The 72089-nt window shown below is 41.2% G+C and overlaps 1 long non-coding RNA gene across 1 annotated transcript; it reads right to left on the reverse strand.

Annotated features, from left to right (window-relative positions):
- Nucleotides 1-47652: 47652 nt before the first annotated feature.
- Nucleotides 47653-50011, reverse strand: LOC115569112 (uncharacterized). The gene is made up of 2 exons (XR_003981486.1): nt 49951-50011; nt 47653-49099 (listed from the first exon to the last, which is right to left on the reverse strand). It is a non-coding gene; the product is annotated as an uncharacterized LOC115569112 (long non-coding RNA).
- Nucleotides 50012-72089: the final 22078 nt, after the last annotated feature.

Raw genomic sequence — 72089 nt, forward strand, 5'->3', positions numbered from 1 at the left:
ATCACATCTTTGAAAAGTTGGATTTTTTGACTGGCTGCAGTGTGGTGGGCAAGATACAATGTGTCCATTTTGGATGTATCTGCATTTTGGTGTAAAGTTAATTTGCAAAAACAGAAACACAATTCCTAAACTGAAACACAAGTTGGATTGAATTCCCTGGAGGGCATAACAAATAATTATGATTAAAAAAAGAATTTAAACTTTCATAAATTCTCAACATTATTCCATTATTATCACACATTTGCACCAACAAGACAATGGTGTTAAGACTTCAGCTTTTAAAGAGCCAGAAAGCTTTTTAGACATGCTACCAGAGTGGCTCGACGGATGTCCGCTGATAAACCCACTGCTTTGGTCCAGACTGAAATATCTCCATTACTGCTTTATGGAATGGCACAGAAAGTTTGTAAAGACAATCATAATTACCACATGATAAAACATGATCCTCTGACCTTTCCTTATGTCCCATGAGGTTTATGGTGATGGTATAAAGACGAATTTCTCAACAGCTATTGGCTGGATTTGCTAAAACATTTTAGTACACACATCCATTTAAGATAAACTAATTACTTTGGTGATTACTTGACTTTTCATCTAGCCATTATTAGATCAAACTTTAATTTCCGAGAAAGCCAGGTGAAACATGAACTTGCAGATTCAGTTTTACAAGTGAGCAAACCTCATTTGATATCCCACTGACATTGGTAAATGTTATAATAACAAAAAATCCAACCTTTGCCAACATCGAGTTGTGTGGCTTGGTACTTGATTTCTTCTAAAAACTAATTTAATATTGATGTTCATTCACTCTTTATGTGTTCAAACCACTGTAGACAACTACAAACTTAACTGCTCTACAGATAAGGCGAGTCCACAGGTGAGTTTTTGAGTTGTGCTTAGTCCAGACATGTCTGTTACAACAGCAGGAAAGAAAAGACCAAACACTGTTGGAACAACTTGGAATTAAAAAATAAAAATAAATAAACAAAGACAGAAATGATTTTTATGAAAATGGACAAAGAAAATCACTGTTTAAGTTAGTTAAAATCACAAATGATTTCATTTTCTGATATAAAGCAAGCACTGAAGTGGATGAGGATTTATTGAGAAACACAGGAAGTGAAGTCCAGTAACAAACTTTTCTGAAAGACAAATTAAATAAATGATATACAGGAAACGGCATTACACAAGCTAGTGAAACTGAGGCTATCCCAGAATGGATGTCATGACTGAAAAACTAATGACATTCAATCAAACTTAGCTCACACAGCAGATTGTGAGCCACTGCCCTACTTGTAAACACATCAACACTTTGACTGTCAAAACTGCAGTGTCTCTGGACTTATTAGGTAGAGCCAACAGGCTGGGTTTTTAGACTGCAAAATGCATAATGTCGGACCTTCGTAGTACAGTCACAGTTTGATAAGGTTTAGGCAAAAGGAGTACTTGATCAGGTTTAGGCAAAACATTGTGGTCTGGGTTTAAATTGCTATATTACAATGTAACTTCTGTTCCAAACATACCTATGTTACCTAATTAAGTTACATTGTCATGTACATGACGATACTCACTATGTCACTGTGTCACAACGCTGACTTCTGGTTTTGTGCTTGTTTAACCCATACATACTTTATACTCCTTATACTGCTTCTACTCACTTCCTCCTTTGATGTTCTGATAATTACTGCAGAGGTCTAGCTATAGGTCGCCACCTAACAACAAACTTAAACATGGATCATACAGTATAAGCTGCTATCATGGTCCGCCTCTATGGTTGTTTTTCTGATGAGGGCAGACTCGACTTGCATATTTGACTGCATTGGTTTCAGCTAGGTGATCTTGCTAATGTGACAACTGACTGTATTTTAGTGAAAAAAATGTCCTGTGTCCCAGGATAGCCTATGACTCTTACCCCTTCACACTTGAGTTTTAGATGGCCATCTGATATCAAGAGGCATTAGAAAAACCTAATGAATTACTATTTTAGTCCTTTTAAGTGTAACTATACTATTAAATGGTGAGTAGAAATAGGCCGTCTGCTGCATGTATTTCCATGAAGTTTGATGACTTTAGGCCAAATCAGGACTTTCATTCAAAGTTGTGCACACTCTGCCTCAATCTTGGGGGAACCAGGCCCACTGACTGTCCATTACTTTGTGTGTTCATGTCCTACCGGCTAAATATTTGGCCGGCTGCCTTATTCCCTGCCAACAGTTCAGTATCCTTGTCCTGAGTGACCATGACACATTGTGAAGGGCTGTGACAAGTATGCTAACATTTATTCCTACTCTTGGAAATTATTCTTTCTTCTGAGCTTGAAGGGATGAGTGTCCCTTTGTCAATTTGGTCATGTCAGACTCCTTTTGCCAGAATGTGATTGTATCTGGAGAGACAGCAGTAGAGCAGTCCCGGATATGTTTCCTTGATTGCTGTGGCCGAGAGAAAAATGCCTGTGAATTTGAATCTTATGTGAGTGATGTCACCAAAGAACGTTGTGAATGTTTAAGCATAGACATCCATCCCAATAATCTACCGTCTCTCTACGTCTGATAACGCACATACCAATTTTGTGTGTGTGTATGCATGTGTGTCTCCATTCCCCAGAATCCTCTGTATGACAGCCAAGTCATATTTTGAAATCACTGTGCGTTGATTCTAGTTCTCATTTATAATATTTTTTCTGATCGCAGTCATGTAAGGTAAAACACCTTTGTCCTCTGTCTAAGTGTTATGACATATGTGCACACACACACACACACACACACACACACACTTCCAGAACCAAAAGCCTTCATGTTAATGTAACCAATTAAAGAAAAAAAGAGAGAGACTGAGGGAAAACTATTGAATTTCAAAAGCTGTACAAGCTTTTATAAATCACATGGTTAGGTATCCCACTACTAGGTCATTTGACTCATATTACACTTCCCATTGAGGTCTTACGTCTGTTACTGAGGATACCTGCAGTTTGGAACACGTTGTTAATTGACTAAAAAAATCCCAAGTACATCCCCCCCGACTAATAATTTTACAAACCACTGTATGATGTCAGAATCAATATTGCGTATTATTTTGGGCAGCTATTGGTCTACCTTCTTTTCCATCTGGTATTCCATCTGGTCTTTTGCCAGTTGTGGGACCCACCAGAGAGCAAAATCAGCACTTAAACTGCGTCGCAACACAGCTAAGAAATAAATGGAGACCAAGATTAGATGATTGCAAGACAGGTGGAGAGGGAAAATCAGGCTGGTGAGGTGCTCAAGAAAACAGAAGGTGAATCAGACCACTGGAAACAGACAACACAAACACCTACAACAGACACCGCAACCTACAGTAGACACGTCAAAAACCTAGAAAACCCATGAAACACAAATAAAATTAAACAATAACAGGACCATGACAGAAATATGTATTACTAAGTATTAAGACCGTTTGTAATGTTAGTAGCGTTGTGTTTTTAGGTCATGAGATAAGGGTCTTGATTAGGAAGTAGGCTTGATTTGGTAGGTCGTAGGTGTAGACTTCGTTCAAAAGGTTGTGTGGTCTGAGTGAGCTGGCCACAGGAGCAACTTCAGGAACGTGACCTGGCGATGAGTTAACCACGTATGCCTCACTAGTTAGGGAAGGTTACATTCACCCAGGTAAGCTCAGTACACACTCATGTCAAATGTAACATGCAGTGAGAGGCATTAGGTTACTGGCTGGCTTGCCTTAGGGGCCGTCCACACGGGCAAAAACAATCTGTTTTCCCTCCGTCTTCCTCAGCTTGTTTTAAGAATATTTGCATCCACACAGATCCACTGAAAACGACCGAAAACGCTGTAGTTCATATTCCAGGCCTCTAGGTGGCGCTTGACATTCACCAAAAATGGAGAAGAAGACACGGAGCATGAGCATTAAGCTTGTGCGCTGTAAACAAACAGACAGTAGACGGAGAAGCCGAACACAACAAGAAGAAGATGAAAATGGCTAGTGCAAGGAAACCTGAATCGTTTGTGAGGACCGGTAATGAGGTCGAACTGCTGCTGCAACTCACACTCAACTACAAGGCGAGTAAGTTGCAAGAAAGGCTCAATATCTTCTGTGGCACGAACACGAGCATGTAGTCCGCCATTGTTGTTGTTGTTGTTATGGGACGTCGCGGGGTGGGGCGATGGCGTCATCGTTTTGGAAAGTATGCAGATTTGCTGTCCACATGAAAACGGGAGGGCTGCTCCAAAAAAGTGCGTTTTCAGGCGCTGCGTTTTCAGGATCCGTGTGGACAATCGGCCAAAACGATGCAATACATGTGCTTTTTCGCAAAAAAAACGTCGTCTGGATGGGGCCTTAGTCAGCTGCGATACTATGTGCAGGGTAAGGGTAGCGCTGTTAGAATTATTTTCTCTCATTATTATTATTATTATTATTCTCCTAAAACTAACCAAACTGTACAACAAAGGTCCGTTATGTGTGTCCCTGTTACGCTACAACATTTTGGTCGGGAACAGTAATATATGTTGTTTAGGGAGTTTGTTTACAATCAACCTTTTTAGTTCTTTAGGTGTGAGGTTATGGGTTGTGTGGGTTGAACCAAGGTAATATATCTTCTAACTGTACCTGAAGACTTCCTTTACTTAAGCGAGCTTGGATTTAAATGGACAAATGGGACTCAGGCTGCCCAAACAATGTAATATCGAGGACTGTTGTGCCCACATTTATTGTCAGGGACCTGTTTCCGCCCGAACATCTCGGACCAGCTGTTGCACTCAATACCTTGTTTCTAGCTGAGCGAGTTCAGGACTTCAGCGAGATAAGGGGAGCCTGATCGCATGCTTACAGCATTAATGCTTTGTTCCCTCGTATAGTCAAAGTGGATGGACAGTGTTTACTTGATGCCAAAACATGTATGTGAAGATGCCGACAACACTATGATCACAATCTTGTTGCTGCAATTTAAAATGTCCATTCTGCTAATACTTAAGATACACCACATGTTAATGTTTACATGTTTAAATAACTGTATATATGTTATGTGTTTGTGTAGCAACAGGGTTTATGAATTTATATCCCATTATGCACCTCTGCATTGTACAATGACCAATAAATTACCTTGTATTTAGTGTATCAGAAGCTTTTCAGATTGGCAAATTAATCAGGAGACATGTCCCTGTATCTTTTGTTCTATGAGTAAGAGCACTCATCTGCTTTGTCCAGAAAACCCCAAACAAGGCCTCTTCTTGCTTTTTCTTCATGTCCACAGTGAAATGCTTTGTGGGTGGGAGGTGATCCGTTTTTCCCTGAATGATAAATCAATTTCCCAGACACAGAAAAGTGTGTAAAAATTGTGAATGAGGTTTCTTTATCATTTTGAGAGGCAGATAATAAAAAATAATAATAACTGAAGCACAGCAGGAGTGGAGGTCATTACCATGTGTAATCGGACTGAATGGGTTCCATCAGGCTGCTTATCTGCTATTAATTACCATTGTAATGGGGCAGAGGAAATGAATTTGCTTCCACTCTGTGTCTTCTCTCTCTGCATGGTCTCTGTCTTCGTTGGAATGTAGAAAGATGCTAATACATAGCATTTTATTTGAGATCTTATTAGTCCTTTTGCCCTCAGTCACACACGGTTATCAGCGAACACCTCTACTCGTTACTGATGTTGTCTGAGCTACACCATTGCTAAGAAGTTCATAAAATCCAGCACAAAGCCATGAAATCTCCAAATACAAACATTTAAAATGTTTAAATGGTTCATTAAAAAGCTTGGTGACTTTAAATGTGGCACTATCATAGGATATCACCTTCGCCACAAGTCAGTTCGTGAAACTGCAAGTGCCGTTATTGAGAAGTGGAAGGAGCAACAACAGCTCAGCCACAAAGCGGTAGACCATGCAAACACACAGAGCAGAGCCAACTGTGCTGAAGCGCGGAGCACATAAAAAATGCATAACACCAACTGTATCCTTTACTACAGAGTTTCAAACTGCCCTATTGCGCACACCAGTTAGTTGCCCTATTCAAATCAGTAGGATAGTGACTGAAACTCAATTTGATCTGTGCATTACAATTAGAGGCCTAGTCACAAGTTCTTAAGGTCTTAAACGTCGCAAAACACCACCATTAAGAACTGTTCTTCCAGTGTATGTTCAGTCCTGAAGCCCAAATTCTGGTGGAGTTGTTTTTCTGTACTAAATATAACCAAAGCTCACTGTCACTTTGCATCATGTGTAACATCTCATCGACAAGCCTGTCCTGTCAACTAGGGCCACTGCACAACTCCCTCACTTGTCTTTTGTCTTCCAGCCCTCCCTTTTACTCATGACCTTTCCCCCCTCTTTCTCTCCCCTCAAAAAGATGAGTAAGGGAATACACTATGCAGAAAGAAAGAAAGAAGGGAAGAAAGAATGAAAGAGGCATTTATCAATGCACTCCTTGAAAGCATCAAAACTGGCATGAGATATGTAATCACCCTGTCATGTCTCACCATTTATTGGTGCCCTTAATGGTGAGGTTGCCTGTTAATAAAATAAATATGCTTTGCTCAATGTGCAGTAGTCAAGTTTGTGCACATTAGAATAATTTGACTGCAACTCGTTGAAGACACATCGGCTCAGCAAGTATTTGGAGCACTAATTTAAATAACAGCAGCAGGAAAGAGGGAAATTGATCGAAATCAGCCACAACTGATTTGGTCGTCATATAATTCTTGCAGAGTACTTTAAGCCGAGACACCGTATTGATCCATCTGTTGGATGAAAGTAAAGTACCTCAAAATTGATGTTCTTTGTTTCCATCACCAGGAAAGTAGAATACTTCCCCTGCTTGTTGGCCTCCGTGCACCAGTCAAGTTGCAGCTCCTGAGATGTGGCATTCAGTAATCTGACCCGAAGACCCTTGCAGAATATCATGACGTGACAGTGAAGTTGACCTTGTGGCCGGGTTTCAGTTATAATGTTGTGGGGGACTCTTACATTACTAACCCTAACCTTAACCAATGATAGGGATGGAGATAATACATAATAACCAGACAGGTAAATTCACAATTGGCATTAAAGGGATATTCCGGTGTAAATTTAATCCATGGTCTAAATCACCGTGAAACTGTGTTAGACTCCCTCTCGAGAGATCAAGTTAGCAGACCGCTAATTTACGGAGTTTTATCAACCTCAGAAACGACCGCACGACAACAATACACTGCAGTAAATGAATCCAAATATAAACCGCCACCAAAAAGCCACAAATAATGCTCAGAACAGCATAGAGTTGCCACTCGTCCCATTTTTCCCAGAATTGTTCTCTTTTTTCATCAGCTGTATGGAAGCGAATTTGTAACATAATTCAAATTAAAATGCATTTACAGAAATGCTTTTTCATTTTAAGAATGTAGCTGCATTTTTTGACTCATAAATAAAATTAGTAATAAATCATCCAAATTGCATTTTCATTTTCTTCTTCAAGACTGCTTATTATGTAACTTAATTCAAATGATAAGGAAAAGGACATTTAAGATATAATTTTCAAAAGATGACCCAGCAAATAGGTACCAAAATTCAATTTGAAATGTCAAATTTGAAAATTAAAATGCATTAGCCGAAATGCTTTCTCATTTCAAAGTCAGAGCTGCATTTTTGACTCATAAATAAAATTAGTAATAAATCATCCAGATAGCATTTTCATTTTCTTCTTCAAAACTGCTCATTTTGTTACACAATGACAAAGAAAACTGCTTTTTCGTTTTGAAGCCCTCCCCCCGCAAAAAAAGGTCCAAAATTCAATTTGAATTCGCAATCCCAAGCGGCGCAGGAGAGTGACATCAGCGGCCTCTCTCCTTCAGTGTTGCCAACATGGCGACTGTCTCGCTAGACTTAGCGACCTTTCAGTCCCTCTAAGCGACATTATTTCGAAAAAGCGACTAGTGACAAATTTAGCGACTTATTCAGATCATCGGGGAAAGGCGAGAAATAGATTATATTGTAATTCACATGCTGCTCAGAGTCATCGCAGTCCACGGCTCCTCTGCAGCAGCGCCGAGGTCTCTCCTGTCCCCTCCCGCGCGGCTGCGCAGGCGACAGGCCGGTGTGTGGGGGCTGGCTGGGGCAGGCAGGAGCGTGGATCTGATGTCGGATAGCTGCCGTTTACTCTGTTTTGATCTGTTAATGTTAGGTGTCTTTAGCAAAGGTGAGACCCAGAAGCGGACAGGAGGCTGTAGCTGGATGCATTGAGTGTTTATTGTAACACGGACAAAGTCAGAGTAGGAGGGGGTGTGCACGGGGAAGCCACGCTCCGGGGCGCCGGAGAGCTGGCAGTCCTGTCGGCACTCGGAGGAGCGCCGGGCGGGTGGAACTGGAGCGGATTGAGTGGATTGTGCTGCTCAGTTTGTCTTTGAAAAAAAAAAAAAAAAGCAGAGGAGAAAACAATAGGCTACCTATGTATTTTTGATTCAATAAAAACTACATGAAATTGATTGTGTATCCATCTCTTATAGCCATAGACGGATTATCATGACCACGGGCCTACACACGCAAACTGTGCGCACGCAAAGGCTGTTACATTATTACATTGAATGTAATAATGTCCGCAAACGTAATAAACCTTTAACACCTACTAATAATACTGACCGTGCGTGCAAAATCCAGCTGCTGACCCTCCGCTCCGCTGTCACACAACGGATCCCCCGTCCGCACTCCCTCTCTCTCTTATATTTGTTTGCCCGAAAAATAATTTCCATGAAGAAAACATCGCCTGACATTTAAATTTAAATTCCCATTGACAATACAAATCTCAAGAAATCTGGATGTATTGCTCATTTGTAAACACAACACTTATCAGTATAGGCAAGAATCTAAAGGTTTAGTAATTCAATTCATTTCAAATTCGCTTTATTGGCATGAATGCCACAACAACAATATTGCTCCAAGCACCAAGAACCACGAAAAGAATACAGCACAGTACCATTATACTTGCTGTGTGTGTGTTAATGTGAAATAATAATAATAATAATAATAATAATAATAATAATAATAACTTTGAACATTATCACAATTAAGTTATCAATCTGCGATGTGAGGAAAATGCAAACATTACAGACTTCTAACCATTTTCTAAAAGTGTCTGTATTTTAATTGAGAATAGTTTTTTTATAAAATTACACAAAAGGAAAAGAAAATGTGATTTTTTTTTACCCATTTCAGCCATAAGCGGTCATATTGACCACACATCATTTCGCAGGATTTCATTCATTGTCTCTCTTGTGTCCAACTTTGTTAGCGGGAGAAAACAGACATTCCTTTGCTCAGAACCCATATCAGGCTGTGTCTGAATATGCACGAAGATCGGTATAACGCATTGGAGCAATTTTCATACAATTTCGGATATTTAGCATGATAAAATAATTTCAGTTCAACATAGCCATTTGTCCAGCTGAAGCATAATGAGCGTTATGTCATTAATATGAAGTAGGCTTGTTTTGCGGTTAATCAGCCACATGATCCGTTTTAACCCACAAAATAAAAAGGAGAAATGCGCAGCCTCCATTTCCTTTCTGATTGTGTCCGTTCGGAATGGGGGGGGTTTTCGGAATGGAGGGGTTTCCCCAATAGACTTTTCGGAATAGCGGGGTGTTTGAAAAAAAGGGAAACCCCGCCATTACGATGAATTGAAGTCTATGTTCGGAACAGCAGGGTTTCGGAAAGGCGGGGCTCCAGGCTATAAAGCGGCCGGTGATTTTGTGACCCGCTGCAGGTGCGTGTGTGTGGGAGAGAGAGAGACAGCACTTTGTAGAGGAAGCTTTATAAAGTTCACTCCATTGACTTGTATAAGTTCACGGGGCTGAGCTGCCACATCCAATATGGGGGCGACGTCGACGTACGGTCCAGCTGATACCTTCAGTTTATTACCGGGAATACTGACTGTATACCGTGTGTGTTTCATGGGTCTGACTGTGAGTCTGCAGTCTGACCCACCGTCACTGCCAGCAGCTCTTCAGAGCGGCTTCATTACGATCACCGTAAATGTTAGAGAATTTCGCACTGGAAAAAAAAATGTGCGGCTGATTTAACCAAGCAAACGCGAACCATGGCTGGCTTGACCGAAAATGAAAATGCAATCTGGATGATTTATTACTAATTTTATGTATGAGTCAAAAATGCAGCTCTGACTTTGAAATGAGAAAGCATTTCGGCTAATGCATTTTAATTTTCAAATTTGACATTTCAAATTGAATTTTGGTACCTATTTGCTGGGCCATCTTTTGAAAATTCTATCTTAAATGTCCTTTTCCTTATCATTTGAATTAAGTTGCATAATAAGCAGTCTTGAAGAAGAAAATGAAAATGCAATTTGGATGATTGATTACTAATTTTATTTATGTGTCAAAAAATGCAGCTCTGACTTTGAAATGAAAAAGCATTTCTGCTAATGCATTTTAATTTTCAAATCTGACATTCCAAATTGAATTTTGGTACCTATTTGCTGGGCCATCTTTTGAATATTAAATCTTAAATGTCCTTTTCTTTATCATTTGAATTAAGTTACATAATAAGCAGTCTTGAAGAAGAAAATGAAAATGCAATTTGAATGATTTATTACTAATTTTATTTATGAGTCAAAAAATGCAGCTACATTCTTAGAATGAAAAAGCATTTCTGTAAATGCATTTTAATTTGAATTATGGTACAAATTCGCTTCCATACAGCTGTCCCGGGAAAACATAAATCTCTCCCGGGATACAATTTGTCCCGTTTTTGTGGGGAAAATGTAAAACCTTAATTTGGTTCCCTTCGTTCTGTAGTCTAGAAAGGTTCCCATCAAAGACACATGGATTAAAGTTCTCCGTCGCTACGACGGATTTCCGTCATTTAAACTTTACAGAGGCGACTTATGAGATCAATGTAGATCGGAGGAGAACAAGTGTTTGGCTAATCTTTATTGACAGATTGTCACACTCTACAGCCAATGGTATCGTTAACAGCGTGTGCGCGCCTGACCAATGACAGTGTCAGCGTCTCTGCCTTCCCTCTGGCACCGTGAGTTACCATGGTTACAGGAACGCCCTGAAACTTTATAATAATCAATGAGAAGTTTCTGGTTAGCTTGACTGTACAAAATCATGAATGTAGCCTGATTGTAGCTCAATGCTGAAATCTTGTATTATAACATATAGAACAAATGTAAAGCCTCAGAGCTTCTTTGATTATTACCAGTATGTTAGTGATGACAGAAAGGTGACAACTCGCCATCAGACTGACAAAGCTGCAAAAGTGGCTGTTTGTATGATGTATTTTTATGTTAAACGATAAGTGGCTCACTTTAAACAGTATTATTAATGATAATAATAATTAATGATGATGATGAGAAGAAGAAGAAGTAGAAAAATAGCGTACTGAAAAGTTCTGTAGATGGTTGATTATTTGAAAGAATAAAACTTGAGAGAAGCTTGGCAAAAAAAAAGGCACAGTTTGATTTCATAGATTGAAAATTACATTGAAAAGACAAAAAACATTTTAAGTGTGAATAGAACAGCTGTTCAGATCATCTTCCGGTAAAACACTGTTGGTAAAATATTTAAACTTGATGTCTGCATTAGAGAACATGGTGTGGGGTGAGGCTGTAAATCTTATCTCATTCTTTTAGCACGTGTCAAGTAACGTGCCATGTAACATGTTTCACAAATTTTCCGCCATATGTGTTTTGTGTCTGGCGAAAATCTCTAAAATCACAATGAAAATCTGCGCAAAAACAAAAAAGCATAAAGTGTTGTATCAAACAAATGAAAACATGCAGCCATCGCCACTTTTATGCAATCAGCATCAGGGGTGCGTGTGTGTGTGCATCCTCATCCCAAGAGTTCATAGTAATTCGGATCAGATTGCAAAACATACATTTTTCCAGTTGTGTTAATACAACAAATTGGTTGTTATTGTCTTTATGAATAAATGTATTAACAAATGATTAAATTACTGTGTGTCTGTCCTCCTGTTGACATGTTGACCCCCCCCCCCGCTGCAACATTTGGTCAAGTGTCACTTTTTTCCCTAGAACAGCACCAAACTTCAGCAACAGTACAAATAGGGTCTCAGCACATAGTCTAATGCTGTAAAATTTCCAAACCACTAATACTTATTCAAATCACTGTGCGTTACTATTATTTTTGTCATTTTCCATGATAAAAATATATATTTTTGCTTTCTTCTTGCGTCTCGGGGAGTGATGTCATGTGCACGAGAAGTCACGTTTTCAGCACGAGGACACTCACGTGTAAAACCACGCAGCGGCACAAACAACATGGAGAGAGGAGAGAGATGCGCCTTTTGTAGCTGGAAATACAGTCATGTATTCAGGGGGCGGTTCGGCCCCACTGACCAGCGTCAACGGACTCTTCAGATATCCAGACTTTACCTGGTGACAGTTGCTGTAACTATCGGGGGTAAAGTGGACACTGCAGAGACGGGTGATGGTGGTGTTTTTTTAACTATCCACAGTAGCTCCTCTCTCGTTTTTAAATTAAAACTGTATGGTTCTTAATGTAATGTATATAAAAACAGAAAAGCTGTCAAGACATCCAGCCTACTACAAGACATGGTATAACATACTGCCAGATAAAATATTGCTCCTGTTATTTTCATACATTAATGTAATGTTATATTTATGGCTCATTGTATTGATAGTCATTTGTTACATATTGTAATTGGTTTTAAAGACTTGACAAAAGTGTGGGAAAATAAAAATAAAAAGCCAGATGTGGGTTGCACATGTGCAGTCGGGTCCAGTTGGTTCCGCCAGCTTGAACAACACAGCTTGGAAAAAAACAGAAAAAAGGCACCCGACTGAATCGCAATACGTGAAAAATGCGCGAGGAAAATGACGTAAATATGTACAAAAAAACAGTTGAACCAATTATAAAAGTATTTTGTCCGAATGTTGTTACCATGTTCAAGTCACATCGGGCAGGGACTCACATCGGATAATGACAGCCACTACAGCATTTAAAGTAAATGGCATAACGTTATAATAAACTCACCTAGCCATATCTGTTGACACGTTTTGATCAATAATTTATATTCCAGTCGTTGTATGTTTTCCAAAGCAGTAAAATGTCCAAGCAATGGTGTGAGCACTACCATCCGACCAGACGACAGAACAAACGAGGTAACAGCAGGGCCGTTTATCCAGCGTATTTCTTGTTCCCTTGTTCTTCTTTTCCATTTCCGGCAGGCTAGATGCCTTGCGGCACATTGCTGCCTCTCCCTGGTAAACCACGGAACTGCTTCAAAGGGAAATAACTCCTGTTGTTGATACAACATTCAGGACTGCGTTGATAACCTGGGAATGGTTTTCTGACGAGTTTAAGAGGTGCTGGAGGCTTATTTTGAAACAGTATTCCATAATTTAATGCCCTGGGCCCGGACAAAGGACCTGTTTGTCCCCCCTATCGGCAGGGGACAAAGTCTTCACACGCACACATGCACACTCACAACATACAGAGTAGAAGAAGGGAAAAGGGGAGATATAGCAGGTCCATACTTTGGTTATAACTTTTGCCACCTCAGATGTACGTTGGGGACTCAAGCCTCTGCCATTTTCAGCTTTATAGCTCCAGAAAATCTTGCAGAAAATCCTCCACAGTGCCAGTAGAGTGAAACTGCGAGTGTTTGTTGTGTTGTTTGCGTGAGGGAAAAAGCAGTGCGCATGGGAGTTTATTTATGAAAATCCATCTAAACTATTTTTTTTTTTTTTCAAATTCTAACACATGGAAACGAGCGCTGACTGGTTTGGGAGAAGAGAGAGAAAGACCAATACTTGGTTTAAAAACAAATCAGACAAGAACAAAAGTTGAAGGTGCTTTGTGTTTGCCTCTCGCCATGAGAAGTGCCTCAACTGAATACGTCATGGTCAAAAGAGTAATATAACAATACAGGACACTTTTGAGGCCCTAAACTGTGGAGCCTGCGTCTTAATAATTTAATCTAACTTTATTAACCCCAGTCAGTTGAACCAGTTGTGATCTATAACAGCAAGAGCCTTTATTTGGCCTTGATAGAAGAGATGTGTGAAAAGGTAATCTATATTCTCTTGCTCCTCTGATCCTGTCAAGTGTGTTTTGTTTTCTCATAAAAAAGAAGAATCTTATTTCAAGAGGATGAGCTTTGTTATCCTGAGAGAGCAACATTCACACATCTTATGTAAACCTTGATTATAAGTAATATCAATCTGGCATATAAAGGGTTAAAACCCTGAATATGATGATGGAGATGATTTCATGATCAAGACTGAAAGTGAAAACGAAAAATATATATTTTTTATTCATATTTATGAATATACACAAAAATATATATGAAGGCATGAAAGGGGATGCACTCTATTGTAATTCAAACTTTATCCAGTTAAAGTAATTGTGTGAAAATATGTTCATGTTTTAGGGTCAAACTTCTTCAGAAAGGCAAAATACTGAAAGGGTTAACAGAGTTTTAGAGAGGTGCTGGGGAAACAGAAGCAGAGCTGGGGCCTCTGCTAATTAACAAACCATCAACTCAGCAGCCAATCAGTGTGAGTGAGTGTGGCTGCATGTTCACCCAAGGTGCAGACCTCCAGCGTGAGGCGGCTTCCGGTGCAGGCTCCACTCTCAGGCTGCCTCAGTGTCTGGCCGCTCGGGACAGGAAGTGCACACACGAAACATCAAAATAAAATCATGTAGACATTTTTGTAGGAAACTGCTTTGTCGTCGATTTATATTTAATTAAACAACAATGTAACGCGATTCTGTCAGCAACTTTCTTGCATCACATTAACTGTCAAAATGGGGTACAGGCCTAAACTCTGTCCATATTAAGCGACAAGTTCATAGGAAAATAATTAACTTGTTGATTGGACAGTTGAAGCCTCTCTTCCAGTCTTTGTCAAAAAAACACCTCTCATATTTACCATTGAATAGTTTAACAGTAGGCCTAATGTACCTAAATAAGATATTTTTGAACAATTGAACACAAGAAAGCTGATGCACTTGCTCAAAGGCTTATACATAGCCTATGTAAACTTTACAGTAGGCTAATCTCAGCACACGTAGAGGGCAAGAGTAGATATTTGAAACCATCAACCAACATATTTACATAATTAATTTAAGATGTTTTTATTGCCTCAGCATCTCATGTAGCCTATAACATATATTAGATAGGTCTACATTATTTTGTCTATTGCATGTTTCCACCTGATTCTTTTATATGATATAATTATTAATGGTACACAAATAAAATAAAATATACCGGACTGAAAAAAAAGAAAGAAACACAGCAGGACTCGAACCTGTGCCGCTCCAGTAAAAATTGCAATGGGTATTTGGTGCAGAACTCCTACCAAGTGAGCTATTGAGGCAACTTGCAATTCTGCAGTTTGTAAAAAGTACATTCAACAATTGTCCTCCATTTCCCATTCACATACCCTCGTCGGTCAGGCTACATGTCTTCGATAATAGAGAACTTAAACGGCTCCAGGATGACTGCTCTCTCCACATCATTAAGCGCAGAATTTGCAGCCTCCACCAGTTACTCCTCCCTGACTGGACTTAACAATAGCGAAACATTAAATCCTTATTTCATCTTCATTTCGACGATGATTTTATATATAATTAAGTATTTTTGCATTGTGGTATTGATACTTTTGATCTAAGTAGCCTATTTCTTCCAACACTCAACACTGTTTGTAACTACAACAATCATTGAACAATGGAACCATCTAGTGGATAAGATCCGCAGTAGAAGTCTCCACGGAAACATTGTTAAATTTGGATATGGACTTTTAAATTTTGCAATTTTGAAAGCAGGGAACAGCTTAGACACACTGTCGAAGACTGACCGTCGAAACCAGTTTGTGTGAGTAGCCTGTACCAGTGAGGCATTAAAGATATCAGAAGGAGTGTTGCTGGCTTCTTGTTCTTTTTACACAGCTTAGGCCTAGTCTATCCAGTGCAATTTCAATGCTGCAACTGCTCAAAGGAAAAACAAACAGTGAATCCAAAGGATGAGCATAGTACAGGCTATGCACTGTACTCTAATTCCCAATATACACGAAAATAAAGAAAACACGTAAGCTATTGAAAGACTTGAATTCACTCAATTAAGTTGGGGAAAGTCACACTGACCATGGCGCACAAGGGGACGTTCTTTTTTGTTTTTCTTCCAACTTTCTTGAAAGTTGCAACAACAACAAACAATTCAGTCATTCCAGCTCACGTTTCCGTACAATAGAGTTACACATATGACAGCATAACAAGAGTTACACGCGAGAGAACAATCGAATTAACAATAATAAATACATTTCTTGGTGACAGACCTCCTCATCCCATGAGAATTGTAATTATAATTGTTGTGACAGATTATTGGTTGAAAATGTCTGAGTGTATAGGCCTATTCATTATTGATATACATTTCTTATTTGTAATTAACTTAAGACAAGGGGACGTACTTTGTAGACAACATACTTAGTGACGACGTGTGTTTCAGACGTACATAGTAGGCGTATATTTTGTTAGTAATTCTAACATACGCCGTCGTCACGTCGCCGTGAGGTCGACGCCGGTCTCTCATCTGCTCACCCATTCACTCCCATTCAAAAATCCACACGGTCATGCGGTGACGGAAGGGGAGGTTGCTCCTTCTCCCTCTCCTGGTAATCCTTGCATTGGCACTATCCACCCGCCATACTACTGTGGAGAGTTTAAAATCACCACCAACACCCGTCTCTGCAGTGTCCACTCAACCCCCGATAGTTACAGCTACTGTCACCAGGTAAAGTCTGGATATCTGAAGAGTCTGTTGACCCTCTCCGTCACCGGCTTGCATCCTCCTATCCTGCTGACAGCGCATGCTCTGAACTCCGTCACCGGCATTGTGTGCTCGCACGCGACCGTCTCCGTCCCGCCAACAGCAGGTGCTCTAATCTCCGCCACCGGCAAAGCGTGCCCACCAGAGAGTGTAAGTGTGTGCTTATGTTATAAATATTGTACATTTGGGCAGTTAAATGCATTTTGCTGAAGGTGCAAATCCTGAAAGTGATTTTACATCGTGCATCCTGTCATGCCCATGTAATGTTTGCAAATGTTATTGCATTTTATCATGACATTATTTGGCCTCATTCCCTGAGCGGAGTCCATCTGACAGCACAATGATAATCTACAGGTAATATTTTATGTGCACCAATATAGCTATGATAAGGAATTATATGTAGACTGGGGTTTTACCTTTGTTTGTAATGTAAAACATGGACTGTGAGGAACGAGGCTGAGCACCATCAGTGTCTGACTCAGAGTCCGTTTCTGGCTCTGATGGCTCAAACAGGTCTGGCTGGGTCTGTCCGATGATGCTGTTAGCTTTCATTGTTACTGTAGGTTACGTCCTCGTACAGTACATGGAGGAGGCTCCCCTCCTGCGCGTGTGCGTGGCTCCAGCACCTCTAACTGACACGTCCCCAGCGTTTCACAGCAGAGAGAAGTGTTTGTTTTTCCATTATTTTGAGACCTAATTCTATATACTTAGCAATTTTTTTAATCTTTCAAATTTGGCTTAGTGGTCAATGACACATGTTTCTGTGGTGTGACAAACTCATAACACAAATTTATTTCTGCTTTACACGGATTTTAAGTCAATGCTGAGATATTTTGCAGGGTAACTGAAACGTTTGACCTGCTAGGGGCTACATTAAATCCGTCAAAGTTCCGGACGGCCCACAGTGCTGTCTAGAATCCCACTGCTAGGTCGGCTAAAAACATGCAGAACTACCACATGGTCAAAGCACTAGCCTCCTTATCTCTTACAAAGAGCCTGCCACTATCATTGAATTGGCCAAAAATAGCATCCTATCTCCAAAACAAGCCCAATTAGCTAGATGCAATTGGTTAGAACATAGAATTCTCAGGGGCAGGAGCCCAACTCTCCTTTCTTCCTTTCTTTTATTTGCTGCTTTCTCTTGGTCTCTCACTTGTAATAATGCAGCCGCAGCCTCTGCTTGACACAACTCTCACCTTTGTTTACTGTCTGTCTGTCCTTCCTCTGCGAGGCAGAAGGACAGGATCACTTTGAGTGCGGGAACAGATTTCAGTGTGATGCAGATGAGTAAAAACATCAAAGACACGCACATAAATATATAAAACAATAGGCTGAATATGGATGAAATCCTGTGAGAGTAGAGGGAGGGGGAGACAGTGACACAGACAGAAAGCACCAGAAGGGGCAGGAAACAAAAAAAGTTATAAGATACACTGAATTGCATTATATCATCTGTTCCTTGTTAGTGAATGGAACCTTACCTTAAAAAATAAAGTTTTAAGTCTCAATGGCAGCAGTTTCAGTGGCCATGCGGTGACTAGGGCTGCCTGCTAAATATTGACTGATAAAGTAATTGTAATGATAAACACAATAATGAGAAGCCCCTGGTTGTCAGTCAAAGCATCGGACAGATCACAGCAGGTTACAGACAAACCTACGTTGTCTCTAAATTGCATTACCGTGAACATCACTGTGATGGAAAGCCAGTTGAAAACAGTCTAACCCCAACATGCACTGCTTTGCCCTGCTTATTCACCCGTTTTTGTAAGTTGTTCTGCTGCTTTGCCCTTAAAAAAAAAGGTAGTGAGGTCAGCCAAAACACTCCCATCCCAGACAAGAGCTTGGCACATTTTGCTATTAGTATTGGTACACAAGTCTACCTGCATTTGGCACACTGTTATCTCCTCCAATGAGGTTATGATTAGATTTTTTTGTGTTATTTGTTGGTTTGTTTGTAAGCTGCTCTACAGAAAAAACTACTGGCCAGTTTTCATCAAATGTGGTAGAAGAATGTAGAACAGGCAGGAGGGAGCCATTCCATTTTGGAGCCGATCCTGATCACGTGGGACATGCCCAAATTATGTTTAACTTTGCAAGTTGGGCATTTGTTTTTCAAACAAAAACATTTTTAGTCTCTTCTGTTTGAATTCACTTCTTAAGTGTCACAAACCGGCTCAATGTTTGTGACAATGAGGGGAGACAAGTCAGGTTTTTAAGTTTCACCAAAAATATTTATTGGTAATCTTTCTAAAGAAACTATCTACAAAAAGCATGAGGTGTGGAAAGTATCAGCATCAGTCATGAATGCAGGGCGTAGATGAGTGAGGCATGTGCGTGTGTTCTTTGCATGCCAGAAAACACCGGAACGAACCCAGATCCTGCATAGGTGTGGAGCCTAGGAGAGAGAAAGACAAAGAGACCAAGCCGTTATTTGTAGCCTTGGTAGAGGCCTAACCAGGTGTCAGCACCTGGCCTTAACGACCCTCCATGACTGCCAGCTCCTGCAGGAGATGATCAGCTGCATCCTAGTGAGGAAAAAGGGCGGGGTCGAAACTCTGGGACCTACAGTTAACATAAGATACCACTCTTTGTGTAGACTTGCTGGGTCCTAGCTTATGGCCGATGCAAAGTGGCACACAGTGCAGTACAAGTGTTGTTGGTAGTTTCAGACAGAAGCAGTGAGTATGTTCACGCTCAGTTCAACATGTAAGTAGCAAATGTTCTTGCACCCATCTGTGCGTGGTCTTGGTTTGAGGTTTGATCAGACACTGGTGTGTTAGAGAAGCAGAACCAACAAAAACCTAGTCTGAAGGTAATTGCGCAGTATTTTTCCTGCTACTTAAAGGTGTTTAGCTTGCCATCACACATACATGAAATCTGTTTCAAAACCTAATTTCCAGCACTTTTAAGGAGCTAAATTAAAACTAAACTTGACAGACCAGAGAAAATTCTTTGGCGGAAACAGAATTAAACTCTTAGCTTCTTTGATAAATATTTTCATAGTGTTCTGATGGAGCTCAGGATTTATCAGGCGGACAGTAGCTTTATTCCAAACTATTTAAATGTGAATCTGCTGTGTGTGACCTTTTGGGGGTTTGTACGAATGCAGAACATTAATTAACTTTAGATTATGACTGATCCTGTTAGCATGTCAGGAGATTGATTAATCATAAAGTTAAGCAGCTGTGCCTAAAGCATTAAAATGTGCACTGCTTCTCCCTTAATAGAGAGACACACATCTCTGCAGGTAATTTCATTAATATTTTTCCCATTAAAGGCAGGGTCTGGAGGGTTACTTTTAGAATGTGTTCTGACAGCAAGTGTAAAGAGAAGCACACCATTCTTTTTTTTCAAATTGTTGACCCCTTTTTTACTGAATGTATCTGTAATCTTTTTTTTCTTGTAATTTCACTAGAATACAGTTACCTTTTTGTGTATCCTAATTATGGAATCCTGTTACGTGTTTTCGCTACTCCCTAAGTCTGATTGAAGCCACCCATTGTTAATTAGAAAAAAAAATGTATGACCTGGCCCGCCTGATGAGTATATCACTATACACTATGCACAAAGACATACAGTAACGCTCCTCTTTGTCAGTTCAATATCTGTCCATTTCCTCATTTGCAATTATACAGAGTTGTTGATGGGTCAGAGGACTGGAGGTCGATTGAAGAGGGTCCACCGCCCAAGGACCACATACATACCTATCCCTTAGTGAGGCAGAGTTCCTCTGTTTACATTGCAGTGTGCCAGGTGCAGGTACACCTGGATACGCAGACGGTGAAAAGATAAGGAAACACCTGTATGCGAACAACTGAAGGATCATACAAACAAGTCTGTCAGCAGTGTACAAGAAGTCTTCAGAAACTCCCAGCCTCAGCCACAATGAAAGAAAGACAGCTTTTAATCCATTCATCCTGAAACACCAGACATCTGAATATTTCTCTGTTTTTGTTGCAGAATGACAAAAGCATTTCAAAAAGCCCTGGAGACAGTGCTAACATGATTGTCTCCCCTCTACCTGTGCATATTCCCTTTGAGACACCTCTTTGCTTCCAAACATGTTTTATTCAGCACATATGCAGAACTGGGATCAGTAAACATGAAGCAACCGCGTGCATAAGAACACCGCTCTACTACTCTACCTGTAAGACTTCCATTATCCTCTGTGGAGCGACCCGAGCATCAGAGACCACACTGGATGTGTCATTTTGGCTGATGGTGATAAATTGTTTGGGGACTGCTGTGGCTAAAACAGAGGGAAATGTAGAGGACAGCAATCCCACAGCTAGACGGTGCTGCTCAGAATCGTTCATTGTTTGTTTACTTGTATAAATGTTCACAGTATTAGGGAAGCTGGTATGTAAGTAAGCAAGAAGACACTATTCATAGGTTTTTGCTCACCAATTAGAGAGGAATATTGATTTGACCATCCGATTCTAATTAACAGGGGAAGGGTTAGTGGCCTGTTAAGTGCAGTGCTTTGATGGACCGATCAAGCTCAGATTTGGGGATGATTGTACAAGGTCCTCACTGAATCGCATTAAAAGCTAAGTGGTAAACAGGTATTGTTTGTAGTTGGATCGTTGGGTGTGCAGGCATGAAACGCAGGCTGGCTGCAGAGAGTCAGTGCAACAAGCACATTTTGAATAACAAATCCTCAAATGATTGTACTAGATCATCGTCTAACAGTTTTGTCAAGGTGCCATGAAGCACCTCGAGTGCACCATTCAGTAAATGTTGAGATATTTCACTGAATAGATGTTATGGCAACAGCATGACTTTTGTTTTTTTCAACCTTCATTTTTTCATGGCCCATGGTGGCTTTCTACAATCCAACCTGACTGTGTGGACCAACCCATGAAGGAAGAGAGTTGGAATAGGAGCCACGCAAATCCAGCTTGGTTTAAGAATGCTCCAGGTTAATGTCTGGTCACAGGAAAAGCAAATGGACAAATGGGACAAAACAATGTGAAGTCAGACACCGTTGTGCCCATAGAGACCTCTATCTGCCACACCATCTTGGAATCAAGCTGTTGAACTTGACGGGTGGACCACCCTGGGCAACATTCAATCAGCGACGAGTTCAAGCCGATGACGTCACTTCCATCACGTACGGTTGTTTATGGTTGCTCAGAGCAACGATGGAGGAGAAGCTAATTGTAGCTGTGTGTGGGCACCCAGTGCTGTACGACACCGCAACTCGCCTCAGACAGATGGACAGGCGCTCCGCAGCTGAGATGAGCGCCTGTAGTTGGTGTCCAGGCGGGAGATCCTGGCACCGACCCGAGCTAACAGGTCCTCGAACTGGGCTCCGGTCAGCCTGAGGTACCGCTGGAACCGGTCGTCATCCAGACGGAGCTCCTGGAGAAGACAGTGAAATTCCCCCAGCTCCGTGCGTCTCTGGAGGACTTCATGAATCCAGACACAACGGCGGGTGGTTTTCCGGCGTTTCTGGGACTTGTACAGCAGGTACAGTGCAGCAACGGTGGTAATATCAGCCATGATAGACGTGGAAAGACAGCGGGTTGAGAAATACCGGTTCAAAAATGACCTGGCAAGCGCGAATGACGCGAATGGCGCGAATGAAGCGATTGACGCAAATGAAGCGAATTGTCCAAAATGATCAAGCGGTGCGAATGAAGCGTCTGAAGCAATTGTATTCGCGTCTGTCGCGTTCGGTCTGAACGCCCCTTTACACTCTAAAACTTCAGCCTAGTCATTGTGTTAGAGCAGGGGTTCTCAACCTTTTGCAAGCTGGGCCCCCCCCAAAGCTGGTTCATTGCAGTTGGGCCCCCCCCCCACAAGGAAAAAGAACAGCTGTCCAGAATTGGGTCGGTAAGGTAACGCTGAGTGGCCTTGATGCCTGTCAGTCATGATGAGTCGCGTCTCGTCACCTCTCTGCTGTGTCTGCAGCTGAGCACTGTGATGCATGTCTCTCTCCCCGGCCGGGAGAGTTATCATACCGTAAAATACCAAATAATAGCCGGGGCGTTTATTTGTTTCACTCACTTAACAGACCAGGCGGCAATTTGGGACAGGCGTTTAATTCCTTCCTCACAAAAAGTCCGGGATGAAAATGTCACAAACTTCTCCAGCTTCTCTGTGAATTCTCTGGCATCCTTCTGCAAGTGAAGTTGTTGCGGCGGAGGAAACGATTCAGTCAACCAGCACTCGCTGCAAACTCCTCATCTCTGCTGTCACTCACGGTGGCGTACATTTGTTTCACCATCACCCTGATCATTTTGCGGGACACTCTCTCATGGCGTGCCCGTTTGCTGATAACCCATCCCCGCATGTTTATCTCCAGCTCCTCGCTAGCCTTCTTCCTCCCTCCAGCAGGCAGCCTGGTCCTGTTGCTGTCCTCCTCGGACAGACGCTGAAGTTCACTTTGATTTTTTCACCAATCTCTCACTCTCTTGGGGTCGACAGAGAAACTCTAGCGGCTGCTTCTCCCGAGTTTTCCTCTGCATATTTTACGAAAGAACGTTTGAATTTCAGGTCGTACTTTTTATTTTTCTGCTGCACCGGAGCCATGGTGATCATCAGCGTGATACTGACTGACAGAAAGCACAACAGGTGAAAAAGGTGAAGAAGAAAAACGTCCAGTGTCAGTGGTCACGTCTTCTTCCTTGATTAAAAAAAAAAATAATGAATTAGACTCGGCATTTATTTAAAGAGACGTGGCGGTAGACGTCATGATGATGACGTCGGGGTGTTTCCCCTGCGGTTATTTATCAAAATATACACCTGCACCCTGCATTTAAAGGGGACTCTGTGGTTAATTGAAACCTGGCTATTATTTGGTAATATACGGTACATTTACACCTCGCTCTGTACGCCGGAACGGCGGCGGCCATGCGCATCCACGATTCATTTGCAGCCTGGAGGCGGAGTGCTGTGTGTCTCCTCTCTGCTCTGACTGCAGGCTGGACTGCTGCGCGAGGCTACGAGAGATTGACCGCCTGTGAGTGCTTTTGTTCGCGAAAGGGACTCACGGCAGCACCCGCTGCTCGTTGAGCACAGTAACTGCAGGGTGATACGTGCTTTCAAGTCAGAGTCTCCAAACACCAAAAAAGTCTCCAATAACACCAGTAAAAGTCACTAGATTTGTCGGTAGTCGCTTTCGACAAAAAAAGTCGCCACAAGGATGATTTGTTTGTGTGTTATAATAGTCCAACTACTTGCATTTCGACATGGGGGGAATTTTCGTGATTTTTTTTTTTTTTTCAGATTTTTGTTTTCCCTCCCATCCTGTAGCCTACTCGTGCCCCCCCGGGAGAGTGTGGCCCCACCGGTTGAGAACCACTGTGTTAGAGGGATAGTCAGTGAACTATCTCCTCTGAATGCCATATATCTCTGTACAATATCTCCTGGTCATCCATCCAATCGTTGATGAGATATCTTGGTTTGGAATAAGATCAGACCTAGCCTATCAGACTATAGCAGCCTCCTCAGTTATCAGTTGGCATGGTGGCACATCATTCAGAGTACATGACTTCCAACTTGTTGAAAATGTTGAGGAGGAAAATGCTGGTCCAGATACATGGTGATGTACTTGACTTTAGAATGATGTGCTCAAGTTCAGTCTATTTTATTTATTGCGGTCCGGGAGCAGGTCTGATCTCAAGTAATTTGATCCAATAAAAATCAGCATTTTGTCCTTCACCAAACCTTTGAACAGTTATCAGGAAATACTTTTTTCATTTACTTTTTGTAGTTCACTTCAACATCAGTGTAACGTGAGACATATTAGCCTAAAAAACCCTGTATTTACTTTCCATTGAGCTTGTTGATGATGATTCTCAGTCATCCAGGTCATGTTAATTATAAGCGCATTATCGTAGGCAACTGGACGTGATTCAGTTTCCATTCAGCTCTTCGCACAAGAGAATAGCTATATAACAATGTGTGTGTACGCTACGAAGTGTGTGTGTGTGTGTGTGTGTGTGTGCGCGTGTGTTCACACTTTAGGATCTGTCAGTGTGGGTGTCGATACACTTGCTACCAGAGAACAATAATTATCAGCATCTGTGGGCTGAAGCCTGTTGACTCTCTCATCTCCATTAGTAACAGCAGGAGCTATTATGGCACACAGGCAAAACATCATGGCAGCTGTTGGAATATACACACTCTGCTCACTGACACAAGATACCGTAATTAGCCGCCTTTGCTGCAGACTCCCTCTGTACACACACTCCAGTGCAACACCAAATCTGTAGTTATGAGATGAACGTTGTGCAGAAAATCCGCTTAATTAGATTGTCAAGAGCGAGGAGGTGGAACGGAGGTCAGGAGCCGGGGTCATATGTGAGTCAGAGAGCTGCTACAGCAAGCCTCCCTCGTCTCCATATATGCTTTTAAAGCTCTTGTATGAACATGTTAGGACCGATATGTGTATGGCGTGTTGTTAAAATATTTATCACCCTTGTATATGGCATTCTTAGTGTGCTGCAGCAGACTACATAGGGGTTGTTCTGCCAGAAAAATAACTGTAAATTCAGATAATTCACTCTCCGTGGTGTGAAGAGATTGAGTGCACGAGTTAAGAGCTGCTGACCTCCAGCAGAGAACACGGACCACCTGAGGATACAACGGTACGGGTTAGTCATACCTGCTGCACATGCTGTATATCTGTCCAAGACCTTAAATTACAGTGTGTTCACACACCTGCCTGCAGCAACAACAGCGGGTGCAAGAAGTCCATAATATGCCTGAGCCGTAGCCAGACTCTTAGAAGCTGAAGAGATGACTCCCCCTTTCTTCAGACGGTTTAAAACAAAATCAGACTAAAGAAATTAGTGTGTAAATTTCTAAATTGCTAAAACATAGAGCTAGATGATATAACATAAATGACATGACATCAGGTAAGACAAAGACAGCATGACTCATACAGACAAGACAAAGTCTGCACAGAAACATGCAAGGCCAGCAGATCATGTTATTCATGGATTTGAGAGTCAAATATAAAAATGACAGTTGTAAAATACTGGATTTTGCGTTTTTAACCACTGAACACTGGTCAGGATGTACAAACTTTGGAAAGAATGTATCACAATAAATTTCAAAATACAAAATCATACTCTCAAGGTTTACTAACAATGCTGTGAACTGACTGAGGGAGAAAACATTAATACGTTTTAGGAATATGTGGTTATCTAGCATTAACTTCAGGAATTACATGTAGGCAGTAAAAACTAGACTAACAGTCCCTTTTGATTCAATCAAAATGCTGAAAAAAAAAAGTGGTTCTGTCCCTGTATCCAAATCTGTGCCAAAGCTTAATGCAGTCTATTCTGGACCAAGGCCCATCATCCAGCCAAGTTTTGTGGAAATCTGTTGAGTAGTTTTTGTGTAATCCTGCTCACCTTCCAAAAGACACGGGTGGAAACATAACCTCCTTGGCAGAGGTACCAAGTTAGGACAGAGGCAAAAAAAAAAAAAAGAGAGAGAGAGACCATTCTGGTGCTCAAAAAAACATAATGCTCTCAATCCCAACTCGGCAAAGTACAGCAGCTTGGTCAGTGGCCTTAAGCTTTAGACTATGAAGCTCTACCTACCTCTTTAGTGTCAGATATGTACTTGAAGGGCAAGATGCTACGTCCAAATAGACTTTTAAAATAAAACTTGCTGACGAAGAGGACACATGTTATGATTTTGACTGTCATTAATGCTGTGAAACGGTCACAGTTTGGTTAGGTTCAGGCACAGAAACTACTAGGCACAAAAAGTAATGGGTTAGGTTTATAATAAGGGTGTCAAAATCGAAATCGATCGAAATTAAGTCACAATCTCGAACTTCGAATTAAAAAATGAAATTGTCGATGCTGCCACGCTCCCATGTCACTTCCGGTCGGCTTGCCGAGCGGAAAAAAACACACCCTTGTTGAAATGCTGCAAGTCAACCTCCTCTAACTTAGCTACTAGCTAAACCAGCAGCTATTAGCTATAGCCAGTCAAACGATAGCATGGTGTTACACCATTTCTGTTTGGCTCCCGGACTGTGGTCGGGAAGCACAGGGGAGGTGATTTCCTCCAGGGCTGAAGTTTGTGTTTACCTTCAGGGTGAACCCCCTTTCACGTGTTAAGCTGGTCGGAAAATAACACCAGGGAGCTTTGCTGTATCTGGAGGAGCCGTCGCCTTTATTCACAGCCAAACTGCAGCCTATATTGTACACTTTATTGCTGTCGCTACTACTGCTACTCCTTTCGCTTCTCCTTCCTCTCCCATTCAGTCCCTCTGTCCGCACGTACGCATACTCCCTCACTCTCACTCGCTCAATCACACCTTACGCACCGACGCCACTCTTACAACAATGGCAACTGCAGATGCAGGAGACCCACTGAAGTCGTGGGTGTAGAAGTATTTTGGATTTCCAGTGAGTTGTGTTGACAAAAAAGCCACAGTTTGCAAGCTCTGCAGAAACTAGATGGCAGGTTATTTTGTTTAAGTTTCCAATTGACTGAAGATAAAAGTTATTGTTACATTATGTTGTTAATAAATGTTTTAAATTTGACAATGTAATGTGGTACATCGCAAACAAAGGTCAGATATTATATTGCATAAAAGTCTAGTCTAAAAATGGCATAGCAACATGTGCTTTAGAAAAAATGAATCTAAAAATCGAGAATCGAATCGAATTGTGACCTTAGAATCGAAAATGTAATCAAATCGAGGATTTGGAGAATCATGACACCCCTAGTTTATAACAAGATGATGCTTTTGGTAAAAATGTTCAGTTATGTAACTTGCATGAATCCCTGCCTCTGGGTGTCCATCTCAAAGTCCATCATATGACCCATTGGTAACAGGGAATAAGCGATTGTGTATGAAACGGGCATCCTCGGAAAGGCTCAGTTGTTCACAAGCTAGGATGGCGGCTCACCACTCATTCTGGTAGAGGAAGATGACCAGTCCTGATTTGTCAGCTGTTACGGTTTGAGTTTGTGGTGTGGTTATTTGCTGTTTTATTTTGAAATTCTGTCCTCTGGTGTCATATTTTGCTTTTCATTTCCTCCCTTTGTCTTTGTCCCACGTTTGTTTTCCCTTCCTGTGTTTAAGCCTGCATTTATTCAGATACTCCTGTTGGTGTCTCTGTCCTGTTCTGGGGTCCGTTTCACAAAGCAGGTTCAACAAACTCTGAGTCTAACCCTGAACTCTGAGTTGATCTACTCTGAGATAGGAAACTCTGAGTTTTCAGTTCCAGAACAGCAGATTTGAGTTAGTTTGATCAACTCGGAGTAGTTTAACCTGGAGTTAAGCACGTGCACCACAAGTATAAAAAGACAGCATCAATGGAGCCCTGATTCGACGAGTCACCATGGCAACGGGGAAGAGGAGGGCTACGTTTTTCACCCCACTGGAATTGGAAATATTAATGCGCTCATACGGTGAGTTTGAGCACGTTTTTAGAAGGAAGTGTAAAACCGCTGCAGCAGCAAAAGAGAGGGAGAAGGCGTGGGAGAACATTGGCGCTCGGGTCAATGCGTAATTTTAAATGTAGTCCTTTGCAATCACAATAATATTACAGGGGGAAACTGCTTGAGTGGTAGCCTATTAATTTATTTCATTTAGGTGCAACCCTGGCTGAGAAGCGCACTTGGCTGCAGCTTAAGTTGAAACATAAAAACATTGTTCAAACAGGTAAGACCTCGGCATAATCTCATGGGGGTAACTCATTTTGATCATGTTTTACATTGTAAATATTAAGTGGCTGTTTGACTGTACAGTTGTTTTATCCCCAACATAATGCTGTTTTCACACACATAAATGTCTTCTCATCTATATCATGTTCTGTTAAATAATTAAGCCTATTTAAACTAACACAGACTTCTACTCAGCCAACAGAAAGAAAGCAGATGCCCGTAAAACGGGTGGTGGCCCAGCACCGCCACCTCTAACGGAGGCAGAGGAGCTGAAAATGATAAAAATGGGTAGTAGCCGTTTCAGGGCGAGGCACACTTTTCTGACCGCTCTGCATACAGTTGCCTTGCTCAAGTGCTCTGCATCTCCGACGTTGTATAAAAAACTCCCATTTGCAAAAAAAACGCAGCGCAACACACAATATCTGCTGGGATGTGAGAGCATGACTTCGGTTGGTAATGTTGGAAATGTAAGGACGGATTATGTTGTGTATGTAAATGATGGACTGTGACGTGAAACGGTACCGCTCAAAAAGATAACTGTCTGGAAATGCAAGAACATCTTTGCGCGGTCTGATAATCATCTCCTGACGAATATTTAATTCTCTGCGCAGTAATGCTGCACCTTCATCCACGGGATCATTATCAAAAGGACATGCCATGGTAGTGAAAATAGTCGCCACCTAATATAACTTCTAATGTAGGCCTACTGACTGATTTTTGCAATGATTTTCTCAAAAAACAGACGGCAGAACTATACTACGCCAAAACTCGCCTGCTGACTGAATGAATGAGGAAATCAAATAACGTGTGTGGCTGAAAGAGGGCGGAGACAGAGAGAAACTCGAGGTTTGTTGAGAAAAACCTGGTCCCGACCAGGTTAGTTTCACAGAGTATGTTACCATGGTAACTGACCGAGAGCTTAAGTTACCTCTCTCTGTTAAACAGGCTTGAGTTACCCCTGTTTCTCTGGTTTGAGTTACCTCCCTTTGTGAAATGGAAAACTCAGAGTTTCCCTCATTTCAGGGTTAACAGACTCAGAGTTTTCACTAAACCTGCTTTGTGAAACGGACCCCTGTTCTGTTGTGGATCGCTTGTTTTTGTTCTATATCCCTGCATCAGTCCTGTCCCTCTTGGATTTCCCTGCTTCATGTGCTTTTGATGCCTACCTTCTGTGTTTTCATGTTGGTTAAGTTTTGAACTTCGGACTATCAGTTTGTTATTAATGTTTGGTTCCTGCTTCAACCTGCCTGCCTTTTTCTGTCTTGCATTTGGGTCCTTTTCTGTTCAACCCCAGCAGCAGCTGTCAAACACCAGAGTTTTATGAGTCAGTGTTACACTCTGAGATAACGGCCACGTGAACTGAAAAATACATATTTATATACAGAATGTGTTAATGGTGTTTCCCCACAGCACACTGTGAGCCTCTAACACACACACACACACACACACACACACACACTGAACTTTATTCGTCATCATTAGCCTTTTAATATAATCTCTATAAATACCTCTTCTCTTCAGTATGGATGGATGCTTTCCAAGTAATAGAAAGTCAGCCAATAAGACCATAGTTTATGGGTGTTGAATATATAATAATATATTATTTTTTTTCACAAAGCTGTGCTGCACATAAAATATCATCTATCATCTGCTTTCTTTACAACACAGTAATATAGCAATCTATAATAAATCCCACGCTTTGTTATTTCTTATGCAGCAGGAAATTGAATATGAGCTAAAATATCAATTCAGTTTACCTTTGAAGGTTAACCCACAAAGTGTCAATACTGCTTCCCAGGGAGGGTAAATTGATGAAAACAGGTGAGTGTTGCGATGTGAAATAATAAAATGCTTAGCTGTGATGAAGGTTCAACATGTGAGTGTGTGCCCGGATGACACACAACAGCTCATTATTTTTAATTGGCTCCACCTATTCGGTCTGTTAACACTGCTGCATGTCAGCCTCCATTTGCACCCCTTGCTTTCACAGCAGACTTTGTGACATGCTGTAACTGCAGCTAATGACATTAATGATGGCTGCATTCTATTTAGTTGTATCAGTTCCGAGGTCCTCATTATCAGGACTCGCTGGTGTAGATGGTGGTGACCGGCATTGTGTTTTAAGGGAAGAGGCCCAGACCAGGATATCTTTGGAGGCGATCTCTGTTTATTCTCTTATAACAAATGAGGGTGAGTAAACGCAGGGGACAGAATTTAAAGAGGAGATCCAGAAAAGCCATGGCAGCAGAGCTGATAGGTTTCACTCTGTTGTGTTGCCTTCAACTGGGTCTGATGCGTTGCGTGTCTGCTCCATACCAGCTCCGGCAGTCTGGACCCTTCTTGAGCAGATACTCAGGGTCTCTATTTCTACCAGATGCTGACACTGAAACAACAACATAACATCGGATTCATTTTCATAATAAAACACACTGTGTTGAAGCCAGCACAAAAATCTCAAAAAAGAGTCTAATCCAAGCACTTCTTCAAATCTTTGGTTGGGGACACTTCTTGTTCTTGTGTTTATAACACATATGTACAACTGCGGCAGCATGTGGTTATGTAATTATTGCGGGAACTCCAGCTGTCCTGCAGCGTGCTGGACTCAAAACACAGCCGGTGGGGGTTGCCAAACGACGGAGCAAAACCGTACCGGAGCCGTTCCGCAATGGACTTGCATCCATTGGAATCTGTGTTGCACATATTACTGCTGTATAACTGACATTGTCAAACATGCACAAATATAATGGATCCATTGTTAATGTTGTTAGACATGTGATTGTACTGCTCTAACATGTCAAAATGTCTGCCAGGAAACGGTCGTATAACTATTGAGGACATCTGTAATAAAGTCTTGTGGTTTCCTAAACCCCACTCTTGTATCCTCAATAAGGTTCAAACTGTGGTTTAATCCCAAGCAGCTCCTTATTAGTAGCAAATTCCCACTTTGTCTTCTGTTCTCGCACTGTGGCTCAGCATGGAAACACTGTGATGGGAAACACAGAGGCTGAATTTAGTATTAAACAGACTATAACTTTCAAGAGTCTTAATTATACACATATAACTGCTGAAGCCTCAACATCCTCATGATACATTTAGGGACGTTTTGTTGAACATGTTTGCAGAGAACGTGTACTGTGGATCTTGGCCCCTAATCACGTCAGTATGTACACATTATGAAGTAGTGATGTCATGTGTGGCTGACTGAGAGCTCAACCAACCCGTAATAAAAGGACTGTTTCAGAAAGTGATTCAGTTCAGTTCGTCAGTTCGTTCTTTTGAATGAAACATTTGTGTACATAGGTACGGGCAGCGCTGGCTCAGGGGTGGAGCCAGTGTCTTGTTATCAGAAGGTTGCTGGTTTGATTCCCCTGGTCTGCATGGCGAGGTGTCCTTGGGCAAGATATTAAACCCCAACTGCTCCTGATGTGCTCGGTGGCACCTTGCATGGCAACCACCGCCATCAGTATATGCATGAATTACTGTAAGTCACTTTGGACAAAAGCGTCCGCTAAATGCCCTAAATGTAAATGTGCAACACAATTATGAAGTCATCTCTTAAAGATCCTATTTCTAAAAAAGTTTATTTTTGAGTCCCATTCCCCATTTACCAAACAGTGACACTAATCAACTAGTCAACTTTCTTACATATAGGTACTTTAACGTCCAATATAAACAAGAAGAGTAGAGATGAGATTTGTCATGAGACAATGAGCTAAACTTGTTAGTGTTTGTGCGGGCACCTTAAAAAAATTCAGACCCTCTCTTTAAATAGTTCAATATGAAGGCAGAATTCTACACCACAAATCATTTCAATTCATTTATTTACTTTGACCCTGCATGACCTCATGAGGACAAGACAGCCCTATCATAAATGTCAGACTACTGTAATGTGGTTTAATCCCATTGAAATATACGTACATTTCTCTCAATTCATGTATAATGCCAGACAGAAGTTATCCAAAAGCTCCGGGGGCAATGTGTGGTTCCTACTCAAGTCACAGAAAACAACAAATAAAAATAGCAGAGTTAAGTCTTCTATTATCTTAAATATATGTCATAATAAAGAATTTAATTGGTTACCATGGCTTCAATAATATAAACTGTCTTCAAGAATTATAATAAAATGAGATATAAGAGATACAAATTCACCTATCATTTCTTTAATAGAGACCAGACACTTTACGATGCGTCAACAATAAACATTTGAACTCGCTACATAATGTTTTAAATCTTTCCTTATCAGATCCCTCTGATCAGAGGGTTTGATTTGTGATGGCCAGGCATCCAGGAGCGCTGAAATGACAGCTTAATGACTTTGCCTCCTCCTTAATGACATTGTCATTTAGGGATAATTATATGTGGATGAAAACAGCTAAATTAGTATTTTTCAAAATTACAGAGGAGTTGGAGTTGTCCGTCCTCTAAGTTGCACACATCACCACTGACCCTCTTCAAGGTGGTGCAGCCAGGAAGTGCGCCAGGCTATGAAGCCAACTTTTGTAATGGCCAAATCGTGTAATTATTGTGTGCTGTGATGCACAGGTGCCAAAAGGCTTTTTTTGTGAAAGAAGCCACTGTGCATTTTCATGAGTGTCACAATCTCCACAAAATGAGTCATTTCACCAACTGAACTCATCTGTCTGGTCAGTCCGATAAGTCTAGAAGAGCTGCACGACTTTCATTCATTCGTTTTAACCCCATTTAAGGTAGCCGCGGGCCCCAAAATGCAGAAGATTCTGATAATTCATTACCCAGGAGTTGAGATTGTGGTTCAGTTATTTCCAGTCTGATTATGTCCTGTCATGTTCTGTCATCATGTGCCGTTTTTTGTTTTTCATTTTCTGCCATCTGTTCTGCTTGTGTCTTGCGTCTCAGTCACATATCTCCTGTGACATATGTGTTCCTGCCTGCATTTCAAGACCTTTTGGTTTGTAATTTTATTTAGTTTTTGTATTTTTATAGTTCTTTGTTCTAGTTTTTGCCCTGCGTGCTCCTTCTGTTTTTATTGCCTTTTGTTGCCAGCTTTTGTAGAAATGTTTGGAAACCACTCATTGCTACCTGCAAAGCCTAACTGCTTTGATTTCAAAGTGACAAGTGAAGGAGACTCCGATGAACATTTAGCACTCCTATTTGGACTTTGGCAGGTGTATAGCGTACACTGTTGAGTGGCCCTTTAGTCAATGAATCAAACAGAAACTTTTCTTGTCCAAATCACTTCCAGTTGAACCATAACATGCCCCGTCCATCCCCAGTGGAAATTTCACCCTGATATGTTGTTATGTTGGTATGTTTATCCGCAGTTCAACACTGGTCAGAGTAATCATTTCCAACTTAGCATACAACTGTGTTTTACACCCCAGTTAGTTCCAGCTTAGCAGAACCACTTGTAAACCGCAGCTACGATAGCCAGTTGCTAAGTGACTAAAGTGACACCGCTAACCTGTTATCATATTGCTGTCAAACTAGACGTAAGACGGTAAATAATACAAAGACAATGAAGAAAACCCCTCCCGGTGTCATGATAAGACAGTTAAACACTTTAAATACACACAGCAGGCGTTTCCCAACAGCTGAAGATCCCCAACAGAGCTACTGTGTGGCATGCTGGGTCCCCTGAAGGACTGTGACATGCCGAGTCATCTGAAAATCTTCTAAAATAAAGATGACAAGAGCCACAGACCGCAGAAGGACAGGAACATCAGCTAAGACAAAGTCAGAGTGCATGTGACACGTTCCGCCTAAATGTCAAGCTCGTACAAATGTGCTGTAATGGAAGAACTTTGTTTGGACGGCCTGAGAAGCGCAATCAGCAGAGCGCACATGAGTCGGATTATACCCCCAAACACACTCGTGTTTTAATGAGAAGATGCCAATGGAGTCACAGAGGCCTTCTGTGCTGCACTGGGCCCAGGCACATGAAGTGCTGAGTGTGTGTAATGTGATGAAAGGAAACAGAACTGTACTATTACATAACAAGAAGTAAACTATTCATGACGAGCACACTCCAGACAATAGACCTACAAACTCAGATCCAAATCTTAGTTTTTTTTTTTTTTTTCCATTTATAATTTCTTTCAACCATCTTATTCCTGTTATTACCTGCGTTATTTATCCCCACTTGTTCAACCCATATCATATTTTACTCTCAAACTTGTTCAGCAAACACTGCATGAAAAGTGGGATTTTCGGCCCCGTAAACACCCGGAAATCTCCCTAATTTTCGGCAGTTAACGACAATTTACAGGCTGTGAACGTGGCGTTTGTCTGTGCCGAAAATTGTCGGAAACGAACCATGACGTCAGCGGAGCTCCCGGAGGTGCGAACGGCTCGAATTTGCATATGAATAGCAGCGAAACCACACCTGGCTTGAATATCCTCACTCAGTATTGGATGAAACCACTACTCATAAACAAGCAAAATCACTCGTGATTGGTCACCCTGTGTCATTATAAATGTAAACCCCAGTGGGAATAAAAAAAAATAAAAATAAATTATATATATATATATATATATATATATATATATATATTTATTATGTTTATATATTTATATGATTTATTCATTCATTTATATTTATGATATCATCAATGACATGAATGAATTTACTGAGGAAAGGAACATTTGCCAGGAAGGAGTTGTTTATTCAAAGAAAGAGTTTTATTAGCACAAACACAAACACACAGCATGTACAAAGCATAATCTGCCCACACAACAAACGGGAAGCTCACAAGAGGCCCAAAATCCTACAGCACCGAAGTGTCTGTTTTTGCAGACGTCTGTGGTGCGCTTCCCTGTACTTCGGAATCGCCTCTCATGTGACTGCAGTGTGGCACAGAGCTCGGTGAGCTCCCGGCTGCGAAAGGACGGAGGTCGCACAATTCATCCAGACACCCCGCCATCTTGTGCCGTCTTCCTCCTCAGACATCAGGTCCATGGCGGCGCACTTCGAAAGGTCCGCCTCATCCTCAGCTAGCACTCTCGCTCGCTTCCAGCAGCTGTAAAAACAATCAATAAAGACGATCAGTACTACGCGATGCACTGCGTATGGACACAACACATCTATTATTTAATAGAATAATAGTCACATTGACCAAAAACGGCTCTAATCTAATAAATCTTACCCTCTTTGTCCTCAATCGACTCCGAGCTGAACTCCTCACAGCCTGCGATGCAAGATCTGGTTGTTTGTTGTCCTGCGTACTGCCTCGTAATGTCTTACAGGCAGCTGGAAAACAATTAAAGAGAGTGGTATGAATAAAGAAACGTAAGTCGCAGTAAAATTAAGCGCGGGAGAAAACAGTAACAGTTACTTACACACAATGGCGTCATTATCGGCATCGTGTAAATCTGGACTTGCAGACGTGGCTCCGAGCTAACAGGAGGTCGCGGCCTTGTTATGAGGCGAGGTTAGTCTGTGAAAACAAAATACTCGCAGCGATAAACCTCCGTGTCCCTCTGCGGCAGCGAAGCTCCGTCCGTTGGCGACATTCTTCGTGGCGACCCGGCAAAGTTTCTCCCGTCCGCGCAGACGTCCTCTCGACAATGGCCGGGCCGCTAGCCTAGCTCCTGCTAGCTAGCTTAGCTCCTGCTAGCTAGCTTAGCCGAACTTGCTTCGTGTCCATTAAAACACAAACACTTCGACTGTGATGGAGAGTCCAACTCACACACTCACAGCACTTCGTCCGACAACAGTTCACAGTCTGTTAGTGATAAAACACGACACTGACGACACACACTGTCCACTGTTAGCTGCTCGACGCCATTAACTCTCCGCTCCTTCTTCCTCGTCACTTACGCTCCGGTCTACCCGGAAGTGTAAAAAATCTTACAGGTCATGAACTCTCACACGCAATAAGAATTACTTTTCAACTGTTTTTAAAACATTCAGAACCCATGAAATTATAGAAATACTTTTTTTTTTAACATGTTAATATCTTGGTTATCTCAAAATATTTCATGCAAATTTTAACTTCTTAACAACTGGCGTTTTATCTTTAACTTGTTCCCAGGAGAGAGAGAGAGAGAGAGAAAAGAATAAATAATCTTTTTTACATAACATCGGCCATTGCTAATGACACACACAGTAATTAATCTAACATACTTTCATTAAATAAATCCATTTGAGCTCAAATATAAGGGTTTATAATTAGGCTATATGAGCCTCATCTATTTATACCAGAGATTTTTTTTAAATGAAGTTAACACCTCTAGGTGTCTAGAGTGTCACACTTAGAAAAAGGTCACCTGGGGTAAAACTCCCCCTGCTACCCTGATTTGCATTTGTATGGCTCACAGCATTTTCATTTACATGTTAAAGCCTCCCCTAGAATCAGGGGGAGGGGGGTCATTGGGGGACAACTGCCAAGCAAGGCCCACGTCAATTTCCGACAATTTCCGTCAGTTTTCAGTGTTGCCTGCAAATTGCCGCGTGCAGCCACAAACCTGAAATTCCACTTCAATCTACAGTGCTGCATACTGACGAAAACCCCACTTTTCATGCAGTGAAAGCCAAAGTGCTTACCAAAAATTGCCTTTAGAGGTATTTCTTCTTGTTGCCTTTCCTTCTGGACGAGCTCCACTCAGGCTCAGTGCCATAACAATATTGGTTTGAAACACTTCATCAACGTTTTGGTCTGCAGCCCTTGAACCAAGATTCTTGTCTGGAGCAAAAATATTGGACGCACTCTCTGTTTGAAAAATCAAATCTTTACAGCCTTCATAGTCTAAGCCTTTTCATATCAAAAGAAACTATGTAACAGCAAGGTCCAAATCTGTGCCACCAGACAATACATCAAGATCTTTTGGAACAAAACTGTGACTGCAAATATAGTAAGCTTGTACATGTTTTGACTGAAAGTTTGCATATCCAGAGTATCCTGTGTTCCTTCAGACTGTTGAGTCAGTGCCGTTCAAAACAAAAGATACACAATGTGATTAAGCTCCTGTATGAGGGCAGGGTACAAGGATTTATAGTAAAGTCGGTGGCATACCCTAAACAGAAATGAAGAGGAAACTAAACTCTTTTAGTTCACTTTGTTCACAACTCAGATGTTTCACTGCCAGTAAGGAATGTTGAGGCTCTGATCAGTGTTACTTATGTTTAAAGCTCGGGCAAATATGTGTTTTTCCTCTTGTTCCTTCTGTTGAATGTTTGAGCTTCACTATATAGTGTAAAATGAGGCACTGTTTGTGGAGAGATTGACACTGGAAGGCGTTTTTCTACAAAGTGTTCATTTACTCTGAGCTCATTGAAAATCTGATTTTAAAAGACAGGCATACAAGTTTTTTTTTTTTTTTTTTTTTGTTTTTTTTGTGACATCACAAATACTTTGGAAGCCAGTCCAATATCCAGCAAACACAAGTGTAATGTGACAACCTGAAGCCACGCCTTGACAATTGCTATACCTGTTCTCTTCTATACTACCATTTAGAAGAGAACAGTATGATATGCGCTGATACACATGCAGTGGGGATAGTTAATCCTGAGAAGACAAACTTCATGAACTACAACTTTATTGTGAGACCAACACTGCAGCTGTGGCCTTTGTCTTTGTAGAAAATGCTGTAATTCCTGTGGAAACTTAGGAAGGCTAAATTTCGCAGCCTGATTCTGGTCGACTTCTAAAGAGGAGCAATAAAAAGCATCATGACTGGAAACATGGTGTCTGTCATGGTTTGTGCCTGGCCCAGGACAGGAAGCTCTACAGCAGGTGATTAAAACTACCCAGAACATCACTGGTACCATCTACAGAGCATCATTTCCAAGGAGCCCAAAGGATAGTAAAGGCAACACCCACCCAGCCACCGTCTTTTCACCCTGCTGTCATCTGGCAAAAGATACAGAAGTATCAGCTGCCGTACCACCAGACTACAGAGCAGCATCTCAATTCATCATTTTAGTGAAATCAAGACCGAGCCTATGTGTTAAGGCAATTGATTTAATCAGTGTCTTCCACAAGTCAAATGTGAGTCGACTGAAAAGATCAGGATACATGATTATTGTGGACAGCTGTTCATGCAGTTATGTAAAAAGCAACCACAGTTACAGTTGACAACACTGGCAGCCTTCGACAAGGCAGTTGTGAACTTTCCTTCCTTTTCATCAGGAACTCTCTCCACTGAGAAGTGGCGGTGTTAGGATTTACATCTTGTGAGATACCCTCCAACATGCCTCTGAGCCACAGCACTTCCCATAATCCATAGTGTTCAATCCAACAAAGCAACTTTCTAATGAAGCAGCTGGCATCCTGCTGGGCTTTTCACATACTGCAGATACAATGTCAACACATACAGGGATGCTGAAAAAACAAGATCATCTTGATAAATGGCCTCCGTGGCGTTTTATCGATGATAGATTTCTACTTGTTGTAAAATGACAGAAGTCCTCTGAGTCTGAGGGACTGACAAAAATCTGTAAAAAGACATTTACAGTAAATCTTGAGATTGCTGTGAAATAAAATGTTTTTAAAAAACCCTTGAATATGGTTTCCTATGATCTAAATCTAGCCAGTTATCCACATAATGCCATTGTGTCTGTGGGCAAGAGAGATTAATGTGTCATTGTTGGTCAAAGAATGCTGTGAACATACAGTATAAAACTGCGTGTGGTTCATTCTAATCGAGATTGCACCTTGGTGGAAGAAGCCCACTTGTTGTCTTTTTAAATACGTGTTGTTCAAGTGATGCTTTTAGCCATGTTTAAAATGTGTTTGTGTGTGTGCATGTGTGCGACTAAGAGTGAGCTGGACAGAGGGGTTACTCTTAAAAGGAAGTCATGATGACTGCAAGTTAATTAATTTTCCCCTCACAATGCCAAGGGGTCGGCTTAATACCATTAACACACACACACACACACACACACACACACACACACCCCAACGCATACCGACACATACAAAACATCGAGAAACAAAGAAGCCAATGCCAAACCACTCTTGTAAACACAGAAGCGCAATGTTGTCAGAGCTTTGAGAATACTGCCTCAACCCTGAAAAACAGCCAAACCCTCACCCTAACTTGAAAATGTTCTTGTTATGTTTTATTTGTGTGCTGCAGTACTCCGAGTCAGAGACCTGGGAAGGAATGTGCCTGAACGTACACCGAAAAGAAAACTCAGATACATCATTTTGCCCATGAACATTTCCGCCTGAGGCACATACATAGATTTTCTCTGGCAGTTGGTGGTTGTTTAACACTGAGGAAAACCTCCCATAATCCCATGCTACTTAAGTCTTTTGTTTTGATTAGACCCCTAGTGGCAGAAATTACATAATGTGCGATTTTATAAAAAAAACAAACAATTAAGCTGATCGGGGCTCCACTTACATTTACAATGTGGATTTAGATTGTCTGCTTTTTCTAAATGCATCCTTGTACAAACTTAACAATTCTGCTTATTGTTGCTTTGTCCTTTGCGGTTTGGTATGTTACTGTGGCAATGTTTTGATAATACTGAAGTTACAGCCTCCATTTTGTAATTATTGACATATATTTTTAGATAACTTCTGTCTAGAACATTTCTCTAGAAAGCAACAACTCCTCAATAGGAAAGTAGTAGAAAATTACAGGCCAGTAAAATAAAACATTACTGTTTTGTTTTTTTCTCAACAATATTTTCCATGGTGCAGAAGTACTTTTTATTTATTCATTTAATTCGTTATTTAAAAACTGTCAGATTTACGATTACTCAAGCACAGTGGTGTTTTGAGCTAAACGCTAAAGTTGGCACGCAAACAAGGTTACAGCGACAATGCTTAGACAATCTTTAGCAGTGTACCATGCTCACCACCCAACAGGGACTAATAAACACACAGCACAAAATAGAGAGCAGGACACCATGGATATCTGATACCAAAGGATACGACAATCCATTCAATCATTTTTTAAATATTTGAGTCTGGACCAAAAGGTGGACCAACCAACCAACAGACTTACTGTACATCCTCATCTGTACAGCCACACCAACAGTGGTGGACAGTAATGGAGTAAATTAACTTGAGTACTGTACTTAAGTACATATCCAGAGGATTTGTACTTTACTTGAGTATTAGATTTCTTTGGTACTTATTACTCTTATTTGAATACATTTCCAGGACAAATATTTTTACTTTTACTCGAGTTAAGAGTAAAAGTACTCGTTACTTTCAGGTCTGCTCTTTTTTTTTTTTTTTCTAAAATACTATTGGACACAAGCTGTGTTTGTCAAAGAAGGAAACCTATCACAGTGCACACTCTCCACTGGGATCAACGTAAAAGCATAAATACGTCATCCCTCCCCATAAGGATACCACCAAAGTAGCCACGCTCTCGACTGTGTTTGTCAACACAAAACCGCGACAATGGCTGCATCAGATGTAGTTTTTTGTAAAGCAGTGATTCTCAACCAGTGGTCTGGGGACAACATTGGTCTCTGAGGGGGTTCCAGTTCCCAACTTGGCTAAATGATAGAGAGTTAGTTGGACGGTGCAGGTTCATTTGGTTACAGTTTTAATGATTGTTAATAAACATCTGCATCTGCAACATCTGCTGCAGTAATGTTGCTAGGTACGCGTCCTGAGTCCCTGACGCATTAAAATCTGAAAGGACGCACTAAACTCACTATCCATGCGTCCCGGGGACGCACCTCATTTTTCCCATGAAAAACGATACATTGTAAACATTAAACAACTCGTGTTTAATCTCAGTAACTGGCAAAAGAAACCTTGTTGTTAGCAGACCGGACAAGCGCTGTTTCAACCCTCTGTGCATCTACTCGGCGCAGACGTGATCCCCTGTACAAAGTATCGCGACATGCTAATTTAGCCGCTACCAAAACAACTAGCCCGTCACTGCTGATTTCATTTCAACAAGCATCCGTGGGGGATGTGTGTGTTAACACCCAAAGTTTTCCCGGTGAGAGGGTTCAACACCCACACTTTTTCTGCAGTCCGCTGTTTTTCACAAACGCCTTACTGCGGCCGAAGTCAGTTTCTCTGGCCGCTCTGTGTCTGCGCTCGCTGCAGCTGCCTCCTCTCTCCTCCCTCTCCTGTTGCTGCTTCAAACATGACACCGGCTTTGGGACTGACTGGCTGATGATTGGCTGTTCTGCCCTAAGTCCCGCCTCTCTTGCTATGTTAGATTTATTGTTCAGCTGGTGCTGATGAGGCGGGATCTACCGTAAAATACCAAATAATATGCGGGCGTGTATTTGTTTCAATCACTTAACAGACCAGGTGTTTATTTGGGACAGGCGTTTAATTCCCACCTCACAAAAATCCGGGATGAAAATGTCACAAACTTCTCCAGCTTCTCTGTGAATTCTCTGGAAACGGAGAGCAACCAAAAACAATGTCTGTAACGTTCTCTGATGATTATAAACATTGATTATTCCTGATACGTTCAGTATACAGGTCGACACCAAACCACATGATGTGTTGTATAATGTGTTTATGTGTTTACAGCTGCTAATGTATGTAACGCTGTTACTGTGATGACATATGACAGTTAAATATTTAATCTCTCTATAATAACCACATCCTGACATGTAACAGAGATTTTTGATAGTCTAAGTACTAATAATAACAATCATGACACGAAATTAACAAAGACTGCAGATCAAGATAAGAAGCTGCAACTGGCAGTGAGCAGCTCTCTTTTCTGTTAGCAGTGAAGTGACATAGTCCATGAAAGAACATTATAAAATATGATAATGTATAAAAAAACATTTAATGGTAAAAAAAAGTACAGTTGCAGTAGGCTTCTATTATAAATATTATAATTAAACAAATCAAGACAGATGTCACATTTACATGTCAGGGTGTGGTTATTAAAGACACAGATGTAATATTTAAGTGTCATTTATCATCACCCCCGACCCAAAATTGTTTTAAAAAAACACCACCACCACCATCACCACCACATCCATCCCCCGCACTTTTGAAAAGCTTGCTACACCTCTGATTTCAACAATTAAAAATACAAACTTCATAGTAAATAAACCGACATTTCCACTGCTCGATGCTGTGCTCATTTGTGTCGATTATATTTTAACATTTAGGGAACGTGCTGTAATGAAATAAATAAAACATAATCCGATGGTGGTGATGAAAACTACATTGAAGGCCAGCCGCCATTTTGTTACTGTCATACGTCATGCCCCTGTGACAATTGTTTTACAATAAACTTTTCAGATTTGGTATTTAATTTGTTTAATTTCAGATACATTTTGAACATACATGAATATATCCGTTTATTATAACCATATCATACCACCATCAAAGGAGTTTAACACTCAATAAAATTTAAGAAATAGAATAATATAAGAAAGAAATACATTTTCTTAACTGGGGAGTCGGGACCCATTGAATTTCCCAGGGACCCACTCAACTCACCACCTGTGGGTCCCGGGGACTCACTACATTGAAAACCTATCAACATCACTGTGCTGTCCTCCTGTGATCCCCATCATTTGATTTGTTTTTACAGGTGTTTCTGCAGGCTTTATATAACATTGTGGTTCTAAAAGCAAGCACATCAGTGCAGGTGGTTTCAAAGAGTTAATTCCCGGAAACAAGAGTTAAAAGGTCCTTAAATTAATTTAGAAAAAATTATAGTAATTCATTGATGTGAAAAATAAGAAATGTACTCTTACTCTTACTTTTACTTAAGTACCTTTAAAAGCAAGTACTTTTTTACTCTTACTCAAGTAACATGTCGACTGAGCTACTTTTACTTGTAACGGAGTAAATTTTGACCAGTAGTATTTGTACTCTTACTCAAGTACTGGGGTCGAGTACTCTGTCCATCTCTGCACACCAACAAACAGGTCACAACTACTGTAGTACTGTTGAATGTAAAAACAGCAGTCCTCTAGATTTAAGCAAAGGCTGCATTTGAAGGCAAGGAGAGGGACAATTCTGACAGCCTGTTGTAACACAGTCATCTTAGACAAGGAGACCTGTGGAAGGAGGTGGCCCCTGAAGTGTGACACAGCTTTAGGCTGCCTTCACGAGACCACTGTCACTCTGTCTATTGTGCATGACAGTAGAATTCTCGAGTTAGTCAACCATGACAGAAGCACACAAAACACTGATGCACGTAAACGCTCGAAAGCACACACACAGACAGGGACGAGAAGTATCCTCACTATCTAAAGCCTCTCTGTGGAATATAAAATAGAGAGCAGTTGTTTCTCTCTACCCAGCTCCGATCTCCCAACTGCCTCTTCACTTATTTAAATATTGTTTCTTTGTATGTGAGAAAGACTTTTGGAAGGATTTATGGGTGTGGACAATCAAACTAGCTTTGCGTTTGTGGCAGGTTCAAACAACAAGAACGATTTTAGAAAAATACCAACATGAACTTAAATTTTAACATTAAAGATTCCAGTGTACTGTTTTTCGCATTTTTCGCTGCACTTCTACGCAGGAGGCATGTAAGATGCCTTTTTCTTTTTTAATCAGCACAGATGTCTACACAGATTTCACGTTATGCAGATGACAGCAAACCAAAGTAGTCATGCACAGACTACCCCGTATTTATAAACTTACGACTTTGCATATGCTCAAAAAGTAAAAGTAAACTTCCACAAGAGTATGTTTTTTTTCATTAAGTACAGTAAAAGCTGGCATGACTGAACAGCACTATTTTAGTCTTTAACATATAAACAAAAAAATCCCATTCAGTTCTTTTCACACATGATATAATTACATTTGTCAAGGTATAATGCCCCAATTTGTCTCATGCGCCTAATCATCGCATAACCTTTAAGAGCCTGCACTTGCAAAATTCTGATTAATATGTTGATTCAGAAAAGTCTCTGGGTCTTTAAATGTCTTCACAGGGTGAAATTAAATGCTGCTTTTCCCTCCCTGGGCAGTAAACATGCAAAATCACCCTTCTAAGTTTCAAATGTTCTCCATCTGTATAAAATCTTGTCATTGGCATTAAACCTGATCAAATAAAAAACTGTATAAACAGTGTGAATACACGTTACAAAACGGCGAGATAAGTCAATATTACTCATGAATCAGTATCATAAACTGCATTACCATATAAAAAGCAGTCATAAACTAACTAAGCTCAGAGCAGTGGAAGAATGTATTTCAGCTTCACAGGATATAGGCAATCCAGAAAAAGCAGAAAGAAGCCTCGGCAGTGGAAATTCTTTTAAAACAACCCCTTCTGGCTCACAGCTGACTTCAGAAAACTAAAAGAGGAGACTGATATTTCCCACAAGCTGCCTGTCCTTTACAACTCAAGCAAGATGCCCCTTTTAACAGGGCAGACTTCACTCTCATAGGAAGTCAGGGTGGTAGTGGAAAAATCTTGAGCAGGATCTACTTCAGGACTATGAGGGTCAACTTATAAGATGCACAAAAACTGCCTACAGCTCCTGAAAAAGCTATCAATGTTTTCCTGTTAGATATTCTGGTTCATCATTATTAAGGGACTAACAGCTTGTCTTCTCATGAATGCATGTTAACCCAAGTATCCAAAAAGCAGGAGTCCCAGGGTACTCTGGGGGTCTGGAGTATACATCAATGATTAGCCAGGTCATCGAGCCAATTGTAACAGCAACATGCTGTCAGTTGTATGGTTAGGTCTTGCCCAAGCCAAACCAAGCCAACCCAAGCCTACTCCACCAGCTGATCTAAAATGCACTAGAGCGAATCAGAAGTAGTCAGTGATGTCACACCAAGACAGGCCGAAAGCTTGAGAAGGGCAGCACGGCAGGATGCACAATATGTGTGGTCTCTGCAGTGAACAACCCATTAAAGGCAGGATGAATGCATCCAGCCTTTATCAAGTACCACGGTTTGATCCACAAACAAACAGCTGAAGGTAGGTAGGTGATTGATGAGACCAGTTCTAAATGAAGACGTTGGCAATACGCCCCACAATTGGAACTCTTCTGCAGGTGAAGGAATAGTCTTCTTAGTCTTCACTGCCCCGATCAGGGGAGGCATACAGGTTAAAGTGTGTATCACATGTGATTCTTAATGCCTGCTGAAGATGCAGAGAGAGTTACAAACAATGTGAATCCTTTGAACACCAAGAAATATTATCAAGGAGGATCCTGCAACTCCATATGTTAGGTAGTTCCTGCTTGTAGCAAAGCATCTCTGCTGTTTATTTCACTTATAGTACAGTGCCTCATTATCAATGATATACTATAATCCTATAATGAAGGTTTCACATCATGCTCATGTTTTTTTGTTTTTGTAGATACAAGTGAGATCGAAATGCTCTAGCTCATTTCTAATCAATAGCACACAGCTTATCAGTGTTCCCAGGAAGCTGGAAACAACACCTGCCTTCACTGATAACAGCGGGCAGTATAAGTGATACGGATGGATTCTGCTTAAAGGGACCATACATTTGCACTAAAGCCTGAAAAACAGGAAAACTGTAATGTGTAATTTATTTATAACTACATACAATGGTTGCCACATCTCTCTATTGAGAGCTCATTTTCATCCTGTGTTAGTGGTACAGTGGCTTTGCAGTATTCATGCTGAAAAAGGACATATGATCCATGGCATTTATAATGAATGGCTGTCTTTTCTTTTTTCTATCAGCACCTAATGTTACTGAGAGATAGAAAGCCGGGCAGATTCAACAGAGCTGTAATCAAAGTTTCTGGATGACGGACAGAATACACAAGCCTAACTAAGAAACTGCTTTGTGTGGCTTCAGGTGAAATTTGATTACGTTTGGACTCAGCTATTCACTCCTTGTTGACTGCCATTTCTAAAATGCGGCTATTAAACTGACAGTTTTAATTATATTGACTTTGAGAGCTTAATTTACACTCGAGAGGATTAATTAAAAGGTGCAGTGTTTGGGTTTTTCGGGGGGGATCTGTTGGTAGAAGTAGAACATAATATTCATAATTATGTTTCCATTCGTGTGTAATTACCTGAAAATGTGACACTGTGCTTTCAACACACGACACTCTTGATTTTTGCTAGCCCTTCCTCCCGCTGTGCTCCTATTTGGTTTATCTCCTGTTAATCTCCAAATTTCATATAGGATAGGATAGATAGGAGTGTTTCAGTTATTTGTGGAATGTGTGTCAAGGTACCTGGCAGCCCAACCCAGAGGTGAGCTTACACAAACGACTCGGCTTGACATGTCACACATCCCTGTGCTCACTCCAGCCCTCCGCTTTGTTTATTTTGCTGCTGAAAATGGATGAAACAGGTCCTTAGGTGCATAAATATGGTTTCCATATTTAGCTCCACTTGGTGCAAGATTTTACTGAGATCTGTCCCCTGTCTCACTCGATCATCTTCCTGCCTCCACGCTGTAGACTGTAGTACTTCAGCATTTTATCCTCCCTCTCCTTCTTTTTGAAGGTCTACCTGGCAATACCCTAGCAAATCTTCCTCTCTTTCAGAGGCTTTTATTACCCCAGATTAAGGTAATGAATCATGTTTTATGTTCCAACAATAGCCAAGAACAGACAAACCAAACACTGCCTGCAGAGAATGTCTTTTGCATTTTGTAGTAGCTACCGTGGTGACTCCTACAATGCTTGAAAGGGGAGTATGAGGGGAGGGGTATTCTTGATGCCACTAAATCCTACACACTGTCCCTTTGAGTTTCCCAGGTCAGCTGATAGAGTTTTTTAGATCGTGCGTGTGGACAATGACACCCAACACCACAACTAAGTCCAGAGGATGTAGTGTTATGTATGCTTTGCCAATTTGTTAAGCTGTTGTCTCGCCAGTGGTCAAAGGACCTGGTGATAGGGGAGAGCTGTGTCAGATTAGGGCGTTGACCTTGAACCAGCACTTATTGGTTGGCGGTGATTATAATTTCTTTGACTGGACGCACCTGAGGGAATGACATGGTACACAGAGTTCCCGGGAACAGAACACACATCAGGTTGAAGAGCGCCAGACTGGTTGCCAGATTGAATGGAGCCAGGCTGGAGGACAGTGTATTAGTGGCGTGAGTGCTGGCTTCTGTCACAGAGACAGATTTGTGCCTGTCCAGTACTGCTGAAGCCAGATTGCAAGTGCAACTCATAACCATTACTTACTGTAAACTGTAAGTAGTCAAGAAATTTACATTTTTACTTTTACATTCACATTTAGCAGATGCTTTTTGTCCACAATGACTTGCAATAAGTACATTTGTCATGAGAAAAAAGGAACATCATATCACTGTCGATAAAGTAAAAAATAAAAATGTTAAAAGCTTTAGAAATGCTAAAAGAACCAGCAGAACCTGAACATCATAAAGACACATGCCACTGTATCTGTTTTTTAAGATGAGAATAGGTTTATTATCAAGACACTCAGAGCTGACATTCATTCAGCCAACTGACAACTACAAAGCTACACTGATCCATAGTTTAACAATGGACCAAGTGACTCTGTATTCTGAAAAGTGTCATTCTTGTACATACAATTTTTACCCAATTTTGCAATTCCTGTCAGCACTCCAGACTACTTTAGCATCTCAATGTTCATTGCTTTGGTGCTGGCCCATACATTTTTGGTTTTGGTTCAATATCACAGCTCTCATGAACCCCATTTTTGGCCATAGCAAGCAGCTGATCTCAGAGTAAACACTCCAATAAACCCACCTGGCCAGCAGCCAGACAATGCTGAGGAACAAAGTTGAAAAGCCATCACCTGATGACTGTGTGTATTGGATTTAGATTCACCAGACACTTAACTACAAACAAATTATACTTAATGATTCCTCTCTGACTGCTGAATGTGTGACCCCGCTTCACCCACCAGGCACTACAGATGATGATATAGATGTTTAAACCAGTGTGAAAATAGGCATGTTATACCTGAGGGGATTATGTTTGTTGTGTCTGTCCCAAATGGTGGAAGCAACCAGCAACCTACTTGTAATATAGAATTTGTAAACTTATCCATGCGATGACAAGATAAGGGCAGACAATTCAGCATGGAGGACAACTTCAACTTTCAACTTTTCATACAAGAACTCAGACAGATCATAGCAGGGGTTGGCCCTCAGCCCGGCTACCAGCCCAAGTCCACGCCCCAGCAAAAACGCTTGGTTTGGGTCAGAAAAACACGTATTTTGGCTTAAAATAGCTCCCTGTTTCAGTCACCACAGACATCACTGAAGATGTCCTGAGGTCTCTGTAAAAACACCTGGTTTTGATGCAACTGTCAGGGCTCGAAAATTCCCCAGATTGTCCTGTTAAAACATTCAGGAATGTCCCCTTCAGGAATAGTTTATTGTCCCCCCAAACAGGGAAGTAAATGATCCACCCTTGCCTGTGGCATATAATGTGAAAACAACACACTGCGGTTGTAATACAATGTTGTGTTGGTTTCCTAATGAATGTTCACAGTTTCCCTCAGGACAGAATTCGGAGCCTGGACCCTGGCGAATGTTGTCAACTGCTGCAGTGGTATCTAATAAGGGACCCCAGCATGGTGTTCGCCCTCCAGTCCTAGCTGTACTGCACCCTGTTCAAGGCTGGTTATACTGTTGTGTGTGCCAGATATGCAGGGAGAGGCCTACAGAGACACTGAGAGTAGGTGTTGGGTCCATGGCCACACATGGACCTCTCACTTTTGGATGAAGGGGTCCTCAAACTGGCCAGGAGCTGGAATGCCATCAGAGCTGTACAGGGCCTCCCAAACCAACCATGTTCCTGTGAAAAGTAACTCTCAGACCTGCTTCAGACAGACAGACATACCAAGAAAGAGTGAGATTTAAGACATTGTCTAAAGGAGTAAATAGATTCTGCTGTTCTTATATGTAAAGGGAATCTGTCCCAAAGTCTCATTGTGGCTGAAAGACTGAGGACTGACTCTTGAGGAACTCCACATGAGAAGTATGCAGCAGTAGAGGCTGAGACAGTGAAGGTCCTATCAAATACATATAAATATATAGAAATTTGAAAGAAAACCAATGTGAAAGAAATTAAAATAAGCAACTTGTTATCCCTGTTGACTTTGTGTACATGATGGAATATCACACATACTGCTAGCTGCAGTCACAAAAACAAATCTAAACATTTTCTATATCCTTCCTTAGAAGTGAGTTAAACAAAGTCAATCTAAATTGGAGCTGTAGCTGACCAAGATGTCTAAATGGCGTCTATTGCACACTGAGATTTTAGCCTTTCCAATTCATAGCTAAATCATGGCCTCACACAGACAATGCAAAATGAAATGATAGCAACTCCAATTCACAATCCAGCCATAATGGGATATTATCAATCTCACAAGCTGTGTAAGCAAAACCTGTTGTCAGGAAGACTTTGGAAAGGGGAAGGTGGACCCAAATGCAGTTACACGAGAGGCAAGGATATGAGGGAACAAAAGGCGAGCTTTATTTTAAAGCTGAACACAAAAACAGGAGCAGACAAAACGGGGGCAAGAGGCAAAGTATCAACCAAAAACAGCAAGACAAAGTAGCAACCAAAAACTGGGCAAAGTACAAACCAAATAGCAAAGTACAAATCAAAACCAAAGTTCAAATCAAAAATGCAAAATGCAAAACTCAAATCCAAAACACATACCGTGGGGAACAAGGAACAGACAGGAGCAGGCACATGAGCGGGAACATGGACGAGACAGAGGCTGACAATTACAATGACCAGACAAGGAGTGAAGGGAACACAGAGACTAAATACACAGACACTGATGACACGACGAGGAACAGGTGAGGTGGACCAACAGGTGAGATAACGAAGGGGAGGAGCACATGAGAACATGAAAGGAACAAAGCAATAGACAGAGGGAGCCAGAGGGAACATAGGAAAATACACAGGAGAACTTAAAGGAAACATGAGGGCATGGAAAAACAAAAGACACAAGACAATATACAAGGACATGGAAATTAGACACAAAACAAAATCATGACAAGAACACAGCAAACAGATCTACAGTCATGACAGTACCCCCCCAAGGGAAAGCTCCAAGATGTCCCTCAAAACATAAGTCCAAGTGAGGCTGGGAGGGTGGAGTGGGTCTGGAGGAGGGCCAGAGTCAAAGTGAAGTCGGGAGGGCAGAGGGGGTTCAGGAGGAGGGCCAAGGTCCAAACAAACAGGAGGGTGGAGGCGAAGAATGGAACCCACTGGAGGCTGGGGACGTGGGCTGGGGCCCCCTAGAGGTGGGGGACGTGGACTGGGACCCACTAGATGCCGGGGACGTGGACTGGGACCCACTAGATGCCGGGGACGTGGACTGGGACCCACTAGATGCCGGGGACGAAGCCGAAGGCGTTCTGGAGGTCGGTGATGAAGACGAAGACCTAGGCGTTCTGGAGGCCGGCGACGAAGACGAAGACCTAGGCGTTCTGGAGGACATTAAAGGAGAACTTAAAGGACACATGAGGGCATGAAAAAACAAAAGACACAAGACAAGATACAAGGACATGGAAATTAGACACAAAACAAAATCATGACAAGAACACAACAAACAGATCTACAGTCATGACACCTATAACAAAACACTTTTGTCTCAAAGTGGGTTTCGACTAAGCCTTTCAACCATACCAACAAAATGAAAAACCGTTGACTTTGATCACATTTATTTGACACATTTTAACACTGAATATTCACAATGTGACTGTGTTCTTTTAGCAGTGTGAATGGACGAGTGACATTGGAGACATTTGAGGACCACCTACTCAACTGACGCCACAACAACAGGCAGATAGAGAGTGGACGACAGAAAAAGAGAGAAAGTGGGAGGTGTATGGGGTGGGGGTTGCCATTTGGGGTCCTCCACCTGTACCTTTATCTCCTCCATGCTGACTTCAGCATGGGTGACTTTCAGGCCTAAACATTTTTTTTTACGCCACAGGGTAGTTTTTTTACTTCCTTTTCGACAGAGAGCCAAAGGGCCTCCTCTACTGTGTATATTTTATCATCTTCCACCAGCAGTTTCAGTGCCCCTGGCAGGCCCTCCCACTCAGTGGTTCCCAGTGCGCAGGTTGTAATTGTTGTGGCTGTCTTCTGTAGGTAGGAAATTAAAAAAGACTAAAACAGAAAGGTCCCTTGTCTCTTTTAAACCACAGATTTATATAATACATTCATCATCTCACAGAGCAGGGAAGCCACAAGTCATCAGCCGTTCTAAATTGAATATGACGCACCTACCTCCAGTGGGGTCATGTTTGTGGACTGCAGGCGATATCTGTATTTGGGTGACCCACCTTTTATGTGAGTCAACCTAACCTCAGACTCGACCTAGAGAGGGGGTGCTGCTGCCTCCCTCCACAGGGTGAAGCGCATGTTCTCTAAAAAAATGTTATGTCCTAATAGCAATACGTGTATCATATGTTCTTTTGATATTCAATCGAAAGTGCTTTTGATTGATCAATTCCAGTTCTGCACAGACAGATTTTAAAAATTCCATTTAAAAAAATCTAATTGTTTCAGAAAATATATAGCATTCATAAGTCCTCATTGGGAACTGCCTTCTTCTTTTTAGCAGATGGCTGAGTATCTAGAGCAGTGGCGATCATTACACATTTATACTCATAAGACTGCAATATCAAGGTTTATTTGACAAATTAATTAACTGACCTCAATATTACCTCCCTCAACAGAGAACAGCCCCTGAGCCCCCTTAATGTCAGGGAAGATGGTGGGGAGAGGATGAAGACGGACCTCTTTCTGGCACGGCCTGTGGGGACGACTTGTCACGTCTATGGTGACGTTAAGGGTATAGGGCGGGGATCCTCCCTTCTGACTATATCTCCTGATTACGTATCCCTGTCCAGTGGCCACTTTAGAGGAAAAGGCCTTGTACAGGGTAACCTTGGTCACTCTCTGCTCATTATTTATTTATTTTTTTAAATATGTTTTGGCCTTTATTGATAAAACAGCTGAAGATATGAGAGGAAACAGGATGAGAGAGGCGGGGAGTGACACACAATAAAGAGCCCCAGGCCAGGACCCCAACCCAGGGCTGAGGACAAAGCCTCTGTACATGGGACACCTGCTCTACCACCCGAGCTAAACGGGGCCCCTCTTTGCCCATTATTAATGATGATAATTTTTGCAACTTTAGTGGCCAGTGGGTGCAACTCCTCAGCGTCCCCAAACATCCATCCAATTGCCTTGGCCTGGTCCATCACCGCCGCAATGGTGACGTGGCCGATAGTTAAGAATCTTCTGGAAAGCCCTTCTGAAATAAATCCAGAAAAAGTGTGTTAAATGTCATTTAGATTACATTTTCATGTAGACTAATCATGAAAAGAAAAATCATGTATAGAGTTGTAATAATGTGCAGATTCAAGTATTCCTATTACCATAACAGCAATATTATGATTGTGACTGGCACTACACTCCCTCAACTGCATAATACCTGTATCGCTGTGCAGTTGTGCCTACTCTGCACTATATTACAGGGATGTCAGACTACAAAGTAAAGCACCACAAATGTTTAAAATACAGCATGCATTAAAAGGATTTATATTTTTGCTTCAAGTGTAAAACTATGCCTTGCTGTCAGTACCTTTTCAAAGCACAATGCAATACTTCCCTGCCGGTGCTATGTGCTGCTTCTCCACACAGGGGGAGATCTTACGTCATCTACTGCAGAAATTACATTGTCTTGGTATAAGTACCTTATACACCCCCACATCAAAAGACCCGAACTATCCCTTCAGGACCCCTTGTGGCACAGGGTCCTTATACTGTACAGTATCTGGGCCTTGTAATTTACTTTAGAAAAATGAAACTCAGAAAAGAATGCCTAGAATATGCAAGATAGTTTTTAAAGATGTAAGACTGCACATTAAAATGATTATTGTATCAAATTAACATAAAAAAATTGTGGATCAGTGAACCTTAGACGTTGTTTCTATTTGCATATTTTCTTGTGTATACCTGTGTCATAATTAAGCACACTCATCAGTGAACTGCCAAAGACGGTTAACGAGCCATCTCCAGGTTTTATCTCTTGATTAAATGGCTAATTACAGCTTCGTGCCTCTAGGCCTATGTAAGCATTCAAAGGTATTCATGAACAACGTCAATAGAGATGATAATGAGTAGTTCCCACCGCTATACATACTGTTAATGAGTGTTTCGTTTTTGTAAGAGCAGCAGTGATTTCTTATGAGTTTTGGTTTTCTTGTTGTTTGTGGTTTTGTTTTACATAGTTCCAAGATGTAGGACAATGTTTAAAAGCTTCCAGGATTTGTATAGATTCCAACACAATGTAACCAAACAGCAGAAGTGTAACTTTGAGTAAAAGTGTTTTCAGTGGGTTCAGTTTTTCACACTACTGAGATGCTCACTCCTCAAACTTCTGATGTGAGGAATGAGACTATTAAATCAAGTTATTGTATCTCACTAACATTAAGAAATTTAAAACTTTACTTTAAAAGCCCATATGTGTAGGTTTAGACAAATTTGTGAAAACTGCCTCTCCCAATTTTGTGAGAAAGAGAGAGTTTTGTATACAACAACACAAAGCATTAGATCAAGGTGTGGTAGCCAATTGGTAAGGCGTTTGTCTCGTTAACCAAAGATCATGGGTTTGATCCCCATCCGTGCCTCTAACAAGTTCTCAACAACATACCTGTCTATCATTGCATTCAGCTCAGTCTGTGTCATAAGTTTGTGTAAAGCTGCTCACATTAGCCACTCCTGGCCTGCTATCATCATCAACAGCGTCAGCAACTGAGTTTTTGGCCAGTGTTAGTTTTGTAGAAGCGTGTGCCACTGAGAGATGCTTCATTAGATCAGAGTTTCTTACAACGGACGTGAAAAAAAAACAACTCTGCAGCTCCGGTGGCTGAGAGTTGAGTCGGTGACAACAGCTTCAATGATCAGCTTCAGTTTGTAAGGCGACACATTTAAAGGGATATTCCGGTGTAAATTTAATCCATGGTCTAACACACCGTGGAACTGTGTTAGACTCCCTCTCGAGAGATCAAGTTAGCAGACAGCTCATTTACGGAGTTTTATCAACCTCAGAAACGACCGCACGACAACAATACACTGCAGTAAATGGATCCAAATATAAACCGCCACCAAAAAGCCACAAATAATGCTCAGAACAGTACCAAACTTCAGCAACAGTACAAATAGGGTCTCAGCACATAGTCCGGGGCTGAGGAGTGGGCTTCAGTCATGATTGATGAGGAAATTGTTCTTCACAGCCACGCAGCCTCCTATCACTTGTTTCTGCTCTATGTAACTTCAGTGAGAGTGTAGGATCACAGCCTTACATACATGTTAACTTAAAGACATCCCATTGTTATGGCATGATGAGTTTTCTGTCTAGTTGCACCTGTATTATCTCTGACAAATTGTAACAGACCTGGGATTTGTTTTTCGCATGGTGTTTCACTGTAGGAGGATTCCAAGATTGCACTAAATGACACCTCCTAAATAATTTTGCTTTCAAATCAAATCACTCTTCTCAAACAGGATGGGAACCCCAGTACTTTGAGGAAAAGGACCATAAATGAAACACTTGCCCAACCATTGACTCTTTATACTATCACTTAGAATTGGGTAGTGAGAATGAGTGGACCTATCAGCACCTTGAATCTCAGGTCTACAGTGAAGGTGTTGACCTGCGGTTTTCAGTCGGCAATCTCACACGTGTTTTGGTGTAAGACAAGGACTAAAGCTGATGATGAGTGGACTGCTCAAGCTACACCTTCTGTTTTTTTACACACCATGTCTTCAACTCACTATTTAACTTATTTGCTGTATAATCAGAAACTTCCCTGTTTATGGAGAGTTCGTCTGCTGGACCATTTCTCGGCTGGGACTTGTTGCCAGGTAACCAGTCGACGTTATGGTGGTGTATTAATCTCCTGTTTTCTCCCGGCGTGACACTTTGCTGAGATGGCTGCCAGTAAAGCACCACTTTAACTGGGTCATTTCAGTGACCACCAGGACATTTTGCAGCTGTCTTTGTGTCACCAAGACCAGGTATTTTAAGCTTTTTGTAACACTTGCCGAGGTTTTTCTTATTTTCCTAAACTGGACCTTAACTACAATGTTGTCACAAAATAAATATTGATAATTGAAACATGAAGTAACACAGGTTAAACATATCCGTACGATCAAAACGTTCTCACTCTGAACTAGTGAAGTACAGCAGCTTGTCCAGTGGCCTTAACTGCGACGCTCTGCCTACCCCTCCAGTGTCTGTTTTGGAAATGAAGGGCTCTGCAGTCAAAACAGCAACAAGAAATAATATATTACATTCAGTTAAACTTTCAAAATAGAGCTTAGTTATAGGCAGATAATACACATACCATGACACAAATATCTGGTTAGCTTTAGGCACCACAATTACCTGGTTAGGTTTAGTAAAAACATCATACTTTGTGTTAAACAACTACATTCATTCTCGTAACTTACATTATGTCATGCCAAGTAAGTGTTATGTAACCGACCCATGTCACTTAAGTACTTGAACTTTTATTCGCTAAATTAAAAATATATCACTCCTGACTCTGGCCCACAAATGGGAAGCAAACCTCTTTCTCCAGAGGGAAAGATCACTCTACAACCCATCCTACCAACTTCTGACACAGACCTTTCACACTCTTTGTCCCACTGCACTAGACAGGCGCTTTAAGAAGTGTTGCTAGAGGGGTAACTAAAGCGTCAAACTTGGAGGTGTATGGCCATTGACCAGGTTGCTGTATTTCATCCTTTGCGAGTGAGAACCAGCTGGTCTGATAGATCTGGGAGAAATGCTGATGCAGTATGGTGTGACACTTGCAAATACAATACATTTTATATCTGTGGTTTGCAGAAATGTGCAATTAATTCTGGGGATTGGGTTGGATCGGACAGGTTGTAAACCAGTAAACAGTATGCCAAGTCTCTTAAACCAGGGGTTCTTAACCTTTTCGACCTTAAGGCCCAATTTTTTCAGTGCAGAGTGGCCCGGGACCCATTAAATATTAACACTGTATATGCAGTGGGGAAGCTAGTTTGCAAGCGTAGCATGTAAAACTACATGTAGTTCAGCCTGGCTGTAGTTTTAACAAACTGCATTTCTACTCCTGGAGAAATGTGGTTTGTAAAACTACTGCTAAAAAAAGTAGCTTTAGCAACTACTTATACTCATTATACTCATTTAAATCAGCGTTAAATAAATCAACATATGATGTATCTGAAACAAAATATAATAGCCTACAAAAAATTCACATACAAATATGCCTCTCAACTCAAGTTTTATTTTTTAAAGAACAAAAGCTGACATTTTTGGTCAACATCACAGTAACTTCAGAGGCACTAACACTTTGGCACTAGAACTAGATGTCACATGAGCAGTCTCTCAAAGTTTTTATCAGACAGCCGGATCCATTTGGCACTATAAACATCTTTACCAACACTAAAAAGCCGCTCACATGTTGCACTGGCTGGGACACCAATGTTGAACTTCTTCAAAGAAAAATAAAATAAAATGTATATTATATAGATCTTTTATTTATATAAATATATATATATATATATATAGATATGAAAACTTGTCTTATTTGCCAAAATTGTAGTTTGTAAATTGAGTGGTTAAACTACAAAAAATTACCCAAGAAGTAGTTGAATTTCTTGACGCAGCACAAAATATGAATGTAGTTTAACTACCAGCAAGTTACAGCAAATTGTAGTTAAGCTGTATAGTTCAACTACATGTAGTTTAAGTCTCCCCAACACTGCATATAGGTTTAATTGATCTCACTCTTGGTTTGATTTGTATTCAATAATAAGTAAAATCCACTTACAGTTTAACATGGTAATACGTTAATAAAGTTGAATAAATAATACAATTACGTGATTATACGTGATAACCACAAAGATTTTTAATGAACTTCTGTCAACATATTGTGGCGGGCATGGGCAGAAGAAAGTTTCACAAAACAGTTTCTTAATTTTGACACGGGTCCTGAACTGTCAACGCAGTAACATACAGTGACCACAGTTTAACTCACCAGTTTACGAGTTTAAGGCTGGTATGTAATACTGTTACTGTGATGATAAATGACTTAAATATTGAATCTGTGTCTATAATAACCACACCCTGACATGTAAATGTGACATCTGTCTTGATTCATTTAATTTAACTTAAAATATGGACAACTGACTGCATAATATATGAATCAGAAACAGAAATGATTTACAGCAGCTCCCATTCAAAGTCAAGAATATGCAGAAAAATAGTAGTAGTAGTCATAATAATAATAATAATAATAATAATAATAATAATAATAATAATAATAAACTATATATGCTGCATATTTATAATAGAAGCCTACTGCATCTGTACGTTTTTTTTCACCGTTTAACATTATTTTATACATTATCATATTTTATAATGTTCTGTCATGGAGTACATCACTTCACTGCTAACAGAAAAGAAAGCAGCTCACTGCCAGTTACAGCTTCTTATCATGATCTGCAGTCTTTGTTAATTTTTTGTCATGATTGTTATTATTAGTACCCATCAAAAATCACAGTTACATGTCAGGATGTGGTTATTATAGACATATTCAATATTTAACTGTCATGTATCATCACAGTAACAGCGTTACATACATTAGCAGCTGTAAACACATAAAAACATTAGAAAACACATCATGTGGTCCTCTTTAAACGCTGGGTTGGGTAAATAACCGCCAATGCAGAGCCTAATTTATTTTGAAAAAACATCAAGGAGGAAGACGCGACCATTGACACTGCACGTTTTTGTTCTTCGCCTTTTTCACGTGTTGTGCCCAGAAGGATGCCAGAGAATTCACAGAGAAGCTGGCCAAGTTTGTGACATTTTCATCCCGGAGTTTTGTGAGGAGGGAATTAAACGCCTGACCCAAATAAACGCCTGGTCTGTTAAGTGATTGAAACAAATAAACGGGCTATTATTTGGTATTTTACGTTTGTTCCCGCATCATCAGCACGAGCTGAACAATAAATCTAACACAGCAAGAGAGGCGGGACTTAAGGCAGAACAGCCAATCATCAGCCGGTCAGTCCCAAAGCCGGTGTCATGTTTGTTTGAAGCAGCAACAGGAGAGGGAGGGGGAGAGGAGGCAGCTGCAGCGAGCGCAGATACAGAGCGGCCAGAGAAACTGAGCGACTGTAGTGAGGCGTTTGTGCAAAACTGCGGATAAACGGCAGAAAAAGTGAGGGTGTTGAACCCTCTCGCCGGGAAAAGTGTGGGTGTTAAAACACCGACACCCCCCACGGGTGCGAGTCGCACCGTGCGACGCCCCTGGCTACAGGTGAGCAGCAAGCTGAATGTCTTCTGTTCTTCTGTGAGCTTCTTAAACAACTTACTGACGCATTACCGCCACGTGTGGTCGGAAGCTGCATTGTAACTGAGCGTCTCATGGAAACAGCTTTTCTCTGGTGTCTTCAGTTGATAACCTATGCAGTCCCGCAGCCCTCGCAGCCCACAGGTGCAAAACTGAAAGTTTTTGGCGGCCCTCTAGGTGGCGCTTGCAGCCAAAGCGTGGGCCGCGGCCCTATGGTTAAGAATCACTGTCTTAAACCACTTTATTTGAAGCTCTCTTTACAGTAATGTTGCTACAAAGCCTTCATAGGAAAACCAGAGGTGTGTAACACTTCAACAACTAGGCTATGGTAAAGTGTGTAAACATTAATGGATGATTGATGTAATAATTTGATTATCTCGTTTGTTTTCCCAATTGAACTTTTTGTGAGCACACTATCATATTTACCTATAGAACCACAATTCGTAACTGTGGATATGAAACCCAAATTGTCATTATTAACCACAATGTTTCCCTTAAGGGTATAAAGACTTGTTAATCAGGAACAATTAACATCACACAGTAAATAATATTACACAAGTTGATAATTTCTCCAAGGTTTTAATTGACCGGTGATTGGTGCGTGTGCAATTACACAGTCATTAACGTTAGTTATGTCAAGAAACACTTTCCCAGAAAATAAAATCTTATATGCCTTGAGGTTTAATTTCAAGGAAACTGCCTGAATATGGCACATTGTGAAATTGCAGCACTTCAGCTTCAAATGATTATAATTTTAGAAAGTATCAACAGCATATTAAACTCTTCAAGGTCATTTTATTCAATAATTTTTAGGAGAATAACACTGAATATTAACTTTTCAAACAAACTGCAGCTTCTCACACACCTCAAGTCAAAGCTATGCAAATACTACTCACCATCTAGTTTTTCACACTATGCATTGTCTATGCATGTATTCAGTCATTTCCAATAGGCCCCTACACACTGTGATATTAGCATTCTCAGTAAAGTGGAAACAGGAAGTATACCTCTATGTAATAATTCGCTTTGAAATAAATCGTATTCAAATCTCCTGCACTTCCTGTTCAATCTGAATAATGGTGCGTCCGGTCTTTGGTTGAGTCAGTGTGTGATCTCTGTTAATTATGCATCCACTTTAAAGTGAACGCACTTCAGCCATCCCTATCCCTGCGTGTTTGTATAAACATGGCATGTCTCTTCGTCTCCTGTCTATAACAGTACACCATCTTGTGTGTTGTATTTAACCGTTTAGCTGTAATTATCCTCACTGCGCTGTGCAGGGTTACAAAAGTTGTGTGAACTATGTCTGTATCTTAGTAAGTGTAGCGCATTGTGTAGCAGTTTGACATCAATGAAGTGTTTCCATATTAAAGGATAAATTCAGCTATTTTTGAGCCCGTGCCCTGCATTTTGTTTGAAAAACTGGCGCCTGATGCAGCTTGAGTTTACCCAAGTACACTGCGCTTAGCCACATGCTTAGTATGTCTGAATCTTTCAGTTCATGGGGGCCACAGTTTTAACCCGATCAGGTTGGTTTATAATGCAATTTTAAGATGGTCCACTGCAGAAAACCTCTGTCCTTGACAACGTGTTGAGCGACCCGGTCTCACATCAAAGTTTGCAATGGCTACATTGGTCCACAGAGCGAAAGAGGATAACCCTTCTTTCTTAAAACAAAGAAAAAGGCATACATTTCTTTAATTATTGGTGGAAATACAATGTTTTAAGATAGTTTCTACATTAAAATGCATGTTGATAATATTTTTAACAGGAAATGTATGTTTTAGTTCATGGGCAGAGGTAGAGGAGTGGCAGGTCACTGCTCAAGGACCCACCATGAGCATCTTAACATTTAGCCAGAGCCAGCGTGCACCATTGTCTGTGCAACTTTTGGGTGTGTTTGAATTTGGTTCACTTCACCTGCCTGGGTGGTGCATTAAATTATTAAAATTTTTACCGTATTATTATTATTAATTTCTTCATCTTGTTTTAATAACCCATACTAATGTCATCTTTAATTGCATTGTTGTGCATGTAGGCTATGCCAACACGCTCTCACTCCCAACTACAGCAGCTTGGCCAGTGGTCTTAGGCTTCAAACTGTGATACTCTACCTACCTCTCTAGTGTCAGTTTTGCACCAGAAGGTCTCCAATGTCAAAAATGAATATAAACCGTAAGTAAAATAAAGTAGCAAGCAAAACAGCAGCACTCTTGATATGATATCATCCCTCTCATTCTCCTTTCTAACTCCAGCTGGCTGCTTCTTTGTGTGAAGACTGTCCTTTGAACTTCTTTGTGATGGTAACCAGACTGGGCTGTGTGTGGAAAGATCAGTTAACATATGAATAGGTACTGAAACCCGGTTTTAAACAGGCCCTGGGGCTAAATTGTCAAAGGGACTGCAGCACTGAAACTTTTTGTGCTGCAGCTTGGGCTGTCTAACCTGAGACGGACTCTTCCACTCTACTGGTGCCATATTTGCTGAAGTGCAATACACCTTTGCAGGTAGAAAGCCAGTACTTTATCAATAAACCTGTTCAACAAGGATCAACATGTAGAAAAATCAATATTTCAAAGAGGTGTCTTGCCTCAGACACGAGACACCTCTGCTGCTTGTATGTCGTCTCACTATTGGGTTTAGTTCTCTGCTTGTTTTAAAATGTAGAAATATTGCAAACTTAGCTGCTGGTTAAGACACACCAGCCCCTCCTTATGTACCAGCAGAGGGAGAACAGGAGGAATGACTCTGACGCTGACTAATGTCTCTGTTCTCCATTCAAAAAGTATTTATTTATTATTTCCTTTTTCAATTTCTTTCAATGAGATATTACAGCATTTATTGTATATTACATAATGTGCTAATCGTTTCCTTTATTTATGAAAATTAATTGAGAGGAAATTTGATTTTTGGCCTGAAATCTTTTCTGGCATGTGACACTTCAGGTCAGCAAGATTGTGCATGTTGCCCAGTAACCGTTATCCCCAGTGTAAGACAGCCACTAAACTCCTCTAACACTCAGCCAGTGAAAGCACACATTAAACCTGTACCTGAGTGTCAGCTGAACGCAGGGCATCACCTCTCCGGACATGAGGCTCTCTGGAGCTTTGCTCTCCCTGCAGCTGAAACAAAGATAATACGTGTTGTTCTCGTTTGGCCTGCTTAACAACAGGGTCAGCAGTTACTCACAGAAGCAAATATGATATTTATTATTATATACAATTTGCATCAAAAGTTGTACTCATGCTATCCGATTCAGTTATACTTGCACTTTCTGGGGATATCATTGTCTCTGATGTCCATTGTGAGTAAATGTCCCAGATCTGCTTAAAAACCATCGGAAACTGTGTCTTTGAAGAGCGCTCCAGTAAAGAGCGCACACCGTATTGTGCGCGTGTATATTGTGCAGCCACGCTTGTGATGTGCAAAACGTTTCTCTCAAAGTCACCTTTGTTAATGTGTTCAATGCTAATGTGTGTAATTCCACCTGACACACATTTCAATGCGCCCTTTCCTCGGTGGCACAATTTGTACCTTGACTGTCAGCTCACATGCAATCAAACCCCCTTTTTTTTTGCCATGAAATGTGTCATCTTAATCTCTCTCTCTGTCGCTCTCTCTCTTTCTCTCTCCCTCTCTCTCTCTCCCTCTGCGTTTCTTTCAGGCTTCCTCTTAATCACACTCACACACAACTCACACACAAACAGGCACAGACCCTGAAGGGCATGAATCCCACTGAGCTAACACAACTGCACTGAGTTATGTGAGGCAGGTGTGAATGATGACACCGTCAATTACGTATATGTAGAGGCAGAGATGCGTGTGTGTGCGTTTGTGTGTGTGTGTGTGTGTGCGTGCGTGCGTGCATGTGTGCATGTGTGTGGGTGTGTGTATGCACATGCTGCATAAATCAGGCTTTCTCGGGAACACTGATTTCAATTTCAAATTCCTTGGAACGCTACTTAAAGGCATGCAGCTTAGCGACTTTATGGGAAAATCCCCCTGCCAGATTGTTAGATGAACATACACACTAAAAACAGTTGGGTTAAAAATAACCCAATCTGGGCTGTTTTACGAGCAGACCGCTGGGTCATTATAGCACCGGCCCAGCATTAGTTAATTTGACCCAGCAAGATGGGTTGATCTATTTTAACCCAACAGATGAGTTAAATATTCTACCCAAACGCTGGGTCAAATGAACTGCTAATCTGGGTTGTTTCAACCACACATATTTGTTATATATTTTACCCAGATTGCTGGGTCAAATTAACTGCTAATCTGGGTAAATTCTACCATATGAATTGGTTAATTGTTATACTCAAATAATGGGTTAAATTAATTAAAACACTGAGTAAATTCTACTATTGGTTAAATTTTGTGCAAATATTGTATGTATTGTAGAAGGTTTGTAATGTAACTAACTTATCCCATTGCAGTGTCTATGAATTAGCATTTGGGTGGAATATTATATAAAGTATAATTTGCATAATAATTCCATCAACCCAACAAACATCCCTTGACCCAGCACTTGGGATGTTTATGCTTTGAACGTCAACACGTCATCACGTCGACTTCTCCCATTATCCACCACGAAGCACCGAGCAACAACCCAACAGATCATCCTCGTCGCGGCGAGCCAAGTTGAAGGTTTCACATTGTCCGTCTTGCGTTACTTATTAAAGTAGTATGTTTATATTGTCGTTATCATGAAAGCACACACAGATGCAGTTCATCTGTTTGGTTTTAGCCATTTACCAAATGAATTAAAGGTGAAATATGGAATATGAGCTGAATGCCGCCATCTAGTGTCTCAAGATCGTAGTCGCGACAACAAAAAAGTAATTCCAGCGGTCGGGTTGCCAGATTTGTCTCTATTTTGAAACCTATGTAAATACAGATAGCTAGCTAGAATATTCTTTATTATAGCCACTGACCGCAATGGTGAAAATGAACCAGCAATACTGGACAGGGCAGGAGGATTGAGCCACCTCCGTTTCCTTCGTTTACTGGGTGTGGAGGTCGATGGGTCACGATATTCTCATATCTAGGATCAACGTGATATAATGAAAATAAGTATAGCAGAGGAGTTTGACCGACAGGTAACGTTAGCTAAGTTAGCAAGCGAGTTAGCTTACCAATCCAGGAGAAAGTTCGCCATTTCCCCGTGTGTTTTGATGCCGTGGAAATCCTTTACCTGAGTCCATCAAGCGTATGCTTCACTAATATTTACTCTGGTTTTTGCTCTTCTCCGGTCACTCAGCTGCTGGAACAGATAACACACCGTTCGCTGGGGCTCTGAAGAGCTTGCAGACTCCGCCATTTTACCCAGTGTCAGCCTAGCTGTGCCGAGCATTGCCAAGGTTGCGAAATTGGCAACCCGCAATGCCGGCCGCTATTTGGCTGGTACGATGTAAACAGGAAGTCATTGTTGAACCCGTCAAAATTTCTTAAATTATTTATTTCAGACTAAATATAATTTTTCAAGGAAACACATTACTTTTAATCTGTGCCCCTCTAAACGCCCCGTGGATGTATTATTTTTGAAAAAAGTATAGCTTTTAATAAGCATATTACATATTCAACCTTTAATGAAACGTCCATAATGCCCGCGGGCTTTTGGTCATGTTTATTGAGTTAGCCAGCTAGCTCGCTGGTTCGCTAGCCTGGCAGCCGGCAGCTAGCGGGCTAATTATCCGGCTGGTTTGCTCACCAGCCCGGTACTTCGCCAGCTAGCCGGTTTGCTGGGTACGCGTGAGCTAACTAACAGGCTAGTTCAATGGTCGTTGCTTGGCTAACTTACATGTATTCTAGCAATGCAACTAGCCTGTTAGTTAGCTCGCGCACACCCAGCGAATCAGCTAACGTTAACTGGCAGTTTACATGTATACTAGCAAAGCAACGACCGTTGAAGTAGTCTGTTAGTTAGCGCGCGCGTACCCAGCAAACCGGCAAGCTGGCGAAGACTGGGCTGCCGAGTAAACCAGCCGGATAATTAGCCCGCTAGCTGCCAGGCTAGCTAGCTCACCGAGCTAGCTGGCTAACTCAATAAACATGACCAAAAGTCCGCGGGCATTATGGACGTTTCACTAATTCATTGGTTAATTTGGTGAATGGCTAAAACCAAACAGATGAACTGCATCCGTGTGTGCTTCCATGATAACGACAATATAAAGATACTACTTTAATATGTAACGCAAGACGGACAATGTGAATTAGATATGTAGTGTGCACAAACCTTCAACTTGGCTCACAGCCGCGAGGATGATCTGTCGGGTTGCCGCTCGGTGCTTCGTGGTGGAGGACGGGAGAAGTCGGCGTGATGACGTGTTGACGTGCAAAGCATAAACATCCCAAGTGCTGGGTCAACTGATGTTTGTTGGGCTGATGGATTTTAACCATAGACTGTATATAACCCAACTGTATTTAACCCAATGCATGGGTTGCACAGAAATAACCCAAATAATAACCCAAAACCCATATAATGACCCAAAATGGGTTACACATTTCATAACCCAGCAGTTGGGTTGATGAAATAACCCAGCATTTTTTAGGGAGTAGTGTTGTTCTTTTGCCTTAATTTACTGCTAGTGGAGCTTTCCAGATTCATTAAAACAGCTTGGCTGGAGCGCAGTCATGACGATTCATATCACGCAATCACATCACGCTGTTACTGTTACTCTCATCAACCTTTGCGATTGATAGTTTTTTTCTGTACAAACCTTGTAACATTCAGTTTCAGGCTGTGAGACTTTATTCCACTGTGTAAAAAGGCAACCAGTTCCACTTTTACCTTGAGCTGCTGGGAGCTGGCCAGTTTAACCAGTCCACTACCACTGGGAGCTGGATTTCACCAATGCTCTACATGAATAACTAGAGCAATGAGCTTGCTCAAGGGCACCTTTTGCTCTCCCTACTAAGATTTTTCAAGCCGGACTCAGAAGTTCAAACCTTCCCATGAGCTGCGTTTCCTCTTTAACCTCCTCTACCGGCTGACAGCTGATGATAAGTGACAGCTGTCAACATTTCCAATGACGAGAAAGTCTCCCATGACCCTTCCTGTGAGCCAATGCATTAACAAAATGAATTTGAATGTATGTGATGTATGAACTGTCAAAGCCGTTGAATTTGAAGCAGGGACATTGGGGTTCATGGTCAATGCCTTAGATTCTAGGTCACCAGGGCACCACTAGTATGTATTTTAACAACCCAGTTGCCAGAATAAATGTACGGGTATGGTAACACTTCCTTAGGTTCAGGTTTCAATTTGATCTTGTGACAATTCTTGGATAAAGGTCTGGTTAGGTTTAGGCACAATACTTACCTTACCATACCAAATACCTATCTTGGTCACCACAAACACACCTGGTGATGTTGTGACTTCCTGTCAATAATATCCATAGAAAAAGCACATTTCAGTCTGAGTCAAAAATTTCAACACTGATTTACATTACATTCACATGTACATCGAAAGCGCTCTTACTGGGGCGTGTGGTCTGACCAGTGGTGGAGGTAGATGGGTGCAGTTCCGTTGACAGCCTTGAAGGCCACCACCATCGTCTTGAATTGGATGTGGGCTGCAACAGGAAGCCGGTGGAGGTCACGAAGGAGGGGTGGTCACATTGGAGAATTTTGGTAGACTGCAAACGAGGCACACTGCAGCATTCCGGATACGCTGCAATGGTTTAGTTGCGGATGCTGAGAGTCCAGCCAAGAGCGAGTTGCAGGAGACCAGACGGGAGATGACCAGCACTTGGACCAGGAGTTACGTTGCGTCCTTTGTGAGTAAAGACCGGAGCATGCGGATGTTGTAGAGGGCAAATCTGCAGGATGGGGCCACAGCAGTGATATGGGGGGTGCAGGATAGTCCGTCGTTGAGGATTACGCCCAGGTTCCTCGCTGTCGATGAAGGCGATACTGTGATGTCCTCGACAGTGACTGACAGGTCAATGCGAGGGCAGTCTTAGCCTGGGATGAAGAGGAGTTTATTTTGACAATGCTACATGAAAAGTCATGAAACATCATCCGGAAACCATGAGCCAATATCAGTACCAATCCAGTCAGTAGATGTAAATATTTTTCAGGATATTGAAACCTCATGGTGGCACTAAATGAGTGGTGATGTATCAATGAAGGATTAGGATTCAAGATTTTATCTATGATGACTATGGATGTCTGACATCTCACATAACCAGAAGCATATCGACTTTGCTGGAGAAAAGTGTCCTGCCCCAAGCGAAACAGTTAAAGTCTTGGGGTCTTGTTCATCAGTGACAGGCGGTTCGGTGAAGCATCAGCAGTTATACTGGCTTTGTGCCACAACATCGTGGAGAAGAGGGTGCTGAGCCAAAAGGCAAAGCTTTCGATGTAACGGTTGATCAATTCCCAACCCTCACCTGTGGTCATGAACTTTGGGCAGTGACCTAAGAAAAGGTTGTGGACACAAGGTATCAGAATGAGTAGCTGGAAAAGTGTTGCTGGGAGAGAGGGGAAGATCAGCCTGCTGACACCACGACCCAACTTCAGATAAGCAGAAGAAAATGGATGGACAATCATCTTGGGTAGCGCTAAACTCAGGATGCTGGTTGCAAAATAGCGTTGGTGGAACATTTGCATGTGAGGAGGTGAGTCCTTAGTCCTTTAGTCTTGGTAAGTGGTGGACCACCCAACCAACTGAACATTAACATTGCCTATTAAATGGCTAAAAAACTGTCCTGGTTCAGTTGCTAGGAGTGAACATTAACTAGAAACTATGAACATGGTGATTTAAGGGACAACACACTGTACATACTGCTTTGTGTTTCGATAGTTAGCAGAACAGAATTCCTCTTTTCATGATCCTCTTGTTTTCTGCAGTTGCTGCTTTCCTGATCCAAGCATCTGCTGACAGTCTTTGTAGATGCGCACACAGTAGATCATTTTTTAAAATCCATATGGTTCCTCAGGAAAGCCAACGAGATTTCTCGTTTACTAACAAGCTGTCCTCTTGGAACGCTCAAAGCTCTTTTTGGTGCAAAAGTCTGAACTGATTTTGAGCGAGCATCTGTGCTTTGACAGTCAAAAAAAGCAACTTGGAATAAAGAGCGACATCAAGATCCAACTCTCTGAGGCCCAAAGTATGAGACAGCTGTCTTTGTTTAGGGAAAGCTGTAGCTATTGTTTATTTTTTTGATACATGTTATGCTTCATCACATGGCATTTATTGAAGATTGATGCAAAATGCGAGAACAGAAGGGATGATACCGCACGGCTCCGGAACACCAAAAGCATAAACGGTCGGATTTTCTTTTGGTGGCTTGCGGGGAGTGGAGCCGAGCGTTGCACACGACAGCTCAGTTCAAAGCAGCAAATTTGTTTTCACTCTATGCTTTTTTTTTTTTTTTTCTTCTGTGAACTTCAGTCATTTGGATCTGCTATTTTTAGCCTCTGTCACATGTTTGCTTTTATTTTTTCTCCCTCCATTCACCCGTCTGAATCTGTATATTTCATTTAGCCGCTTGCAGCCTTTTCCTTCTCCCTCAATTAACTCCGATTCTGATTATTTTCCTTTCACTCAGGCTCTCGTCTTTAACTCTTCCTGTACATCTCTGACTTCCATCTCTTCTGCTCCCCTCCCACACAAACACACACTCAAACAAACACACACACATACACACAAGCACAACCTAAGCAAAAGATTTGGGTACTTGGTCCACCACTGATAAAGGGATGCACTTCCATATGAACATATCTGAAACTTTGCAATAGCTTCCTAAAGCTCAAGTTGACATCATCAAAGACCTTGTTTTATCCACAACTCAAAGAATTTCAGTTTACTGTCATAGAGGAGTAAATAAATCAGAGAATATTCACAGTTAAGAAGCAGAATCTGATCATTTTGGTCTTTTTTGCTTTTACCCACACCGTATGGATGACAGCAGCAACTCAACCTCCATGAGCAGTATATTTAGTACACAGTGCACACACAAACACACACACACACACACACACATTTCCTCCTTTGCTGCCATAAAAGTTACTATAGCCGCTAAAGGTCACCGTATGTCCAGTTCTGGTTTCTTCGGTTCGCTCTTGGCTGACATACGGCCTACTTGTGTCTCAGATCTGGCAAACATGAGCAGACTGGCCAAGTGCCATCAGTCCTCATGGTATTTCGGCCAAATGAAAATGTCTGGTGCAATTTCACCATCTGGGTATACTGTTCGACCTCAGACCGGCACCGCTTTCCAAACTCCATTCAGAGCAAATGATTACCTTTCCAAAAGTTGCTAATCTGAAAAAAGAATTAGACAAATCAAACCAAAACTCAAAAATTTCAGGGATGCAAAGTTACAGATACACATACATACAGATACTGACCAAACACAGACGTTCAACACAGGAAAGAGCCTACAGAGACCTGCAAAAGAACCACTTGGATTTGAATTGGATTAGCTGAATGAGCTGATGGGGGCACACAATTAAAACATCACTGGATATGAAAATTTTGAAACCACATAAACACACACAAACACACACACACACACACGCACTGTGGGTGAAACATTGAACTATAAGTTGGGGCTCTATTATAATTTGTGCCCATAAAGAAGAAGAAAAAAGGCCATACCATACCACACACACACACATTATAGGTTTCAAATTAAGATTTCAACAGTATTTTTTCCCATCATATATAAAATTCTGAATTGCATTGAATATCAAACTAATAATAAATATTATAGTGGTAACATTGTTGGCAATTCATTTAATAGTTGACAACAAATCTATTAATAGGCTATTGTTGAAGCTCTACTTGAAGCATTTAACTGCACTTTGGAGATTTTCTCCTATTAAAGTTCCATTTTTCCCCCCTTTTTACCTACTCTGTGCAACCAGCCATGTGTATAAAAAGGCTGCGATTGTAACGTCAGGTTAAAAGCTTTCATTAATCCTTTTCCTTTTTGCTTGTTAACACCAGCCTGACACTGTTGGTGATTGAAAGAATGAAGATTGGCTCAGGAGTACACTGCCCGAATGGGAAAAAGGGCCTTAATAAAATACTTTCAAAGTGGTGAGGGGTTGTTTTGCTTGTTATAATGAAAAGAACAAAAAAATTAATAAATAAATCTGCCAATTGAGACATGAAAACTGTCAAATTTATCTCACTTGTAGGAACATGTCCCTTTTAAACATCTTTTATATCACAGGAGACGCGATCTTCAGGTCCACACAGACCCCCTCTGATCCACTTTCTCTGACACCCTAATGGCCTGACTCTCTTCCTTCCCCTCCCTCCATTCACACTCTGATGGTGGGTTAAACAACATGTGCTGGCCAATAAACATTTCTTGTGATAAGGGACTGCTGGCTGAGTTCACAAAGGGGGGTTGCCAGACCCCAAAGGATTACCGCTGAGAGTGGGAAGACGACCATTTGTCACCTTAAGTTCCCTCTTACCTGACTTATATAGGGTCTATGCTAACAGGACACTGGACATTCGAGACTCAGAAAGGTCTCCTTTTACATCTGGATTTTGTTCACTTTGACTGGCTGTTGATAATTCAGGGCGCAGTGGTCACTGAGAAAAACAAGGTCCCAATTTGTTATACCAGACTTGTCATCAACAGATACCCTCCACATCTGGTATGAGCCATCAAAGTGTGAATTACGACACTCAACCCAGCCCGAGTGTTTCTGCATTCCAAGCAGGAGAAAGGAAGAGCCTTGATTTCTGTCTTAATGCTAAAAGGGTATTTAATGTAATCTCATCTTTTGCAGGACAAAATATCCTTACTCAGCTGGATGATAACCCAAACATACTTTTTCCCCCTGTTTTCTAAGTTCAAGGAAACTACAGTTAGTAAATTCAGATTTAATCTCTGAAAGTGTGATGGAGCCACAGCTCCACCTAGTGGTAAGTCCGGGTATAGTTAAGAGGAGAGTTTCTGACACAAACGGACTTTATATTTGTACTTATAAATATGATTACCTACCTCCAACATATATTCTTGTACCAAAAGTTAAGCTAACCTTTTCGAAATGTTTTTAAGCCATCAGTGCTGCTAAAATCGTATGCAATTGTGTGTGGGTCTTGTTATAACCAATGACTCCCCTTTTTACTTTATTAGGCAATTCCTGTCATGTCCTTTTCATGTTTATGTAACAAAGGTTGATGTAAAGACCATGGTGGATTTAGGTGAATAAGTCGATCGTAATCTTTAAACGTTACAGCGTTATTATATTTCCTTAAGTAATAAGTTCGCAATATCAGCTGTTATATGAGCTGTGACGTCACCGGAGGAAGTGACGTGACAGTCCGCCCTCAATTCTGCCTTCAGCGTAAGTGTTAAAAGAGCAGACTTCACGTCGCTCTTCCTCTTCTTTTTCGTAACCCTACCTGTTTAATCTTTTCTACAACGCGTTTACACTTATATTTTTCAAACTTAAATCTCGGTACTTTGCTTTGTTCGCGCCTCCGGACTTTTTCTCCGGAGATTTGAATTGCTCCCAGAACTCTTACCAAGAAACGCGCAGTTATTTTGAAAATAACTTCTTTTCGAAACCAAAGCGAGAACGAGATTAATCCTTTTTGTATTCTTTTATATCGCCAAGTATTGCAAGTCAGTAAGCCAGAAAAAGCTATTTTTGTTTTTGTATCAAGTAACTAAGACGGACTCGCCAGGCCTGCGTTTCTTTCCCCGTTATTTTATACAAAGGACCTAATCGATATATGTTCGGAGCTCCGCAATATCAGCTCAAGAAAGAGACTCTGACCAGAACTCGTGATTATTACAAGTCGGTGCAGTTAACTGCTCAAGAAGCCGTGAAGAAATCCACAGCCTAGAGGAGAAAGAGCATCCAATCGTCTCCGACCGCCTCCAGCGCACACAAGCAAGAACACTGCTGGGTCAGGAGCTGTCCTCAGGTGAACCGAGACGGCATCGCTCGCCAGCGGCTCTGAAACCGCAGCCGCCTCCCTGCACAGAGACGAAGCTACTCCCGGCCGTCCAGAGTCCGGGATCCCGCTCTTCGAATAAAAGTAGGCTAAAACATTTACACGACAAGAGTCACACTCGAATGAGATCAGAGTTGGTGTTTGTGGAAGCTTCGAATATATATAGATATATCTCACAAATTCAAAGCCCCGCCATATCGCCTCAATAGAATAAACATTAATTCGTAGTGATAAATTACCGGTTACTTACACTAAAACCCACCATCGTTTAGAATTCATCTTGTCCTCATTTTATTTCACAATTTCTGTTAATATTGTCACATATTTGAATTATTATTTCACATCCTTTATTCTGCATTTATTTAGTAAATAAACATATTTAACCCCTTGATGCCTGAATTTATATGCAGTTATGTTAAAAAATGTATTATATGTGTTTTGGCTTTCAAGCAGAGACTAAATTAAATGGAGATAATAAATTTGAC

This window comes from Sparus aurata, chromosome 18 (genome assembly GCF_900880675.1).
Source record: "Sparus aurata chromosome 18, fSpaAur1.1, whole genome shotgun sequence".
In the NCBI taxonomy this organism is placed as follows: domain Eukaryota; kingdom Metazoa; phylum Chordata; class Actinopteri; order Spariformes; family Sparidae; genus Sparus; species Sparus aurata.